The sequence below is a fragment of the Equus asinus genome, chromosome 28, assembly GCF_041296235.1.
Source record: "Equus asinus isolate D_3611 breed Donkey chromosome 28, EquAss-T2T_v2, whole genome shotgun sequence".
Lineage (NCBI taxonomy): Eukaryota > Metazoa > Chordata > Mammalia > Perissodactyla > Equidae > Equus > Equus asinus.
Window position 1 is genome coordinate 44,556,207 of NC_091817.1, and position 72,089 is coordinate 44,628,295.

At 40.6% G+C, this 72,089-nt stretch overlaps 1 protein-coding gene across 3 annotated transcripts; it reads right to left on the reverse strand.

Moving 5' to 3' along the window:
• Positions 1-24,048: 24,048 nt before the first annotated feature.
• Positions 24,049-38,380, reverse strand: MPHOSPH6 (M-phase phosphoprotein 6). Of its 3 annotated transcripts, none has more exons than XM_070500770.1 (6): positions 37,899-37,976; positions 37,482-37,740; positions 36,119-36,231; positions 27,529-27,619; positions 25,177-25,271; positions 24,049-24,738 (listed from the first exon to the last, which is right to left on the reverse strand). In XM_070500770.1, exons 3-6 carry the CDS (start codon positions 36,226-36,228, stop codon positions 24,606-24,608), a joined length of 429 nt encoding a protein of 142 aa, XP_070356871.1. In that variant the 5' UTR covers positions 36,229-36,231; positions 37,482-37,740; positions 37,899-37,976; the 3' UTR covers positions 24,049-24,605. The 3 variants fall into 3 exon arrangements, with proteins under 3 accessions (XP_070356871.1, XP_070356872.1, XP_014698566.1); XM_070500771.1 differs by lacking the exon at positions 37,482-37,740 and adding an exon at positions 36,878-36,990 and having other exon boundaries at positions 37,899-37,967; XM_014843080.3 differs by lacking the exon at positions 37,482-37,740 and having other exon boundaries at positions 37,899-38,380.
• Between the last annotated feature and the right edge of the window lie 33,709 nt (positions 38,381-72,089).

The window sequence follows — 72,089 nt, forward strand, 5'->3', positions numbered from 1 at the left end:
ATTTTTTTTTCCATTCTGGATGATATTCACTTGCTCTTCCTAAGTCTGGATTTCATAGACAAGCTACATGACTTCAGAGCCCTTGATCTCACACTGGTGATGGGTTGTTTTGATTGTATTACGTGTAGAGAGTTGTGTGTTAAATGGGTGAGGACCTTGGAAGGGGCTGGGTGACTTGTTCTTGGTTACATTGGGTGCTGATAATGACCTTAAAGAGTGGTCCACCCATCCGGTAAATGGACCTGTTGTAATCTGAGAAATGGGAAGATTATGACCCAGGAGGAGAGGCAATTATCCTTCATTCATTCCAAGGCATCCATTGGCGCCTATTATGTGTCAAGCTGTATCGAAGTCCACTGGAAGCTGTTGGAGAGTCTCTGCCCTAAAAGGATCATGAGACCTCTGGTACTACTCTGTAACAAGTTTCCTAAGTGAGCTATACAAATGCCTACGTGCCTCTTCCAGTAAAGGCACGTCCATCTGCAGTAAGACAAAAGACTTAAGCAATGTCAGTGTTCTTTGTTGAAATGTTCTTGTAATTATGCAGTGTTTAAATTGTCAACAAAATTTCCTGCTTGAAAATTACACTTGACTTTTACATTTCTATGCAAAATTGGGAAAAAGTTGATCAATGTTTCAAGTAAAGTAAAGGAACACTAATTCAGTGTCATCACTGGTCTTTCATTTCTGTCCAAAGTGAAATGATAAGAGGGGACAGAACGTTTTCCTCTTAGGACAGCTGTGAATGGCCAGTTGGAGAAAAGCCTAAGCAAAGCACAGGGCAGCAGAGCCTAGAAGTTGAGCACGTAGCGCCTGGCATTGTGATTTGTAGGCAAAAAGTGGAACATGTGACCCCTCTCTATGTCTTGGTGTTTTGTGACTTCTGCTTCCTTGTTTCTTAAGAGTGAAATTCTTGCCTTGTTGAGAGGTGGGAGACAATCCCACTTTGGAAGACGATGAAGCAAGAGCGGTGAGTGAGAAGCTGTGGGAGGTGGGAGTGGGTCCAAAATAAAGAATACAGTGCCTGCCCTTCCAGAACTCACTGTGTAGTAGCCAAGAATATACCAAGACTTCCTTCAGACTCCTGAAGTGGGTCTCCACACAGACCTTCAAAAGGAGAGATACACACCATTGCAAATACTAGTCAGAAGTAAGTCAGATTAGCTGTATGGTGCCAACGTAGACTCTAAGGGCATTTCGTATATTACACATCCTGTACACCCCAACCGGAGCCCACATGTTTCTGTTCTGTGACTCTTGGCCACTCCGCCTTCTTTGACCTGCCCTAGGGATCCAAATGCCACACCAGATCATGGACGTCCGCTTTGCCTACCCAGCCCACACTGTTAAAAGGAGGGAGTCCTGCTTCAACCCCAAACCTTATGTTTTCTCTCACCCACAGCGTTACTGACTCCTTCTCCCACGCAGCAGGTTTTTCTTGAGCTCCCACCTTGTGCCAGATATGGTGCAAGGCACTGGGGCACATCTGGAAACAAGAGAGGTGGATTCCTGTTCTCCTGGGAATTGACAGAATGAATGGGAAGACAAGCATGCAGCAACTGAATACATAAATAGTTTGATGTAAACGCGCGATCAGGGCTGTTAAGTTTGAGTGCCCTTGGAACTGTCTTCGCCCATCACAATGGGTGTCTGATTTTAGCTGTTTCACCAGGGCTCCGACCACCAAACCACCCACCTGGCTCTTGTGAAAAGAAGCCAATGAAGGATGAAACCCTTGACAACAGGCCCCAGGAGGTGTAAGAAGGGTGGCAGCTCTCCCCTGAACAACTGCTTGACCTTCCAGGGGACGCAAGTCCACTTTAACTCAGATGTCTGTTGCTCCTAGACTCTTAAGAAGTAACTCCAATCCCCAACCAACACCTGCAAGGGACACATGGTTCTGCCTGGGCCTGTTCATAAAGTCAGCCTCAATGTAGGGACTCAGCACCCGGGTCTGCAGGCCCTGGGTCACAAGAAGGAGCCTGTGTTCTGGTCTGAGGCGACAAGCTGCAGTTTGATCTGGGAATTGGTTTTGAAACATCTGGGCGCAGGCCAGGTGACAGAGGCCCAAGAGGGAGTGGGGGCATCTCTGCCAAAGCTGAGTGGATGGATGGAATTTGCCGGGCACGGGCTGTTGCTGATTTTACATCATTTAGCTCACTGCACCTCAGATAGTGGGCCTCACTGAAAACTGCTCATACCTTTAGGCTGACTTTTTTCGGACCTACTCAGGAAGCCTATAAAACAGGGCTACCTTGCCCTGGCCTTTTAGGGACCTGAGCACTCTGAATGCTGCAGGACTCCTGAATCCAGCCAAAGCCAGCTTCCCTTCCTCTCTTGCCCAGGCTTAAGTTTCAGGGTGCATGCCAGCTTCTATGGCAACTTTTACAAATTAGTAAACAATTTTACTAGACAGACACAGTCCCAAGGATGAATGGCTTGGGAAGGGGACTGCAGGCTGGATTTCAGGCCCCTCTTACTGCCTTTGTAGGGTATATTGGGAAATGCACAACCCGTGCAACTGCACGAGTCAGCCTTGCCAAGCTCTAAGATCTCCAAGGACAGTTTCTGTCAACCCCTCCTTACAATGCATCCTACAAAGCCTGACTTAGCATCAGACCACGGGGATGACCAAGTAGCAACTGGAGGAGAAAAGGTAGTTACCTTTGATTCTACCTCCCTGCCCCTTCTGTTCTAGGGGCATCAGAAATGATTTGGGATCCTGAGCAGCAATTTATTAAGTGCTAAATAAGCACACCGACTCTGATAGGACACCCAGAAGGCAGGGCAAGTTTGGAGTCTGAAAGTCCAAACTAAAAAGTGGGAGTGGTTACCGTTACTTCTTACCTTGCTATCCTCAACATGTTGCAGCAGGCAGCCAGGCAAGCATTTCTACTGGAAGAAAACAGTGAGACTGGGATTGGAAGGCAAGGAGATGATGGTGGAGCAAGGAGCTAGAGGTGGTTGGAAGGAATGGGGCAAACATCTAGGGAAGGAGCTCAACAAGGAAAGAGGAGTGCGTGAGCGTCGGGGGGAGGCTGGCTGTAGAGGGGGATGGGGAATCTTGGCTGGATAACTCTTTACCTTTTTGAGGTTGAAGTCAGTACAGTCCAGAATCCTGAAGGTGCTGACGGTCTAGAGGGGTTGTGGAGAACCTGTCTGAGGAGACAACAGTTAGGCTGAGAACAAAGGTTGGGGAGGAATTAGACATAATCGTCTAATAGACATTTTAAAAGTTGAGTATTGTTTTATGTACAATAAACACCCTCACCCCTCCCACCCCACACACAACTTAAGGATATGGCTCAATGAGTTTTGAGACATGAATATACTGTGTAGCTCCCCCTGGTGGGCTTGGGGATCCAGGTTCACTTTTTTCCATACAGATATCCATTTGTTCCTGTACCATTTGTTGAAAAGACTTCACCTTCTCCACTGAACTGCTGTGATGCCTTTGTAAAAAACTTACTGACCATATAGTTAGGGGTCTATTTCTGGACTCTCTTCTATTCCATTGGTCTATTTGTCTATCCAATGCCAAGGCCACATGTTTTTTGTTTATTTCTTTTTTTCTCTTTTTCTTTCTTTTATTGGATAAGTTTTCTTTGACCTCCTGTTTTTAACTTGACCGTATTCTATTTCAATTCCTTTGATGGTTACTAAAAATTTTAACATGTGTACTTAATGTTGTATCTTTAAAAATAATATGTACATAAATTTGCATTTTTAGTCTCCTCTTGAATAAGATGAGGACCTTACCACAATTTAACTTCCTTCAAAATGCTCCCTTCCCATCTTGCATGTTATTTTTTTCTGGTGTTATTTTTTAAACCAGATAATTGACTATTTACAATCAATGCATAAGTAAATTTTCTAAATAATTACACAATTTGTAATCAATGCATATTTAAATTTTCCAATCAATTTTTGCTAAGCTCTCTCCTCACTAATTTTTCTTGCATGGCACAACTTTGTCTTTATTTTCCTAAATCTGTTCTTTTCTTTTTTTATTTTTTTTTGCTGAGGAAGATTCGCCCTCAGCTAACATCTGTGCCAGTCTTCCTCTATTTTGTATGTGAGTCACCACCACAGCATGACCACTGACAAGTGTTGTAGGTCCACCTGGGAACCAGACCCAGGCTGTAGAAGCAATGTTTGCCAAACTTAACTGCTAGGCCACAGGGTGGGCCCCTAAATCCATTCTTTAATACTTCTTTCAGGGATGCTCTGTGAAGAGTAATAGCTCTTGACCTCTGGGTTTGTGAAAAGAAATTTCAACCCAGAATTCTATACTCAGATGAACTGTCATCAAGAGTGATTCCATTTCTAAACATCAGTTCAAGGTCTAGCTTCCAAAGGATTTATCTTGTCTAGATCCTCACATAAACCACATGGGTTTTTGACTTCATTTTTTTTTAGAGTAGTTTTAGGTTCACAGCAATGTTGAGGGGAAAGTACAGAGATTTCCCATGTACCCCTAATCCCCACACATGCATCGCCACCCCCACTATCAACATCCCTCACCCAGCATACATTTGTTACAACTGACGAACCTACATTGACACATCATCATCACCCAAAGTCCACAGTTTGCCTGAGGGGTCATTCTTGGCATTCTACATTCTATAGGTTTGGACAAATGTATAATATGTATCCATCATTGTGGTACCATACACAGAGAGTTTTTACTGCTCTAAAAATCCCCTGTCCTCCATCTATTCATCCCTCTTCCCTCTCCTCTTAACCCCTGGAAACCACTGATCTTTTTACCGTCTCCATAGTTCTGCCTTTTCCAGAATGTCATATAGTTGGGATCGTATAATATATAGCCTTTTCAGATTGACTTCTCTCTCTTTAATGTGCATTTAAGTTTCCTCCATGTCTTTTCATGGCTTGACAGCTCATTTCTTTTTAGTGCTGAATAGTATTCCATTGTCTGGACGTACCTCAGTTTATTTATCTATTCATCTGCTGAAGGACATCTTGCTTGCTTCCAAGTTTTGGCGATTATGAATAAAGCTGCTATAAACATCCGTGTGCAGGTTTTTATGTGGACATAAGTTTTCAGCTCCTTTGGGTAAATACTGAGGAGTGTGATTGCTGGATCATATGGTAAGAGTATGTTAAATTTTGTAAGAAACTGCCAAACTTCCAAAGTGGCGGTACCATTTTGCGTTCCCAGGCCACACAGTTTTGATTCCTGCGTAAGTAATAATGCTGTGACTAAGACGCCCTGGTGGCCACTGGAATGTTTCATTTCTTATTTTTAGGTTTGGCTATATGTTTTTAAACTTGGGGAGTAATCTGCATCTGTTTAATTCCCCGTCTCCAGCAGACATGTGTAGTCAGGAAAAGAACTACTCATGCAGAGAAAACAGCATGAGCATAAACCCTTCTTGATGAAAGTTTTGGAGAGAAGGACTATGATTGCAGTGTCGTAAGGGAGAGAGACTCAAGGTGAGATGCAAAGACAGGTCCAGGTCGCATAGGACCGGGGTAAGGAGTTTGGAATTTATTCCCAGTGGAATGGAAAACCATAGAAACATTTTAAGGAGAGAAGGGACATGATCAATTTCCAGATTTAAAAAGTAATTTGGCATTTATTGCTGGCTTTCTTGTTCTCTTTACTTATCCAGCTTCTGAGAGCTCCTGATTTTACTTTCATATACATATGTCTGTTTCCACAGCCTCCAAGCATTTACATTTTGAGAAGGCCTTCCACAATATAAATTAAAGCTTCCAACATTAGTCTGTAGAAAAGAAGGAATCGTGTCAAAGACCCGGCTTAACCCTGGATATAAATAGCATGACTCATAGGAAGCAAAAATGTAATTTACATTAGATTTGGCCAAGTTATTATTAAAATATATGAAGTAATTAAAATATATCAAGCAATTATTCAACAAATGCATTGCAAGAAAACAAGAGGGATGGAGTAGGGAACCTATAGATTAAAAGAGACTTAAAAGAAATATCAACCAGTCAGAGTGTAGAGACCTTATTTGGATCGCGATTTAAACAAACTCTAAAAACAAAGACATTTGTTAGATAATTGGCAAGTTGAACACTGATTGGATATTCTACGATATCAAGAAATTGTTAATTACTTTACATATGATAATAGTTATTTTAAAAGCCATTACCTTTTAGACATATACACTAAAACATTTTCAGATGAAATGGTACGACGTTTGAGATTTGATTCAAAATAATATAGAGTGGGGTAAGTGGGTGGAAATATAGATGTATCGAGATGACTATAAATAGATAATTGTCGAAGCTGGAAAGTAGGTACCTGGAAATTTATGATACTATTCTGTCTACTTTTGTATAGGTTTGAAATTTTCCTCAATAAAGATCTTTGAAAGAAATGAAAAGCAATTTGCAGTTTTTAAACATTCAGTAAGAAAACATGAATTTAATCAATACAAACTTTCCAGATAAAAATGTCTGTGATCCTTCCCTTTTCCAATGATTCTTTTCTTGATTATATGTATTAACTATCCATCCACCCATCCATCCATCCATGCTTTTATCTATCTATCTATCTATCAATCTATCTATCTATCTATCTATCCATCCATTCACCTATCAATCATCTGTCTGTCTGTCTGCCTGCCCATCTGTCTAGCCTTACATTATCAATAACAATTGTTCAAATGTTTGGTTCAGAGTTGCTATCTTAATTTGAGCTCCCCAGAAGCATACCCTGAGATGAGGATTCGAGTATAAGCAGTTAATTTTCGAGGTCCAGGAAAACGTGGAGGGGAGTGAGGAGAAAGGAAAGCAGCCAATAAGCTGCCTTATCAAGTAAGTCAGCACTGAGGGTAACTGGAGCTAAATTCCTGGGAAAATTCTCTGATATAGTGTTACACACACACTTCTGAACAGTCCTCCTGAGTGGTGATGGGGTGTTTTGATACCAGCTCTGATCAGTGATTGGTTGAGGGCTGCTCCCAGGAGAAGTTAAGTCTCTGGCTCTTGCAGTGTGTTGTGCCCAGGCAGAACGCTATCCCACGAACTTGGGAAAAGGCTTTGGCACAGAGGTGTGGATCTTGGCAGATGGAGATGGAGCACACTGAATGGTCAGACCTAGGGGAGAAGGGCAGGGCTCCAACAGCATCTGTTATAGTCTTCCCCTTACATAACACAGACCTATTTGTGCTCCACATTAATTCCCTCCATCCTGTCACTGCTTCTTCAAGGTGGTGGCCAGTCACAATGTGAAAAATAAAAACTTATAATAGGAGGATTAGTGAGACAAATTACAGTCTCCACTGCTGAAGTTAGGTCTGATATTACAATGAATATTTATTATTTCCCTCCTTTACCACCTATTCTAGATTCCCCTCTCATTTGGCAGCACTTCCGGTGATCTAGGTTGCTTGTCCAGTGAGGTAACTTAGAGCTTCAGCTCTGGAAACAGGGAGTCTGGTTACCATGACCTCGTTAGGTGGTGGTTCATGCAAATTCCCATTTATTGTTCTCCCTGGATGTGGAGGTACCATGAGGAGCCCCAGTACCTGGAGTACCATACACCCTGCTCTCTTCCTCCACTCTTTAGCATGGGATGTTCTCATGTTCTCATGGGATAATCCATGTGTGTTACTCCTGCTGGTATAATACTTCTTTCCTTTGCCTTCCGGTCCACAGGTGTGATGAGCCCGAAAAAATCAGCAGCTGTAAGTTTAGTTTTAGTGGAACCCTTACTGCGACCCCTGGTGGAAGTTTCCCCCTGGGAACCAGACCTTCTAGCCCAGTAAAGCCTAAAGCTGAAGGACAGGAAGCACAAATTCTCCAAGCAGGTCATTGGAAGCGGTGGCGTGAAGGACCTCTCCTCTCCTTCTTTGACCCCTCCATTCCTGGATCTCTGATATTGGTTAGGTTCCCTAGAAGCCAAACCTGAGACAGGGGTTCCTGTGCAAACGATTTCTTGAGGGAGTGCTCTCAAGAGAATCCTGTAGGGGAGCGAGGAACCAGGATAGGGTGGGGAGAGAAGCTAGACAAAGATGGGTTTAGTAAGAATAAGTGGATCGATTCTGCAGGTTCAGAGCGTCTGAGGTAACTGCATTCCTTCCTGTCTTTAATTTTCCGATTATTCTTTAGCAAGAAAATATAGAGTGAGCTAGGCTGAGTTAGTTTCTTCGAACTAAGAGTGATTTAGCACAAATCAGAAGTTCTGAATGAAGACTGTACCAATTCTAACACTTTAAGTTGTAAATCAGTAGGTTCTCAAGTGCATGCATCCAGATGTCCCCACCCCACGCTCTCCTTATCAGGGCCCGACTTTGACCTAGGAGATTCACTGAGGTGGGGAGTTAAGCCTATTTACGTCATTCTCACAGTCAGGTCCTGGGCCCAATTTCCAGCACAACCTGCTATTCTTTTCAAAACAAAATCTATAGGATCTTGAAGCAGCCTAGTTGAAGTAGTTAAGATCAGGAATCCTGGGGTCAAAATATGTGACTCATTTTCCAGTTCTGCTTCTCTCCCAGCTGTTTATTGCTGGATAAGAAACTGCCCAAACCTTCGAGCATACAAGAGTAACATTGCAGTATTTCTCATGATCCTGTGGGTCAGATATTCAGATAGAGCATAGAAGGAGGGAGACTTCTGTTCCTCTTGATGGCTCCCTCTTCCCTTTCTTGCTTGTCTTTTTTCTTATTTATTTCTTTTATTTCCCCCTTTCCTCCCTTCTTCCTTCCTTCCTTCCTTCCTCCCTTCTCTTCCCTTTCTTTATTCTTCTGTTTATTCTTCAGCAAGAAAGTAGAGAATTAGGCTACATTAGATTCTTTGAATTAAGGGTAATTTAGAATAAATTTGAATTTCTGTATGAAGATAGTACTAATTCTAACCGTTTAAATTTTAAATCAGTATGCTTCCAACCTACATAATTCATACTCAAGAGAAAGCTTTTCTTTGCTTTATAATTATTATTTCCTTTTGTATTTGAAATCACTGGAATCTACTTAAAGGTTTTTGTTTTGTTTTGTTTTTTAAATCTCTAGATCTCTGGCTATGTGTGAGGAGGAGTAAGTCAGGAAGACTTCAGGTTTTCCTCAATTTTACTCTCCAGTTGTTCTTTTTCAAACTTGGAAATTATCCAATATCTGATCTGAAAGTTGCTGTCTGCCAGTCGATGGGTGCTGGGGCGTGTTTTCAAGCCCTCTCCCATCTCCACTGTTAACATCTCAGGTGTCTCAACCTCTACCACCAGGATAGATTTCAGCCTCATTTTTAACCAATTAGGTTTCTGATTTCAGTGCTGGAGACCCTCCCATGCCAATGTCACATTGGCAAGGGATGATGGAAGCAACTTCAACCTTGTAAATTTGGCAATTTGGGATGGTAATTTCTAAAAAAACCTAGATGTCAGTTTCCCTAGAATCAAGGAGAAGAAGCCACACTCCACTGATGGACTCCTCTCTGGATGCCAGCCACAGAGATATTGCAGTCCTTGGCAGGAATCGTGTAGCAACCAATCCAACACTCTGGGATGAGTCCCTTTCCCTGAAATTTCTTTCTGAAAAGACTTATTCTCTGCTTTATCCCTCATTGCTGCTATGTCCTGGCTACTTCAGAAGAAAGGTTTCTAAGATTGAAAATAAGGCAAGGATATCCACTCTCACCACTTCCATTTAACACTGAACTGGAAGTCCTAACAAGTGCTATAAGGCAAGAAACAAAAAAAAGGCATACAGACTGGAAATGTATACATAAAATTACCTATTCACAGACAACATGACGATGTTCATAGAAAATTCCCAATAATCTCCAACAATAACAACAAAAGCAACCCACAAGAACTATTAAGTGAATTTAGCAAAATCACAGACCCAATATTGTTAAGATGTCAGTTCGCCAAATTGACCTACAGATCCAATGCAATCTCAAAGAAATTCACAAAAGGCTTTGTAGAAATTGACAAGTTGACTCTGGAACTTACGGATAATTATAAAGGACCCAGAATAGCCAAAAAAATTTGAAAAGGAAGAATAAAGTTGGATTAATATACTGATGGATTTAAAGATTTCATATAAAGCTGCTAATATTAGTGTAAGAATAGACACATGGATAAATGGAACAGAACAGAGAATCTAGAAATAAGCCACATTAATATAGACAGTGCCAAGGATATTCAGTAGGGCAGAGGATAATCTTTTAACAAATGGTGCTGGAGGAATCGGACATCCGTATAAAAAAAAAGAATCTCTGCCCTTTGCTTATACCATAAACACAAATAAAAGCAAAATGAATTATAGACATAGACATAACAGTTAAAACTATACACTTTTAAGGAGAAAATCTTCATAACCTTGAGGTAGGCAAAGCTAAGACACAAAACACACCATCAAAGGAAAATCTAATAAATTGGGTTTCATCAAATTAAAACCTTCCGCTCTTTGAAAGACAGCACTGAGATTATGAAAAATAAAACCTAGAAAAATATATTGGAAATACATGTCTGACAAAGGACTTGTATCCAAAATATTTAAAGAATACTTGCTACTCTACAAGAAGACAGACCATCAGATTTTAAAAATGGGCAAGATAGTTGAACAGACTGCACAATGGAGGACATGAACGCATGAGGAGATGTTGAATGGTACTGTTCACCTGGGAAATAAAAATTATAAGGTACCACTATACACCCATTGGAATAGCTAATAGCAAAAACACTGACAATATCAGGTCCTGATGAGGATGAGGAGCAAATGTAACTCTCCTATGTTGAATATGGGAGTGTAAAACGGCATACTCTGGAAAAGTTTGTTTCTTATAAAAAGAAGCACACACTGTAAGATCCCACAATTGCACTTCTAGGTATTAATCCAGGATAAATGAAAATATATTTCACAAACGCTTATCCACAAATGTTTATAACATTTTTATTCATGATAGAATAAAACTGGAGACAGTCACAAGACCCTTAACACATGAAAGGATAAAACAAATTTTGGTGTGGTCATAGGATGGAATATTAATGAGCAATAAAAAGAATCACACTGCTGAAACATGCAACAACTTGAATACATATCAAAACATTACGCTAAGAAAAAGAAACTGAGCACAAAAAATACATACCGTAAGATTCTATTCATATGAAATTTTAGAACAGGTAAAACTATTAGAAGGTGACAGAAGCAGATCAACGGTTGCCGAAGATAGGAGGTCAGGAATTGACTACAGAGAGGCAGGAGGGAACTTCTTGGGTGGATGGAAACATTCTACGTCTCGATTGTGGTAATGGTCATCCCAGGTGAACACATTTGTTAAAAATGGCTGCAGGGGATCAAGTGGCACAAACTTGCATTTATAAAATAAAGAAGTCATGGGGATGTAACGTTCAGCATGGTGACTATAGTCAATAACATTGTATTGCACATTTGAAGTTGCTAAGAGAGTTTTCATCAGAAGAAAGAAAAATGTTTGTAACTTTGTATGGTGATAGATGGTAACTAGGCTTACTGGGGTGATCATTTCTTAATGTATACAAATATTGAATCATTATGTTGTATACCTGAAACTAATATAATGTTATGTCAATTATACTTCAATTAAAAAACTTATCAAACCATAGACTTAAAATGGGTGCATCTTATCGTATGTAAATTATATCTCAATGCTGATTAAAAGCAACAATTCATTTTACTAGTTGACAAGATAAAAGAGACCTATAAAGTGAAGATTTGGTGCTGACCTTTGAAGAGTTACTTTTAACATCTTCAGCTTGAAGCTCATCTCTTCCCTGGCCCCTTCTCAGGGAAGTTCAGTGAAGAAAGAGCTCTCTTTTTTTCCTCCTCCCTTTCTAGCCTTTTTAAGAATGAAAGTATTCTTGATCAAGGAAATGAAAAATGAGTTTATATTCAATTTTTTTATATTCAGAGTTGGTTTAACATGAATTAGAATTTTTGGAATAAGACAGTATTAATTCTAACATTTTTAAGTATTAAAGCCAATAAGCTTCCAACATGCATAATTCACATTCATGAGAGAGTTTTTCTTAGCTTATGAATTACTACTTCCTCTCACCTTTGAAATCACCAGGATCTATTTAGTAGCTTTCTTGTTTTTTGTAATCTTTTTGTCTATGAGGAGAATTCAGCTCAGGGAGATTCAGGCATTTCTTAGTTTTGCTCTTTTGCTCCCACGCACAAACATTGAAAGACCAAATTTCTTTTTTTTTTCAATCTTGTTTTTTTTTAAAAATATTTTTTGTGAGGAAGATTGGCCCTGAGCTAACATCTGTTGCCAATCTTCCTCCCTTTTTTTCTCCCCAGAGCACCCAGTGCATAGTTATATATCCTAGTTGTTCGTCTTTCTGGTTCTTCTATGTGGGACTCTGCCTCAGCATGGCTTGACGACCGGTGCTAGGTCCGTGCCCAGGATCCAAACCAGCAAACTCTGGGCTGCCAAAGTGGAGCACATGAACTTAACCACCACGTCAGGCTGGCCTCCCCAAATTTCTGATTTGAAAATTGCTGACTGCCAATCCCTCTGCCATCACCCCAGCTGTCGCTGCCTCAACATGAAGATGGATGGTTTTTCAGCCTCACTTTTTTTTACCAGTGAGGCCTCTAATGACCCAGTGATTTCCCCCTTGATTCCTGCTGGAGTACCTTCTGCCACTTTTTCCAGAGATGATAGAAGCAACCACAGAATTGTACATTTGGCCATTTTGGATTATAATTTCTCAAAATCTAGATGCCAATTTTCCCAGAATCAAGGAGATAGAGGCCATACTTCTTCTCCTGAAATCAGCTACAACGTTACCACGGCACACTGTGTGAGGATGGGCCAGCCAGCAACCTAACATTCTGGGATTATTTTCTTCCCTTGAAAATTCTCTCCAGCAATATCTGCACTGTGGTTTATCCCATATAGCTGATTTATCCTGGCAATTTAAGGAAGACATTTTTTTCCCCTCCAAACCTTGTCATCCAATTCACAGGGCCGGCGGTTCACTGGGATTCATACAAAGCTTCTCAAACTCACTAGTAGTCAGAGAAATGCAAATGAAAGTAACATTGAAATGCCACACCTTGCACACCTAAGATTGACAAACGTTTCATTTTTATTTATTTTTGTTTGTTTTATATTTATATGTTTATTTTTTTATTGCGGTAACATTGATTTATAACATCATATAAATTTCAGGTGTACATCATCATATTTTGATCCTGTATAGATTACATTGTGTTCACCACCCAAAGACTGATTACCATCCATCACCACACACATGAGCCTGATCACTCCTTTTGCCCTCCTCCCTCCCCGCTTCCTCTCTGGTAACCACCAATCCAATCTCTGTCTCTATGTGATTGTTTGTTGTTGTTTTTATCTTTTACTTATGAGTGAGATCATACAGTATTTGACTTTCTCCCTCTGACTTATTTTGCTTAGTGTAATACCCTCAAGGTCCATCCATGTTTGATACTGACCCTAATATCAGTTTCCCCACATTAAACCTGGCATATATGGGGTTAAAACCAAAACGCTCTTTCCCTGCTTACTCTCTGGCTTCCTGGCTCCAGAATCCACTATCCTCCATGGAGACAGACACCGTCAAGGACAAGCACCTGGATTATCTCCTCCCTGAGAAGAGATACAGGCTGGTGGGAAAGCTGCTGACCAGCAAGGTCACAGGCTTCCTCCTCTATGCAAGTGTCTCAAGGCCAAAGACAGGCTGGTGGGAAAGCTCCGACCAGCAAGGCCATATGCTCTCCCCCCGACCTAAAACCCCAAATAAAAACCCTTTCTTTTAGCTTCGCAGGGAGTTTGGGATTTCAGCGTTAGCTGCCCTCTCTCCTTGCTCGGCACTGTGCAAAAATAAAATTCCTACTTTCTTCCACCACACCTGGTGTCAGAGATTGGCTTGCTGCGCAACGGGTGAGCGAACTCACTTTGGGTTCGGTAACATGTTGTCACAAATGGCCGGATTTCATCGTTTCTTATGGCTGAGTAGCATTCCATTGTGTATATATATGACATCTTCTTTATCCATTCGTCCCTTGCTGGGTGCCTAGGTTGCTACCAAATCTTGGCTATTATGAATAATGCTGCAATGAACATAAGGGTGCATGTATCTTTATGCATTCGTGTTTTCATGTTCTTTGGAGGTATACCCAGCAGTGTAATAGCTGGATCGTATGGTAGTTCTAATCTTAATTTATTGAAGAATCTCGCTACTGTTTTCCATAGCGGCTGCACCAGTTTACACTCCCACCAGTGATGTATGAGAGTTCCCCTCTCTCCACCTCCTTTCCAACACTTTTTGCTTCCTGCCTTGTTAATTATAGCCATTCTGATTGGAGTGAGGTGATAGCTCATTGTAGTTTTGATTTGCATTTCCCTGATAGTTAATGATGTTGAACATCCTTTCATGTGCCTGTTGGCCATCCATATATCTTCTTTGGAGAAATATCTGTTCATATCTTTTGCCCATTTTTTAATTGTGTTGTTAATTCTTTTTTGTTGTTGAGATGTATGAATTTTTATGTATTTTGGATATTAACCTCTTATCAGATATATGAGTTACAAATATCTTCTCTCAATTGTTAGGTTGTTTTTTTGTTTTGTTGATGATTTCCTTTGCTGTGCAGCTTTTTAGTTTGATGTAATCCCATTTGTTTATTTTTTCTATTGTTTCCCTTGTCTGGTCAGACACGGTATTTGAAAATGTGCTGCTGGGACCAATGTTGAAGAGCCTACTGCCTATGTTTTCTTCTAGAAGTTTCATGGTTTCATGTCTTACATTCAAGTCTTTAATCTATTTTGAGTTAATTTTTGTGTATGGTGTAAGATAATGGTCTACTTTCATTCTTTTGCATGTGGCTGTGCAATTTTCCCAACACCATTTGTTGAAGAGACTTTCCTTTCTCCATTGTATGTTCTTGGCTCCCTTGTCAAAAATTAGCTGTCTGTAGATGTGTGGATTTATTTCTGGGCTTTCAGTTCTGTTCCATTGATCTGTGTGTCTGTTTTTGTGCCAGTACCATGCTGTTTTGGTTCCTATGGCTTTGTTGTATATTTTGAAATCAGGGAGTGTGATACCTCCAACTTTGTTCTTTTTTCTCAGGGTTCCTTTGGCTATTTGGGGTCTTTCGTTGTTCCATAGGATTCTTTGTTCTATTTCTGTGAAGAATGTCATTGGGATTCTGATTGGGATTGCACTGAGTCTATAGATTGCTTTAGGTAGCATGGACATTTAAACTATGTTAATTCTTCCAATCCAAGAGCATGGAATATCTTTTCATTTGTTTGTGTCTTCTTCAATTTCTCTCAACAATGTTTTATAGTTTTTAGCATGGAAATCTTTTGCCTCTTTGGTTAAGTTTGTTCCCAGGTATTTTATTATTTTTGTTGCAATTGTAAATGGGATTGTATTCTTAATTTCTCTTTCTTATACTTTCGTTGTTAGTGTACAGAAACACAACTGATTTTTGTATGTTGATTTTGTATCCTGCAACTTTACCATATTCATTTATTATTTCTAAAAGTTTTTTGGTGGATTCTTTTTTTTTTTTTTTAAAGTGACCTTCATTTAGTCACATAAACTAATGATTTATTAGGATGGTTGTGGTTTGAAGATTTTTTATTTTTTTCCCTTTTTCTCCCCAAAGCCCCCCAGTACAGCGTTGTATATTCTTCGTTGTGGGTCCTTCTAGTTGTGGCATGTGGGACGCTGCCTCAGTGTGGTCTGATGAGCAGTGCCATGTCCGCGCCCAGGATTCGAACCAACGAAACACTGGGCCGCCTGCAGCGGAGCGCGCGAACTTAACCACTCGGCCACGGGGCCAGCCCCTTTTGGTGGATTCTTTAGGGTTTTCTATATATAGTCATGACAAACATTTTAAAGTTGATGTTTCATTATATGTTACTGCATAACAAACCATCCCAAAGTTAATGACAATGCCCTTAAGATTCTTGGAATCTCTCTTATATGGGGAAGAGGATCTAAGAGACATGCCCTTAAATCTTTCCGGCATCTCAAAATCAGAAAATGGTCTTACAGCTGCATCTTTGACTTTGAGGATTTACCTCAAAATTTACCCTGAGACCAAATTTTATTGACAACACACCAGGTTTGGTTTTTGCATTTTCTTACTTTGAGAACCTTTTGCTTGCTAGAAAGACCACCCTGGGTCCTCAAATTTTCTCTAAATTCTGCTATAAAACTAAACAGTTCCTTCTGGAGTTCATCTCCCTATCTTGTATTTTACCATAGACAGCTGGAAGAAGCCATCTGTCCCTTTTAACACTCTACCTGGGAATTTCCTCAGCTAGCTCTTACCAGATGCGGTGGGCACTGGAGTTCATTTCTGGGAAGACGCAGCCTCAGATGCCTTGCACCATCCACTTGATGGAAGAGAGTAGAATCTGGTACCTGGATTAAACCAGAAGGGTCATAATTCTAACGTCCTGGGGAAAATACTGAAATTCTGCTCCATTACCCTCGAGCCTTGAACGACCGAAGACTTTGAGTTTGAGAGTATATGCCTGCAGACAGAATTATCTTGCAAAACAGTGAAGTATGCAAAATCTTTGGGGAGTCTAATATTTATAAAATTAATTCACAAAAGAGAGTTACTAAAAACATTTACGTGAGGTTAGGTAAATAGCAAAAACATTTTTCATTCAATTCACTATTATCTATTAAACGCCTACTTTCACAAAGCCCTGCGTGAGGAACGTGGGGCTGGAACCAGACAAAGAAGAGTGAGGCCTAATCCCTGCTTTCAAATTGGATAATATTTCAGAGAATATGACCTAAACGAATACGTGATGACATATGGTTATCTTCCAAGTGAGCACTCATCAAATAATTGCTTTTCCAATTTTTTTCTTACCATAGATTCTCACGGACAATCATTGTTAATATAGTTTCACTAATATTGAGAATACTCTATTTAGGAAATTAACCACTTGTGTCGAAAGCTAATTGTTAATGCAAATTTAACCCATATCATCTGTAAAAAAGTAAATTTACAAAAAAGGAAATATTAAAAACAATGCCAGTTTGTAAAACACAATTCTGAAAGATTCTGTTTGGAACAAATGAGGGTCTTATGGTGCTAGGTTATTTTATGCCTGTTTCCCAATTCGATTCTTCTGCTTTCCCCTACAGGGCGACATAACAGAAAGAGCATGGGCTTTGAGGTTAGCATATCTGGGTTCAAATTCTTGCTCTATCACTTAAATGCTGTGTAACATTGGGTAAGTCACTGAATGTCTCTGGACTTCAATCTCTTCGTGGGTAAAATGGAGACAATAAATTGTATCCCCAGCCCATAATTCAGTCCCCGGCTGAGTGTCAGAACTCAAATTTGTTAAACAAACAAATGAGTAATACCAGAAATATTCCTCCCACACGGCTGACATTTAATGACAGATCTTTGCTTGCCTGTCGCAGTGGTTACTCTTTTGGGGAACATTCATCAGAACAGCTGCTACCACCTTGCTTTATTTTCATCATCAATGAAATTACGATTATCTGTTAAATTGAATTTTATGTCCACTAGCCAATGGTATTCAGTTTTCCTCCCAAAGATCTGGGACAGCAAAGGTTTCAATTGCCTGATTTGGTGGCCTTGTCTCTGCGTCACTAACTGCTTCCAGCACAGGCAGCTCCGCTAATGGCTTTCTTCTTCCATTTTCTTATCATAGAGGAAAATGACAAAGTCCCACCATGATCAGCTCCCTTCTTGATTAAATACCTGCTGGGTCACTGCTGGTCAAGTGTGGGTTTGTGCTTCACACTCCTGAGGTAGCTCCGGTTTTCTGTTACTGTGGACTCCAGAATCTGCTCTATGCTCTGAACTGCACACTTGTTCTTTATTATTCTCCATTTTTGGGTTGTTGCCATCCCGATGAGGTTAAATACGAATCTGAGGTGGGAGTAGAGAAGTGTGAGATTCAAGGAGAGAATCCATTTGGCATGGATGTTGTATGGGGTGAAGTCACCACCAGGGACAACGATCAGGGCAGAGATCAGAGAGGGGGACAGGAGTGTGAGAGCCTGCTGCGAGTGGAAGAAGCAGGGAGAGAAGTCACAGTCTGCCAGTATTTGTCAGTTTGTCATCTTGATTATCTGAATGGTCTTGTTTGATCCTGTTGTAATTTTGCAACAACACAGAGTTGCCCCAGCTACTCATGGGCGGTCAGGGTTTCCTCCCATCCAGAGAATGCTGATGGAAGAGATGTTAGCAAGAGATACCATCGGAATTAGATGTGCGTTAAGGAGAACAGGGCGACTTTGTACAAACGAGCCTTGGAACTCCTACTTTATAATGAGTATCTGAAACCCTGTGCATCTTTTTTCTGGGGCAAGTGAAAACACAGGGCCATATGGAAAACAAGAAAAATACGTTGGAAGGAAACTCTAGGATATAAAATTGAGCTGTTGGTTTGGAAAGTGGTATCCTCTCTGTGCAAATGATTTCTTTGTCCAAACAGAGCTAAACAGGGTCCATGTACGGGTTAATGACTTTCATAAAGGGAAAACCCCCCAGTTCTCCCCTTCTTATGTAGGGAAACACCCAATTCTTCCCTACTATGTATCTCCTTTACCTTCACAAAGAATACTTCACTTCTGATCACCAAATGTGGGAGGGTTTTCCCACACCACCAAGCAATTCTTGGACACCAGCAAAGTGTCCAAGAAGTCAACTAAATTCTGACACTGTTTACCTAGAGATAGCATCAGATTCCACAGGTTAAGGGCTCAGTCCTACAAAGACTGCCCCCCTCACCTCCAAACCCACACATTTCAGAAACCAGTTGCAAGTCCAGATTACCACCTGTGCTTCTGACCAACCGGCTATATATGAGAGTTTCCAGGGACAACCTCCTCGGACTTCAGATGCCAGTCACAAGTCCAGGCTATTACCTGTATTTCTGACCGACTGGCAATAAATCAGAGGTTCCCTTGACTCCTTTCTCAGTTTTGATTTGTCTGCTAGAGCAGCTCACAGAATGTAAGGAAACACGTTTTGCAGCTTATTAAAGGATATGATAAAGGATACAGATGATCACCTAGATGGAAGAGATGCATAGGGCAAGGTACGTGGGCAAGGGCGCACAGCTTCCATGCTCTGTCCGGGCACGCCACTCTCCCAGCACCTCCACGTGTCCACCAGCCTGGAAGCTCTCCGAGTCTCATATTTTTGGGATTTTATGGAGGCCTCATCACGTAGGCATGCTTGGTCATTAAATCCATCTTCAACCCTTCTCCCTCCTCAGGAGAATGGGAGTTGGGGCTGAAAATTCTAAGCTTCTATTCATGGCTTGGTCTTTCTGGTGAGCAGCCCTCATTCAGGAGCCATCCCGGAACCCACTGAAAGTCACCTCATTAGAACAAAGACACTTCTATCACCCAGGTAATTACAAGGCTTTCAGGAGTGTCAGCAACAGAGGTCAAAGGCCAATATTAGGACAAGAGATGCTCCTCGTGTTCTTATCACTTAGGAAAGTACAAGAGTTTTAGGAGTTCAGTGCCACGAACTTGGGACAGAGACCAATATATATTTTCTATTATTTCACAACTTTCATAATGATTAAAATTAGGGCCAGCCCCATGGCCTAGTGGTGAAGTGTATGCAGCGCACTCTGCTTCAGCAGCCTGGGTTTGGTTCCCACCCGTCAGTGGCCATGCTGTGGCAACGACCCACATACAAAATAGAGGAAGATTGGCACAGATGATAGCACAGGGCGAATTTTCCTCAGCAAAAAGATAAAAAATAAAATTAAAATTAGAACTTGCTGTGTAGTGAGAAGCTTATAGCTCTGTAGGAACGTACAGAGCCACCAAATATTTTATTAAATTGCTTATGTAAGGATATTCCTGCAGGGGGAAGGCAGGTCAGACTACAGAGTTTCCTTAAGAAGCTGCCAACACACCTTGGACTCAAATGATAAGGCTGCTGCACATTCTCTGAGGCCAGGATTGGGAAAATTGCAGAGTGTTTCAGCAGGCAAGTGGGGAAACTGATGTCTTCATATAACATACATTCAAAAGTGGAAGTTCTCTAGGGGTTTTTCTGAAACTACTATTAGAGCTATAACTTCTCTCCCTCCCTAAATAGCCCACTTTAAAAAGTTCATCAGCCAAGGTGAATGTCAGTGAATGAATGGTTGTGTATCTGTGAATGAAATGATGATTATCTGTTAAATTGAATATTATACCCGTTAGCCAATATTCAGTTTTCCTCCTCAGGATCTGGGATGGCAAAGGTTTTCATTGCCTGATTTGGTGGCTTTGTCTCTGTGTCACTAACTGCTGAAGTGTCTGCCTCCAGCACAGGTAGCTGCACTAATGGCTGGAGCCACAAACATCTCTGATCCCACTGGTGGCATCTTCTTAACCTGAATGCACATTTCCACAGAGACGTGATCAAATAGCTGCATTTTATAGTATGATTAGAAAGAAACTTGAGCACTGAGTATGCAAACGGACAATGGCCAGATCATATACAAGAATAGGACTTCTGACCCATAACCAGCATCAACCTGCCCAAGAAACCAACCCTTTCACTTCAATAAACAAGTTGGGAAGCTAGCCTGCCATGTCAGACTTTCAGGAAGCCAGAGGTTATCTCTAGTGACAATCCAGGAAGCTGAACAGTAACTTCTGTAACAATGGGCCCCAAATGGTCAGGACTTAATAAAGCTTCCCTAATTTTTGTCCCCAATTCCAACTTAGGACCAACCACAGAAGGTCAAACATGTACCCCCAACCAAGCCCATAGGATATTGGCCACCTATGCCTTCCCCAGGACAAAGCCCCCCATCAAGCCGTACCTGAAGCCATCCTTTCTTCCACTCTGAAGCTTTCCCTGCCTCTGCCTGCCTTTGAGTCTTCGCCAAAACACAAGTGATGGTGGCTGACTCCCTTGCTATGTAGCCACTACAGAATAAACAGTCCTGTCTCCTCCTTTGGTTGGTCTTTATTTCCACAGCAATGTGGTTTAAACCAGCTTTGCAGGCCCATTAGTTTCCGAATCATTCAACCATCATTCATTCATTCATTTATCCATTCATTGAAGAAACATATAAAAGCTTTAACATGAGCCACATTTCCTTGCCAGGTGCAGGGGAAAATGAAAAAACACACGATATAGTCCCTACCCTAGAGGATGGTAGCTTGACAACTAAGGAGAATAATGTGAATGACCCAGCAACCAAGCTGATGGGCATTAGTGTGCTGGGGTAGCATCTTCCAAAAGGTGATATGCTAACTACTGGTGACATGGGATAACTTCCAGGAAATTATAAATGGCTGAACATTTTTACTTTAATAGTTGTAAACTTGAATGCAGATTAGAAAAAGATGCATTTTAAGTCCACCAAATCCATGATTTCACACATATTACTGCTTTACAGGGAGTCTGTATCAGTCAAAATTTAGTCAGGAGATAAAAGCCACCCTTACTTTAACAGGGGAAATTCAATATAAAGAATTGTTAATTGGGCATTAAAGGCAATTACAGAAGGGCAAAAAGGGAATACTCAAGGTATCATGCAGGAAGCTGCCACTCTTAAGGAAGAGGTTAAAATTGTTCAATTCTAGAAACCCGGAGGGGCCCTGGAGGGCTGAAACTCAAGACCTCTGGCGAGAAGTTGCTGCTTAGTTAAAACCAGTGTCTTCGAGCTGAGTGGGGGGCCTGTGGGCCAGGGTGCTAGGCAGACGTTTGAAGAGGGAGCCCCAAATGGTAGCAATGACTGTTACTGAACACCAGCCTCTGCTGGGGTGAAGAGGTGTTTCAGGGGTGACAAAGAAATAGGAAGCAGGCAGAAAGGACCAAACCCCTCCTTCCTCCTCTAGCCCTGCCATCTCCCTCTGGGCCTCTGAGGGCAGATCCTAATAAGCAGCCAGCTTGCAGAGGACAAATGGGGTTTGCTGAGTGCCAGCCCAGCACCAAATGCTGAGTATAGAAGGGTGTTTGAATCTGAGAAACAATAGCTTAATATCTGCTACAGTCTGCTCCTTGGGCCATTCAGGACACCCCCAAAACCTCCCGCTTCTAAACTTCCCACAAGAAAAATAACTCTTTATTTCTACTTAAATTGCAAACACGCTTTGTACAAAAGATTTTCTCTCTTTCTCCAAAACAAGACTAAATTCCCAGGAAACATTGTATCCGTTTGTGGGAGACAGTCACCCTATTCATCTCATCTCCTGACAAGATGTTAATTATATCTAGAATTTAGTCACAGACCTATCTGAATACTCTGTTATCTCAAGACTATTTAGCAAATTTAACCCTCTAAAAAAGGTATTAAATAGTAACAGGAAGAAGGAGAGGGCAGAAAGTAGTATGCACACACACACACCCCAAGGAGGAAAATATACCTAACTGCTCAGTAACTTGTTTCTGTAATTGGTCACAAGGCTGTAGTTAATAAACTCCATTCTTCCTCTACACATTCCATGTTTCCTCTTCCCTCAGCCAGCATCTCAGCTGCCCAGGGTTTATACCTGGCAGGACGGCCCAAAACTTCGTTGCCTAAAGGGTCAAATCATTTTCACTTCCTTGATGTTATAGATTTCAATTAAAATTTATCATTGGACATGGAAATGCTAAAAAATGCCCTAACTGCCCTGGGTTCCAGATACCCTTCTCCATCACCCACTGTGTAGGAACAACACAAATGCGCCTTTGTTCCCAAGATGACATGCACCAGCCGGGAGAGTAAACTCCTTCTTTGTGGGTTGGTTTAGTGGTAATACGCCCAGATTGTTTTAATTTCTGCCTTAATGGAACCATTGTTGTGTTCCCTGGTGGGAGCACTTCTTCCTCGGGAACCCAGACCTCCAAACAGAGCTCAAAATTGAGGGATAGGAAGCAAAACTTCTGGGAGTGGGTTACTGGGTTTAACAGTGAGAGGAACCACACTATATCTACCTCTGCTTGATTTCAGACCATACATTCTGACTACGAAAGCAACAGCCCCATTGAATGGGCACCGATTCAAAGCATAAATTTCATTTTGTAAGACGGAGTGTTATACCCCACCTAGGGCCATAACTGCGAATTCAGTAGACCATTCTACCATTCGATTATGCCTGTTGCTCCTGGGTGATGGGGTAAGTGCTAAGATCAGTGAATTCCAGAGACATAAGCCCATTGCCCCACTACTTCTGTGAAATGGGCTTGTCTGTTGGAAGAAATGCTGTGCGGAATATCATGAGAGTGATTAACACTCCGTGAATCCATGGATTGTGGTGCTGCTAAAGCACTGGAAGAACTTCCAGCTTCTGCCCCAGAACGTAGAGCTGGAAGAGGTTGCTTTCACTTTTACAATGAAAAAGAGCCAGGTTAACATCAAATTCACGACTTTTTTTGTAACCACGAGAGAGCTAAGGTCACAAAGCAATCGAAATCTAAGGAGATTGAGAGAGAGGAGACATACATCTCATTTAGTGGCTAGGAACAAAATCAAATGAAATCAGTATTTCTTAGTTCTAGGTACGTATCTCCAGACAGACACACACACACATACACACTTAACTCTAAGTGCTTCTGTACTTAGTAGTTAGAATAAGGTTCATCAGACTAGGGGATGGGCTGGTTGGTGTGAATTCTATTGAGGTGTACTATAAGAAATTAATAATTGTTTTTGCACACAAAAGGTAATTTCTCATGGTTCAACCTAATACATCACCATATTCTAAATTAATGGCTGGTTTTTAAAAGTTACGACTTGGGGCCGGCCCCGTGGCCGAGTGGTTAAGTTCACGTGCTCCGCTGTGGTGGCCCAGGGTTCAGATCCTGGGCATGGACATGGCACCGCTCGTCAGGTCATGTTGAGGAGCTGTCCCACATGCCACAACTAGAAGGACCCACAACTAGGATATACAACTATGTACAGGGGGTTTGGGGAGATACAGCAGAAAAAAAAAAAAAAAAGATTGGCAACAGCTGTTAGCTCAGGTGCCAATCTTTAAAAAAAAAAGTTACTACTTGAATAAAAAGTTCCAATACTGAATTAGACTAAAATTATTATTTGAAAGTATAAGAGAACAGAGAAAGTACATGAAAACAGATATTTATTATAGAATAATTTTCTTTTTTATTAATTAAAGGCTTTAAACAAAAAACCATAATTTCACAAACTGACAACGACTTGGTAGAATGCAAATACTTCAGGCTGGAGAGGCAGGGTTGTCCTTGATGGATTTACGTATAATCAATTCTCACAACATTTGATTCCAAAAAGTGTGCATGAATTGGCTTGACATGATTAATAATTTAAATATAAACATAAGGGAATTTAAACATTGGTATTATGAGTCAATTCAAGGTCAAAGACTGGAGAGCTATATTAAAAAAAAACCTGAGGTCAAAAAAAAATCTTTAGGAAACATGGACTATATTCCATGCACATCTGAAGGCCTAGGGCTAAACATCCGTTCGCGATGAACACCAGCAAAGGGGGCAGAGCAGCACCAACAGCTGCTCCACAAACCGCGTGTTTCCAAAATTATACGTTTCTTTACAAATAAACATTACAATATTAATAACTATGGAGAAACTATCAGAATGCGTTCCAAAATACGCTAACTTTCACGAGGCACCCCCGAGCCGTATCTTTAGGCATCCATTTCAGTCTTGGGGCTTTAAGAACATCTTCTTTGCTTTCATTGGTTTTATGTCTCCGTTTTCATCTTCTTCATAATTGGCACGGTCTCTTTTTTTGGCAAACTTTTTTCCAATTGTCCCCACCAGGGTCTCATATCTGTCAAGATGATATACAACACAAGTTTAATTTCAAATAAAAAAGGTAGGAATCAAGTCTTGTCAAGAACATCAAACAAAATACGCAACAAAAATAAGAAAAATCAAAACTATGATTAAAAGAAACTGCCTGATTTAAAAATTTACAAATTTCTCTACAAGTGATTAAATTCTTAACTGTTTTCTGTTTTTGCATTATCCTAAATAAACTGAGAGGTAAATTTTAAAATGTGTGTAAGAAGCAACACTGCAAATGAGCCCTCAACTGGCAGCCTGTGACAGGTGTAAACGCACCCCAGGTCACGTCAGAGAAAGCAGGTCATCGTCCTGCTGGGCGCTCCCTTTCCAGCTACTGCAGACCGTGGGGCAAGAGGAGCGCGCTCTGGGAGGCCAGCGAAGGCTGCGCCCAGGTTGTAACGCTGTTCCAAGTAACGGTTACCTTCTGGCCATTTCTTCATCCGACACATCGAGCTCCACAGTTTCATCTTCAACTTCCTCTGCTTTGTTCTTACCATTCATCTGAAGCATTAATTTCTGAAAAGTACATCAATGCTGACTATTAGGGCTGGAAAGGGCTCGTTAAAGGAACTAGTGTTAATGTATTTGAAGGCAGAGAAACAGAAGTCACCGAATCTACAGGACTAGCCAAAATTTCTAAGAGATTCTCTGTAATACTTTATTCCGCAGTGTGCTAACAGAAGTCAGCTCTGAATTAAAATAATAAGATAAAGCCCCATTAGTTAATACTTACTGTTAATGAATTAAAATTGCACTTTAGATGATAAATCTTATCAGTTACTTACATATAAAGCAGGCACACTGCCGACACACTCTAGAGAGGGGGCCAAAGAAAAAGCAAGCTTTCAGATTCCCTCTCAATTTCCCATCTTCGAGTCAAGTGGAAGTAGTACCACAGTTCAAAGTAATTTTACATGGACTTTTTGGTTGGGGGGACAGCAAATCACTGGATGGAAGAACTGGAAGCCTGGCCCCAGTATAATGAGAAGGGCCTGCCTCATCTTGAAACACAAAGGTGGATAACACATCTTGTCTGATGTCCACGTGTCATGGGTCTCCCCTCTGTCTATTTTTCTCACATTAACCTTTTCTTGACAGTTACCCTCTGACAGACTTTTTTTTTTTAATGTATAATACCTTCTTTATAGCAAAATGGGATGAGGAAGGGAAAGTGGAAGAGAAACCAGTATCGACTAGCTTTTCCAATGTTTAAAGGACTGTACCACAGTTACAGAATATTTATTGAATAAACTCACTCCATGTAGGTGTCAAACACATACAATATAAAAAATGTATTCTAAGTACGTCCTGTTTATAATAAAGTAACTGCTGTCAAGTTGTTATCACTCTTTTCATAACCAGATATACTGAACTTTTCTCACATTTTAAGGCAGCTCAGATCTGCAAGCCAAACAGTTAAAAACTTTCTCCCAGGAGAATGTATTCAGTGTTACAGAGTGCCAGTGACTAAAGCTATCTTCTCATGAGTGCCCACATCAAATTCTGAGGGCCACATCAACTCCTTTTCCCACATACCAGACATACTTTGGAGTGCTTGCCTAGCCACAACCCCAGTCTCTGGGTGTCACACACTCACACTTGTTGCTTTTTTCTCCCACTTTACCCCAGTGCCCTCTTTCCTCTTTTCAATCTAAAGCTTTAATCAGGCCAAAGCGGGGAAAGTATGTATTAAAAACAAACACTCTTAGTGTTGATTTTGTGTAAAGTAAATATAACATGTTAATTATCATACCCCCTCAAAAATGGGAAAAAAAAGAAAATCAACCTATAAGCTTTAAGTAAACTCTGTCAATTAGCTTGGTTAATGGTGGCTCTCTACAGGTATCTTTAGAGAACTGATTTTCAACCAGGGACACTTTTGCCCACCAGGGACCTTTGGCAATGTCTGGATATATTTTTTGTTATCACAGCTGAGGGGTGTGTGTGTGTGTGTGTGTGTGTGTGTGTGTGTAAGAGCATACACACATGTGTGCACTATTGGTATCTAGCAGGTAGGAGGTAGAGGCCAGGGATGCCACTAAACATCCTACGATGCACAGGACAGCCCCACCACAAAGAATTATTGGGCTCCAAATGTCAATAGTGCCAGGGCTGAGAAACCCTGGCTTCAGTGATAGTTGCAAAACTAAGGCTTTACAACATAAACCTCTATTTGTTTGGTTAAGTACTTGATAGGATGGCTTTTAATACATCGGCCAGAGTTCTAATAAATATTTGTTAAATGAAGGTCTGAGCTTCTCTATAAACCTGAGGTAGGAAAATTCAAATGAATAGCTCAGTTATAAGGTAAATATTTACTTTTCAAACAAACTTTCCAGAGGATTCATTTAAAAATCTATTTACAAGCTTGGATTAAAACCTGTCCATTAAAAAGTCAAATTACTCAATTTTTAAGTAAAATTTTTCCATTAGAAAAGATACATTTATAGATGCCAGAAAACAATTTTTCATAATAGCATTATATGAATAAAATACTGATGTTCTTGTAAAAGACCCGAGATGAAATTCTAACACTTCCAGTGGCGCTGTCAGGGACGGTATACCGCTCTATTAAATTGTCTACTCAATTCTACCATAAAACTAGACTGCAGCGCCTGCAATTTCTTTAAATAGCTATGGCGATATTTCAAGACTTGTTATTTTCTACATAATAAGGAGAAATGGCACCTGGTGGGAAAAAACCTAAACCCAATTATTAGCAGAAAGAATTCAACTGGAAAAACTTTAAATTTGAAGCAATTATATTTAATACCTCAACCTCAGGATTGAATCCTCTGAATGACATTCTTCCATAGAGAAGATCTTCACACAGTGAGAAACTTTGCTCTTCTATTATGAAACTCCTAAATGGGAAAATAAACCTATATTAATAGCATGTCTACTTATAACAAAGCACAGCCAATAAAACTCAAGATTTCAAATGAAAAATGAATCTTAGGGTTATCAAATACAGCAAGATTTCTAACTCAGGGTTAGAAATAAAAACCGATTAATTTGGCCAGCAAAGGCATTAGGAGACAGGAGCTGCAGGCTGGAGGCACAGTCTCTTATAAACACTACATTTGATTTGCATCAATGCCTACATAATGTAGACCTAAAGTATTTATAATAAACCTGAATCTTTCAAACCTGAAGCAAAGTTCCTCTGACATTTACACGTCTGACCAAGTTCTTATTAAATTTTCATTAAATATCCAGAAATGACAGTCCTGGGCAGCTTTAAGCGAGTGTATTAGTCAGAGCGCTTAGCTATAAACAATAAAGACTGACCCTAGATGCCTTAGCAGAGAAGGAATTTACTGGAAGGGTACCAGGTATCTCATAGAATCACTGGGAAAGCTGGATGAGCACAACTGGAAAATGGACAGGAACATGGGTGGTAGGGGGTCGACTCAAAACCAAAATCACGCTACAAAACTGTCCCAGGAAAAATGACGCTGCTGCTGACAAGGCTAAGCACTGGACACCAGACGGCACTGAGGAGGCCACTGTTGCCCTGGAAACAGGATGCAGGCGCAGATGTTTTGGTCTCCAAAAGGGATTCTCTTGAGTCACCAGCGCCTGACTCCAGTCCCAGGTAAGCATATTTGACTACAGTCTAGCCATCAACCAGAAGTATGCTAGGAAAGCAAATACTTGCCCTCTATGGCTTCTTTCGCAGAAAGTTGGCTCTGCTTCTTGTCAAGATTCACTCAGTCCTCCACTCACTCAGCCAACACTTACTAAACCCAACTGTGTACCAGGCACTGTTCTAAGAAGCTGAGGAGACAGCCACAAATAAGAGAGCCTCTGCTGTAAGAGATTACATTCTACAGAGTACTGCCAGATAATAAATAAAAGATTTATACTATGCCATGGATAAAAATGAAGCAGGTTATTCCACTCCTGGCCATCAGGGAGTAACTGGTACCAAACCAGCTCTCCTACTGCAATCAACTATAAAACAGGATGAATAGGAAGCAATTATTTTCAGACAATTAACAACTCAAAGTTTAGGGCTGTGATGCCGAGAAGAAAACCAAGTGAAGTGAGCCCCATGAATGTTTGCCTTCTGACTGGAGAAATTTCTAGACTGTGGAGCAGGGAACAGGAGCCCAAACAGAGTCCAGTCTCACTGAACTGAAGAGACAAACTGAAGCTCAGGGCTACAGAGGTGGCTGAAATATACGGGTCCAGATAACAGAGCAAAGGAGATAAGCAAAGGAATTCTGGGAGCTGCATATTGGGTCCTCTTGAATCTCTGGCCAGATATTAGGCTGTACCTGTGAAGGGTGAGTCCACAGTGTCAAGGGAAGAATAACGATTTTCCGGAGGAGAACAATTACCTGGTGCATTAGTTTCCTAGAGCTGCTGCAATAAATTACCACAAAATTGGTGGGTTAAAGCAACAGAAATTTATGTTCTCACAATTCTGGAAGCCTGAAATCAGTTTCACTGGAACAAAATCAAGGTGTAGGCAGGGCTGCACTCCCTCTGAAGGCTCTAGGAGAGAGCTTCTCCAGCCTCTGTTGACAGCAAGCATTCCTGGATTGTGATTGCATCACTCCAACTCTGCTTCCATGGACACGCTGCCTTCTCTGTGTGCATGGAACCTCTCTGCCTCCCTCTTATTTATTTATTTTATCTTCTGTGAGGAAGACTGGCCCTGAGCTAACATCTCTGCCCATCTTTCTCTACTTTATATGTGGGATGCCACCACAGTGTGGCTTGATGAGTGGTGTTAGGTCTGTGCCCGGGATCTGAACCTGCAAACCCCAGACTGCCGAAGTGGAGCATGTGAACTTACCTACTATGCCACAGGGCTGGCCCTGCCTCCCTTTTACAAGGATATATGTGATTGCACCTAGGGCTCACTCAGATAATCCAGAATAATCTCCCCACCTAAAGACCCTTAACTTAATCACATCGGCAAAGTCAACTTGGGCATATAAGGTAACACTCACAGGCTCCAGGGACGGAGGTCTAGATATTATCTGGGGGACCATTTCCCAGCTTATCACACCTGGGAACGAAAATTTACCCTGGAACTGTATGTTGAACAAATATAAGACCTTGCACAGATGAGGGAAACGTCTGAGTTGTGTTTACCGGAGTAGAGAGACCAAGGTGAACACCCTGACAGTGAAGAGAAAGGTCACAACTTAAGAGTAAGGCTAATCTACTCCTAGAGCGAAGGCTTTAAAATCTACCCTAACAAAAATGGATCAAGCTGATTGGCATGTAAATTAAGTGCCTAATGGAACAAAATTCAACACTTTATTAAGGAAGACAACAAAATCCAGGTACTCAGCAATATAATATACATAACGTGTAGCACACAATAAAAAATTACTAGACATGTAAGGAAGCAAGAAAATGTGACCCATAAACAGGAACAAAACAATAGAAAAAGAGAGATGACAGAATTAGTAGAAAAGGACTTTAAAACAAGCCATGCTGTGGTAGGCATCCCACACATAAAGTAGAGGAAGATGGGCACAGATGTTAGCTCAGGGTAAGTCTTCCTCAGAAAAAAGAGGAGGATTGGCAGCAGTTAGCTCAGGGCTAATCTTCCTAAAAAAAAAAAAAAAAAAATCAATGCAACAGAATGGAGCCCAGAAATAGATCTATACTAATATGACATAGTGATTTTTGACCAAAGCATCAAAATAATGCAATGACTGAAGAAAAATATTTTCAATAAACGGGACTGGGACAACCAGTTAGCTATTAAAAAAATGAACTTTGATTCCTACCTCACACTATAGACAAAAAATCAGAGATAGATAAAAATGTAAAAGCTAAACTTACCAAAATTCTAGAAGAAAACACAGAGAATATATTTGTAACCTTGGTAGACAGAACCAAGAAAGAACTAACTATAAAAGAAAAAAAAATTAATGAAACAAAATTAATAAAAACTACTGCTCATCAAAAGACAACATTAAGACAATAAATAGGCAAGACTTGCACTGGGAGAAAATATTCACAATACATAAATCTAGCAAAGATTTGTATTAAGAATATAAAGAACTCCTATCTGTACAGAAGTATGTAATGTTTACCTCTAAAAACAAAAAAGAATCCTATATAAACACTGAATTCTATCTAGTTAATGATGTGCATGCTGAAGTGGTCAGGGATAGAACGTACTGATAGATGTATAGAAGGGGGAATAAATATCTGATAGGAAATGTTAAAAAAAAAGATAAAACCACCTCATTTTTGAAAATGGGCGAAAGATCTGAATAGGGATTTCAGAAAGGTAGATATGGAAATGGCCAATAAGAACACAAGAGTTCTTTAACATTATTGTCACCAGGAAAACGCAAATTAAAAACCATAATGAGACACCGTTAGAATGCTAGAATAGGTAAAATTAAAAAGATAACATAAAATATTGGCAGAACCACCAGAATGCTCACACTTCCTTAGTGAAAGTGTAAAATGGTTATAAGCACTTTGGAAACTGATCTGAAAGTTTCCTGTAAAGTTAAATATATGTCAATCAGATTCCACATTGCAGTTAACTTTTAAGAAACTACTACTTATTGAGTTTTGGAGTAGTACCAAAGAAGAATTATCCAAAAATGCTACTACAATATTCTTCCCTTTTCAACTACATCATCCGTGTGAGGGTAGATTTTCTTTATATACTTCAACCAAAACAACATGCTATAATAGGCTGAATGCAAGAGTTAAGAGAATCCATCTGTCTTCTATTATGCCAGACATTAAAGAGATTTACAAAAACGTAAAACAAGACCACTCTTCTCCCAAATTTTTTTGTCTTGGCAAACAGTTACTCTTCATTCAAATGTGTTATTTATGCTAACATGTATGAGTTTATTTTTTAAATGAGTATTTTAACTTTAACTTCTCATATAGTAAATATCAACATGATATAAACCATACAAACAAAAGCCCTTTAGTTCACTGGCCCTCTAGTCTAGCTAGTACCTCACTTCCTTCAGGATCGCCTCTCCCTGAGGGAACCTAAATTCAGGCACACATTCTCCTGAACTTTTTGTACAGCCTTTTCCATAAATTTGGGATTCCCCCTTAACTGCTCAATCTTGTTTCCCGTAGAGTACAGCTCATAAAACCTCACCAATCCCCCAAGTAAATCACCTCCCTCAGGAAAGCACCACATAAGCTGTTAAACAATCGCTTAAGACAAAAGATGGACCCATAGGACAGCGACCCCTAGAGGCCAGGGGTGGATTCAGAGCAAAACAAGAGGCCTCTCAGAGGGCTTTCCCATAGGTTTCCACTGAACACAATTATTTTAACATTAATAAAAAAAGGAGCATAGGTGTTTTCTTATCTAAGTGCATGGTTTCAATAATTAGGAGAATTAATTACAGTTAGCAAAGAAGTGAAATATTTCAGAATTTAACTGTAAACATTTCTATATTTTAATTTCTCCATTTCATTAATGAAGATCCATAATTTTAGAGCTAGAACACATCCAGGAAATTATCTAGTTTATCTATTTTTCCAGATGAGAAACTACTGCTCAGAAAAAAATAAACAGACTTGCCTAAAGCCACAAATGACATGCATGGCAAGACCGGGCAAAAACTCGCTGCTGGGCAACCATTCTCTACATGTCTTGCATTTCTGCATTTCTTATGAAAGAGGTACTAATTGCCCGCTTACTCTGGACTGTCTTTTCAAGGATATGTGTATAGTGAACGGCTTTGAGAGATGTAGCTATTATCTTCCTCTAGAGCAACGGGTAGACTTGCTTAAGGCCCAGTATAATAAACATAATATCTCCCTTGGGGCCAAGAGCAAGTGTGCTTGCAGTTCAATATCAAAGATTCAGGTGTCCTAAGCTCTGGACTTGTTAGCTGTGATGCAAACCTACTAGGGTCGTCACATTCAGGTGGGCCTCAACATGTCATCTCCTGTGGGGTATAGGGGACAAGGGGGAAATGATGCAAACGTGATGCTCATGCTGCTTGCTGTGCTCTAATAAAGTTCTTTGTCTCTGACTCAGGCGTCTTGTACCTTCCAGCAGCACCCATGAAACTGAAACTGTGCCAGGCTAACTTGTTAGTTTCTACATAGGGTACAATCTCAGATCTCATAGTTCGTGACATCCATCAGGCCACAATACACAAACACAAGAAGCACAGTAGCCAAAAATACTTTTTAAACAACATCCTATGGCAAAAGTAATTAAACTGGCTATATCACATACTCTATGCTGGGGCACATGCTTTGGAGAAAAACATGGTAACAACAGCAAAAACCTTTGAGCTGGTAAATTCATCCCTAGGAATTTATAGTAAGCATGTTACAGCAGGCCCCGTGGAAACAGACTCAGAGACACAGTTATGTACAGAAGTTTTAGTGGGCAGTCCTGTTTGGGAGATGCGCCTCTATGGCAACGAGGACAGCAGGCTTGGGCAGAGCGAGTTGACCTGCAGTGTGGCTACGCTAAGGCCTCGGCCCCTATGAGGAGCTCTGGAGTTAGGAAAGCCCTGCAGTTGTTCCAAGTTGAGGAAAGCAGCCAGACCCTCAGCCCCTACAAAGCGCAGTCACCAGCTATGGGTGTCCCCTAGGGGAGGTATGAACACTGAATAGCCCTGAGCATCATCACTGAATTATAGCCTGGCTGAATGGTAACCTCTAGACTTCCAAAGCATATACACAATTAAATCGCCAATTTCACAGATAGCAGTAACCTTCTGGAATAATTCAGATGACACTACCAAGGAAAGGTTCACAAATACAAATGAGCAAAAAAAAACCAGCGGGTGAATTTCATAATATTCAAGTATAAGGAAATACATACACTCCTAACATTTATTGTGCTTTATGACTGGCATTGTGGCAATTGCTTCATATATATTATCTCATTTATTTCTCATAATGTGTGTGACAGGTGCTGTTATCATACGCAATATACAAATGACAAAAGACAGGTTAAGTAACTTGCCCAAGGTCACAAATAAGCAAGTGATAGATCTGAGTATCACGCTCAGGTCTGCCTTATCTCCAGAGCTCATAAAAGCTTAATTAACAAATCCATTCCACCGTCTCCCTATTTAGGGAGTTAAAACCCCACACCACAAGGACACAGCATTCATTTATGCTCCAGATCTACCTCCACCTGGCTCCCATCCTGTGGGATCACCTTGGGCTGCTGTGCTCTCAAATGAAGGCAGTGGCTCTTCTAAGATGCTGTCTCCAGATTCAGTAAGCACTCCCTCTGCTTGACCCCCCAGGCCTGGAGTGGAATTTACTCCCACTGCACAAGCCACCGAGCTCCTGCACTGTTCTTAGTGGCTTCCTTAGGCCCTGCCCACATGGTAGTCTCAGTTATACCCCCCTCAAATTACCCAATTTGACAGTGTCATCTCTTCTTGCCAACATCCTAAACTGACATTCATACCTATACATAAATAGGATGCTGAGTGACGGCAAAAGGTTATTACTTACTGTTATGGTCTGAATGTTTGTGTCCCCCGCGAATTCATATGTTGAAATCCTAACCCCCAAAGATGATGGTACTAGGTGAGGCCTTTGGGAGGTACTTAACTCATGAATGGGATTAGTGCCTTATAAAAGAGACCCCACAGGGGCCAGTCCCGTAAGTTCGTGCGCTCTGCTTCAGCAGCCCAGGGTTTCGCCGGTTTCGATCCTGGGAGTGGACCCAGCATGGCTCATCAAGCCATGCTGAGGTGGCATCCCACATGAACAACTAGAAGGACCCACAACTAAAATACACAACTATGTACTGGGGGGGCTTTGTGGAGAAGTAAAAATAAAACCTAAAGAAAAAAGGAGCCCCCGCCCCCCCCCCCCCCCCCCCCCCCGCCGAGATCCTTAGCCACTTCTACCAGGTAAGGACATAGCAAGAAGGGTCACCAGCTACAAAGAAGTGCTCAGGAAAAGGGCCATTTTGGAACCTCAGATTTCCAGCCTCCCTAACTGTGATAAATAAATTTCTGTTGTTTACAAGCTATGCAGTCTATGGTATTTTGCTATAGTGGCCTGAACAAACTGAGACATTTATCTCCCTAGGAATGGAATCTAAAAGTCATTTTTCTGGGAATAATATGCTGTGTTGGGGGGGGTGAAAAAAAAAAGAATACTAAAAACAAGTGCCCTGCCTTTCAATAAAAGTAACAAAATATCTGGACTACAAAACATCTGGACTACTTTGTGTAAGCTTAGTCAAGGCACAACTTAGTGCACTACTAGTAATGGTCCCTGCCTACATCACCCCACTCCCAGATAGATACCATCTTCGGCATTATCTTCCCCTTTCTCACTAAAATCTTGCTTCCTCTGAGAAGCAACAGAGATAACCAAGTATCTTCCTTCTATCCCTCCTGGTGGGGCACACTTCTATCTTTAGAGAAGGATATCTAACCTTCTAAAAAGGATCCAGAAGAGGTCAGCCAAATGAATGACGGAATATAACATGTTAAAAACAAAAATAAATTTTAAGGTACAGAAAGGAAAAACAACAATGTGCCTGAAGATAATAAGTGGCATCTTTAGTCATTTGACAAGGTTTAATGAACACTACCAGACCAGACGGCTTAAGGTAAGAAGAGCACCAAGGAGAAATGATAAACAACTTCTAGAAGAACTTGGATAAATTTATAAATGATGAGAATCCATTACTCCTTCATTCCAAAGTACTTACCAAGTACCAACCAAGCTTAGAGGTGGAAGAGAAATGATCTAGTGTGCTATCCCAGCTTCAGCAATGCTTTGCTGGGTCATTGGTACCCTCTCTTAAGCTTCAATTTCCTCAACTATACAATGGATGGAATGATAGTAGCCAGCTCTCAAGTCTGCTATGAGGATTAAATAATTAAGACATGTAAAGTGCTTAGCCCAGTTCCTAGTACACACTGTAGATTCAATAAATAGCTAAGGCAATTGGTATTAATAGGAAAAATTTTAAAAAGAGAAACAGACCCAAAACTCCTGACTTGCTTTTAAAAGGCTCAGCCTAATGAAGAACTGTATTACTGAAACCAAACTGGAGAGGCCTGAAATACACACCTAATGTTCGGAACTTTAATATGATAGACAGCACACTACAGATTCTCATAAAAGGGCCCCAGTTATTACTAGAGATGTATGGGCTAGATTTCTTTATTCAATGTAAAAAAGAACAATGTTATAAATGATGGCCAAGGGCCAGTTAAAATGCATAAATCCAAGTAGAACTCATGCAGGTTGAATAACTCAGAAAACTATTTGCAAGGCTAACTCAAGAACTGGAATAGATACTATTTCTCAGGCTCTGTCAGTGGAACGATGTATCACATTTACAGGGACCTCCCTCTGAATGCCCAAAGTGTCATCAATATAATTTCTAATGAACCCACTCTTTCTCTTTCAGCTCCGGCAAATCCAAGTACCAGTGCTCTTCACTAATGATTTTCTTTTCTTCCTCTTCTAGTTGTTTCTTGGTTTCCAAGTCCAGCCCCCTTTGCATGAACTGTCAAAACAAAACAAAATCAGTGTCAGCAACTAATTTTCCCAACTTAGAGGTGAGGAAAATTCAAATAACTTTATTCTTCCACTTGCTGTCGCTCCAGGAATCCCATCTCATGATTGAGGGTGGGGGTGGGATGACCAAGCAGCTTAGCTCTGCCCTTACCAACATCACACAAGACTAGGAGGGAACCTGCAAAGCACATAAAAAACTAACGTGTACTTCCTTTAAAATACTTCAAAAAGAGATTTATCATAACTTAGTTTTTCTCATTTAATAAAACAGGCAACAAAAAACTGTATTCAATAAGTATCACACTAAATATGTGATACAGAATGGCCAGGGAGGAAGGACTAAGACAAAGACTGATCCACAGATCAGGACAGGCAGGTAGAGACAGAAAGTGAGAGGAAAGAAAGGATGAGAGACTCAGTACTTTCTGAATCTCTCACTGACCCAGGGAGCTCACTGGTTTTTGCACCTGCTGATCTTGGTGTGCAATGCCCTTCTCGCCCTCTTCCACCCGGCCAACTCCTAACCCTTCTGACATAGCTAAAGCTCCTCCACCTCGTGAAATCATCCTTGGTAGCTGCAGGCAAAATCAGCATCTCTCTCCTAGGCTTCCCGTGGTACCCTCAAACAGCCTCACCACATTTTAATTTCTGGAGCATCTGTGTCTTCTGGAGGCCTTCAGGGCAGGGGCTGTGTCTGGATCGTCTCTTCCATCAGTAGCAGCGTGACGAATGATGCACAGTAAGGACTCTAAATGTAGACTGCAGTGAGGCTACCTCTATAAGCCTGCTCTTCATTTATCTATCCTCTGAAATGCTGACTAACTCCATGGCTGCTCTTTATTATAAAATCTTCAGAAGTGCCACTCAAAATAGGCCAGTAGAGAAAACAGCAGTCCTGCTGCTAGTCTCTCCCCAGCACAAACAATAGCTCTACTTTCTCAGGAGACAGGGAAACAAATCAAGAAGTTCATCAGAGCAAAATGATAAAGTATCAATAAAGGAGAAAATAAATCAGAAAACATCCAGAAGCCTCCCAGCAGTTAGGCCTTTTACCAGGGACTTAACTCTCAACCCCGGCCCTGTTCAACAGCTTCCCCATCTTCACAAGATAAAAAAAAAAATCCTTGCTCTGGCCTAAAATTCCTCGCATAGTTGTAACCACTGGCTACTTTTCCAGGCCCATTTCTTGCTACTTGCCTTCCAGACATACTGAATTATTTCACTTCTTGGAAATCTCACCGGATTTTTTGGGTTTTGCCTCTCAGACTTCTGAACTGTATTTTCCCTCTGTTTATGTCGCGATGCACGTCCCCGCCCCGCTGTGCACTTCCTTCACCTCAGGACCACTTCCCAAGGAAGTTCCCGGGGCTCCCGGGGCTTGCAGCTTTGCCGCACTTAGTACGCTGCATCCTGCCTGCTTCCTGACGGGTCTGTCTCTCCCATCCGACCGCGGGCTTTGCGAGAGAAGCCCCCGGATTTATAATCCGGTTCCCAGCGCCTAACGCAGAGCAGGCGCTGAGTGAATGAATGAACGCCACCGCTGGAGGCTCCCCGGGGCCTCTCTGGTGCCCCCACGCGCCCGCCGCCTCAGCCCCGGCCAGCTCGGGAAGACTAGGTACCCCTGCCGCCCGGCCCGCCTCCCCCGAGTCCTCGCACCTTCATGCGCAGCAGGTTCTTGGACAACTTAGTCTTGCGCTCGGCCGCCATGCTGGCTTCCGCCCGCCGCCACCAGCCCAGCCGCGCATGCGCGCTGCTGCGTGCTCAGCGGCCGACGTCTTACGTAGCGTGCGTCGTCCCGCCCCGCGACTTCGCCTGAGTTTCTCCCTTCGGAGGAGGGCGTGGGTCGTTCTCGTGTCGCCGCGGGAAGAAGTTCGAGGCGAGGGCGCCGTCGCTAAAGCAAGACCCCGACGAGACCGCTGGTGGAGGAGGCCCGCGTCCTGGCCGCTCCGAGCTGTGGTCCGCCTTCTCCGAGGGCTTAGACCGGACCTCTCAGGCGCCGCGCCGGGCAGGGCGGCCACCCGGACCTCGCCGTGCCGCGTGGCTGCCTCAGGCCTTCTGGTGAGACCCTTGAGGCGGCTGCCCCCCGTCCCGCCTGGACTGTTCCTGACGTGATGGGTGGCAGGCTTCCAGCGTTCCGCGTCGCTTACGTGGGAGGGCTGGTTTGCTGTTCACGGTTACCCCGTGGGCCGTACTGTCTCCGACCCCGTGTTGCAGTCGCGTAGACGGAGGCATAGGGCTTCCTGGACGAGCCGCAGTCAGTGAGGGAGGGCGCCGCACGCCGGGCGGGCGGGTGTGGAAATCCAGCGGAAACCGTGGGGAACTCGCCCGGGAACGGTTGTGTGCGTCGTTGAACCCAAAAGATCCTTCGGTTAAAGAGGAGAAGAGACGGAGAGCGTCAGAGACAGGAGGACCAGAAGACGACCTTGCGTTCATCTGAAGAATGGGGAAGACGATGGCTCAGACGTTTTCCACACCGTTCACACGGGCCCTGCTTTGGGAGACACCCAGCCGACTGGCGTTTCAGCTGACAGCGTGCACCCTGTGCCGCGTTCTTTTGCAGGGTGCCTGACGTGTGTTTACTTAACCGTCGTGAGAACTCTGAAGAAAGTGTCCTCATCATAGAGTTCGGGGACCTGGGGCCCACAGAGGTTATGGGACTCAGCAGAGCTCGGGTAGCTAGTGAGTGTTGGAGCTGAGACTCAAAGAACGTGGTGAAAACGTGGCCCTGCCCGTCAGGTTCTCCCAGTGGAGTAACTAAAGGCACGACGATGTGGTCCGCGGTTGCAGAAACTCATTCCTTCATAGCTACATATGAGACCCTGGGCAGATCTCTGGACTACAGGAGTGTGTGGAAACACGTGACCTCGCTTTCCCTAAAATGATGATATGATAGAGTGACTTTTAGGGGTACTTTACATGAGGGGGTCTGGGATGGCTCTTGTCGAGGATAGCGCTAAGGCTTGAAAGTTGAGAAAAACCTCTTGTACGAAGAGTTGGCCATAGAGCGTTCTAAGGAGAGAATAGGAACTCTAAAGGTCCGGAAATGAGAGCAAGAGGAGAGTTGTCATGAGTTTACCAAGTGGGAACCATAGAGGTAATCACGTTATGAGTTGGATTGTGTCCCTCCAAAACCGATGAGAATTTTGTCTCAGGATGTGACTGTGTTCGGAAATAGGGCCTTTAAAGAGGAGATTAAGTTAAAATAGGCCGTTAAGGTATGTCCTATTCCAGTCTGACTGGTGTCCATCTAAGAAGGGGAAATTTGGGTCCATAGGGAGACATCAGGCATGCAAATGCACAGAGGAAAGGCAGTGTGAAGACAAAGCGAGAAGGCCTCCGTTTGAAAGCCAAGGAGAGAGGCTTCAGAGACTCCAAACCTGCCTATGCTTTGATCTTTAGAACTGTGAGAAAATAAAGTTTTGTTGTTTAAGCCACCCAGTCTGTACTGTTTTGTTATGGCAGCCCTGGCAAACTAATACACCACATAATTAGCTATAGATTACAGTTGAAATAAGAGCCCTATGAGAAAACTCTGGGGTTCGTGAGAAGATATAGCAAGGGCACCTAAACCATTCTGGCCCAGAGAAGGAAAGGACTCTTAAAGGTGTGACATTTAAGTGGAGATCTGAAAGGGGAGGAGTTAGCCTGGGGAAAGGCCTTCCATCATTCAGTTTTATGCTACCAAGACTCCCATACATCCTGGGAACACTTTTCATCTTGCAAAACTGAAACTCTACCTGTTAATAGCTCCCCATTTCCTCCTCCCCTGGCAACCATTATTCTATTTTCTGCCTCTGTGAATTTGACTTCTGTTCAGGATTTTGAAAGAAGTTCTGTGGAAGCAGAGGTGAGGAAGTGACCCAGTCTACTGCATGCAGCTAGGAAACAACTGAGATCTTGAAGGATGAGCACATATCTTGTCAGCTTAAGAGGAAAACAATTCCTGGTAGAAATAAGAGCATATGTATGCCAGCTTAGGATGCTAGAAGCTCCGTACATTTCCTATGGACCTCTGTTGTTACCAGGGTACTTGCACACTGGTTCTGATTCATTTTCTTGAAACATTGGCTTCATGATGTCACTTTCCTGCTTCAAAATTTACAATAATTTATTGTCTGGGATATAAAGGTCAAATTCTTCAACCTACTACTACGTTTTTATTTGACAATGAAAATACTTCTAATGAAAACTAATCCCCATAGTCTCTTCTCACCCATCAAAATATAATAAATGAGAAGTGATTTAAGAGTAATGGTGTAATTTTAATTTTGAATTAAACTCCCTCTGAGGGAAGATAACTCCTTGATCTCTCTATGCTACTGAATTGTAGAATACAGAGGATAAGTCTCACACTCAGTGGGTCAACCTGCTTTAGTTACACAGCCAAGGAAACATCATTTTGGGGGAGGAGATGTTTCTGTAGGTCTTCGCACATACAGGGGATTCTGAATCTTTTCTTAATGGAATTTCTTGGAAGTGTGAAAAGTTCAATTCCTTCCAATTACCAGGTCCATCAGGAAAAGGCCCCCTGAGTCTCCATTCTTGTAGCTGACCATATCTGAGGTTGTGCAGCCCAGTTCAGCAAGTCTAGTCATATGTATCTACTGAGCACTAGAAATGTGGCTAATGTGACTGAGGAACTGAATATTAATTTTAAATTTAAAAACTGTAGCAGTGTAAAATATTTTCCCATTATATAAATTTTATTGCTGTGGAAAGACTGTGTTTCACTTTGACCTTTGAAAATTTAGTATCTGAGTTGAGATGGGCCATAAGTTTAAAATATGTACCACAATTCAAAGACCTGGAACAAAAAAAGTAAAATATCTCTAATATTTTTTCATAGTGATTACATGTTGAAGTAACAGTAGTTTGGATGTACTGGCTTAAACAAAACCTAGCATTAAAATTGATGTGGATCAAGGCTGCCCCAGGGAGAGGAGCCCAAGGCATCCTGGCCTATTTGCTGATCTGTATGACCTGATTCATATCTAAAGTTATACAACCACACACTAGCTAGACCCCACCTGTACAGATACCATTTTAATGGCTTTTTACATGATCTTTCCTTTGTCTAGTAAAAATAACTCACATACCTATGACTTATAAATTTAGCCTTAACCCTCAACACATTGCAGCTCTTCACTGCCCATGTGCCCTGTCCCTGTGCTATTCTTTGACTAAAGAGCACTACCACCAGAACTTGAGAGTCCAAGATATGTTTCTTTTGATTCCTCAGCTCGCCGAGCCTAAATCATTTCTTCTGGTGGCCCATATCAGATCTTGCTTCACGGGCTTGTGAGCTTAAGTTCTGGTAAGTGCACTTTTCCTCTTTTTGTGCCTTCCCCTTTTTCGAGGATGGATCTAAATTCACTTCATCAGGAACCTTCTCAGACAGCTGTATGAATCCAAGCTTGCTGCCCATGGCTACTCTATGGGGAAAACCATGGCATTCTGCCCTAAGAGAATCAGTACCTTAAGCCTGAGGGTGATGAGGAATGAATGAATCCATTCCTTCCTACTCCTATCTTTAATATATAAATTTTACATGGGCATTGGTCGACCACTTCAGTCGTTAGGATGGTCACCAATCTCCAAGACTCCCGTGGCAGGTGTCTTTTCCTAAGGCTGGATTGGAATCCCTCCCTATGGCTCCTAACCACCCTCCTAACTGTGGGAAAGTCCCAATCGGGACTCTGGTTCAAGAAAAGTACCAAACTCTAGCCTTTGGTTGTGTATGCGAACTCCTTGGGAGAATGGTTCCAGGACACAATTGGGTAGAATGTCCCCCAGACTGGTGGAAAATTCTTCACTGTTTTTCTCTATTCTTTTATCTCTGGGACCATTCACCAGGCACCTATTACTGCCAGGCATAATAGGGAAGATATACAAGGGATGCAATGCAGGGGTCGCCCCCATCATCCCTTGCTATAGGAAACCCACAGGCAGAACAATGGGTAGGATGCTGCCCTAGGTTCACGGGGGAATTTCAAGGTAATGGACCCTTTTCTTTCATCTCTCTTCTTTTGTCTTTTTGCTTCCTAGGACCATGAGAGCTTCTAATTCCATTCCTAAGGACTCACCTTTGGCTTGCCTTTTAAATAACTGGGCAAAATGTGATCTACAAGATCTAAAGAAAAAGAGACTTATTTTTACTGTAATACTGTTTGGCCTTAATATACTCTGAATGAGGAAAATGGTCCATGAGTGGCATCCTAAGTTTTAATACTATTTTTCGACTAGGCTTATTTTGCTGCCACCTGGGAAAATGGTTTGAGATCCCTTATATTCAAGCGTTTATGGCCCTAAATCAAGATCCTGAACTCAGAGCGGTTTGTTGCATGTGTCTAGCTTCCCCTCCATCTGGGGTCCTCCTGCTTATGGCAGGGCCATGTGGGGTCCAATAGGACTGTCTGGGTATGCACTTGGAGTGGGAACAGTTGTAGGGCTTTATACCCTAAATCTGGGAACTAGTTCACTGGTGTCTGGTTTTTTTGTGTGTCTGTGTCCCTGTTGGTAAATAGCTTAAAATTGGCAGTTTGGGGACTGAGTTTCTCAGTGATGGTAATAAGCTATCTTTAGAAATTAGCTTGTTTGTTGTGGCCACCTTGGGAAAGGCCCCCTAAAAATGGAGATAACTATAAACAGCTGGCAAGATAACCCAGGGTAAAGTTACAGTGGATGTTTTGGGCTCCTTTTGAACTTTGCAACCAAGAAACGAAATCTTTATAGTCAAAGCCTCCACCCCTGGGAGCCCACACCCTCTGGTTTCTGTGCCTGATCACTCTGGTGACCCCAAGTTGGATGCCCTGTCTTGGTGGTGACCTGATGAGTATTTTAGGTGCCTACTGAGTCAGTTATGAGGATAGGAGACCTGAAATTTATTCTGTAAACTGTCCTGCCTGTTTTGTGTGCCCCAGCTTGGGAACTGTTGTGTAACCCTTATCTTGATAACCCTTGGGAAGAGGCTGTGAGGGCAAGGCCTGATCTCCTCTTTTCCTTTCTTTGTTTTCTTCATTACCTCCCCTGTTGTCACCAAGTCTAGGTTAAGTTCAGGCTGGACCTGAGCAGAACCTGGACCTTCTGTAAAATCAAAAACTTGAAAGCCTTTTGCCAGGGACTTAACTCTCAACCCTGGCACTGGGAGCCCCCGCCTCCAGCTAGCTCCAGGCCTTTGCCTCTTGTCTCCCTGGCTTGCCTTATGCTGGCTCAGGGACTAAGTGCCTAGGCCGAGTGGGACTTGACTAAATCTTATAACTATGTCGAGACCCACAGTCAGGTTCTGCACCGTTCTCTGGACTGCTGTCAGTCAGACACTGACGGTGCTTTACTGCCATGGGGAATGCCCCAAGCATCCCCGGAGACTCACCCCTTGGGTGCATTTTAACTAAATGGAAACATTTTCAATTGGATGGGGTATGCCCCAGAAGCTCCATCTTGGAGAAGACTTGAGTCGTTTCTCTGTGCCTTTATGATGTATTTGAACAGATAGGTCAACCTATAATGTCATTTGAGTTACAACTCAGTTTCTGGGAAATCAAGAGCAACTGTCCTTATATAATTCTTGCAAGAGTGGAAAAGCAGCTCTAGAGGCAGTTCAGATTCCACCCAGTCCTATATCTCAAAAGGAATTATCATCTCGCCTCTCCAGGAACTGTTATCTAGCCCATCCCAGTTCCTAAGACTGAAGAAAACAAAAAAAAAAAAAAGGAAAAAGGAAAAAAACGGCCATAAGTGTGCTCTTGCCAAAAAATCTAGCATCTTGAATGTCTTCTCCACAAATATTAGTAAAAAGGCTCAAGACAAAATTTGCATTCATAACTGATGAGCTTTGTATTACTGTACCTGATTCACGGCAGTAATTATTAAAACAATAGCTGTGGAGACTCTGTGTATGTGTGTTTATATGTACATTATATATGTATGATATTTTACCTCCGGATGCTATGGCCAAAATTAAGAGCTCTGTTTAATTGGCTTAAAGTAAGTGCTTATGTAAATTCTAAATGTAATACAAATTAACCTAAATGTCCTTTAAGTTAACATGATATAAATTAATCTTTTAATAATTATAAATTAATAACTGAAAGCTTATTTAAATTTGAGTAAGTCTACCTAAAAGACAGAGATATATGTTTTGCTAAGATAATTTCCTATGTTCAGAAGGACTGAGGTCTCTCTTAAAATTTTTTGAGTGTTTGTGCTATTGTTTGGAATAGATAACTGAGCATGTTTCGCAGTGAGTGTTGTTTCCTATCTGAATGAGTGTTTTAAAACCTTTTGATATTTTTGACAAGCTCCCCACCTCCCAAAAAATTCAAGTCCTGATTGAAGGATTTCTTTCGACCTAGAAGAAGGAAGAAAATCTCTCTGAGGATTTTCAGAGGGCCCCTGGGACTTCTCAAAGAAATTTGTTTCTCTCCCTTCCTATAAAGAGGAAGATACTAAACTTATTAGGCTTATTTGGTATGTTAAATTATGTGGAAAGCATTGTCAAATAAGCGATGATAAACCTTTTTAGGTAGTATTATGTGGATAAAAGTTATTGATATAAGTGTTTTAAAATTATATAACATTCCTAAAATTCTTATCTGTCCTGATTGTCAGTCGTAATTCTAATTATTATCTTGAAATGTTGTATGTCATAGAAGTAGCCAACTTTCTTTGTCAATTGCCCTTCTGAGTCTTTAGTCATTTGCAGATAGTTGCTATTTTACTCTGGTCCTTTTGGCTTTTGCAAATATGGTTCATCTTCAGAGAAATTCATGGAAAGGATTATGACACAGGATTCTATAATACAGGTTTCTGATAAGCTTTCAGATTGTAAAAACTTAACTGGGTAAGAAATTACAGAACTCTTAACAGAGAAACTGATGACCTCATGAAACTGCTGACAGAAGATTAAGATCAAGAATCGATTACACAGGACTGAATGAACTGATGAGGATGATTATAGTTTTTATGACTTTTGTTTAAAATATTGTTGATTTTTTGATGTTTTGTTTTCTCAGATTTAAGGAAATCTTTTTCTCTTTTCTCTTATGATAACTATGACTTATAGCAATTTGGTGAAGTTATATCTTTGTGAACAGAAGTAGAACATTTATCTTTTTCTCCCTACCTGATCCCTCCAGAACTTGGAAACTCTTAGTGAGTGAGTGAGTGAATGAATATGGTTATTTTCATGGAAATATAATTATTTGCATAAGTTCAATAAGAATCTGTTCTCCTTATAACAGGACACATTTGGAAACATTGGTTATATTACTGAGGCTTTGACTAGAATGTCATATTTGAGAGAAACATACAGACTCAGATATGACAATACAACCTTTGAGGAATAAAGGTTAACTTTCTGGAATAAAGCCACTTGGAAATATTGGCCTTGTACCTTGTTTACAGGGATTGCAGCAATCTTAACTTGTAAGTAATGAAGGTCACTTATCTGGCAGGTGCCTAGAACCTCAAAATATTTTGGGCAACCTTGAGAAGAGAGGAATCCACCCAAATCTGTAGATATTGCAGGCAAAATTTGATGACAAGTCCTTGGCTTGGCTTTCCTGGCCTCAAGAGCCCTTTAAAGTTCAACCTGAGATTCTTTATGAAAAGTTCCAGCAAAGCAGATTTAAAAGAGCCTATACGATCAATTCCTGTTCTGGCTACACTTATGTAAATAATTAGACCAAGTTTTATTGAAACTACACTTATTTTGCAAACCAGCTAATCTTAATTTGACTATCTTTTGTAAAAATGACGGTGATTTTAGAGAGAAAATTTGTTTCAATAGAAGCTATAGTACACATTTATGGATATTAGATTCTAGCTCTTCTCTTCTATAAGATTCATCTATTACTAATCATAATGTCTCCTTGTGGCCATCCCTCTCTGATACCTGGGAGCTCCCTGGGCCATAATCAAACCTTTTCCTTCAACTCTACTGCCTAAATACTAACTAGATTTGCCTTGTCACAGGTGGATCATAAACAATGAGTTCCTAAGGTAAAGTCAACCCATTGATACACACAGGATGGACTATGTCAAATTTGGGATGAATATATTTGGCTCCCTCCTACTAGTGCTCAACTCAGTCAAAAGGCCACTCTATATTGGGAAGAAACCAATCTCACTTGTGGTACTTGGCCTAATAGCACCCAACCTATGGGACAAATTCTCCGTTTTATGTGTTCTCATATCATAGCCTTAAAAAAATACTGATTGGTTTGGAACTCACTGGGATGGAAGGCCAAGCACACATTGGTTAGCCCCTAATGGCACTCAATGGTTATTTGACTCTAACTTATGGCCTTTGCTGCTGCTTGGATGGATTGGACGATGCACCTTACCCTTTGTCTGGATACGAGGTAGAACTACATTTACTATGTTTCCTCCTGCTAACCTACCCAACCTACAACAACACTGGACCTGTTCTGTTTTCCACTGGTATGATCACCTTGCCTCAATTTTCCTTCCAAATTAGGAATCAAAAGTGTCATCTGGCACATGGAAACCCTAAACAAATTTACCATGAACGCATTAAATGATACACAGCATAGCCTTTTGCTGCTCAATTTAGAAGTATCCCAAATGTGTAAGGTGGTCTTCTAAAACTGAATGGCACTGGATGTCTTGACAGCAGCAGAGGGGGGCACTTGTGCCATCATAAAAACTGAATGTTGTGTCTGTATTCCTGACTGCCATCAAAACATCTCTGTCCTCCTATCTGATATGAGTTACCAAATTAAATCCATGTCTGACCCTAACCTATTCCTAAATGACTGGTTGGACTCCTGGTCAGGTCCAGGTCTTTGGACTACTATCAAACCTTTATTCATTGGGTTAATCATATTGCTTGTATTTCTTCCTATAATTTGTTGTCTATTTCATTGTTTGTCTTCCACATGTGAACAATGTTTTGCCTTCTGGACAGTTCTTGTCAAATAATTCTCTCATTTCCAGAGGATCTGTATACCTTGTCTGCCTTGGACTCCACGGACGCAACCTTCTGGTCCATTGAACGTCCTGCCTGTACCCTTAAGGCCTCCATTTAGGGACAGCTGTATAACCTTGTACAGCTGGAATTGGTTAGTGAAGATTGACCATCATCCATATCCCCAAAGGATTTGGGGCCAAATGAGTTCAAGGGGGATTTTATGTTGTGGATCAAGGCTGCCCCAGGGAGAGAAACCCAAGGCATCCTGGTCTACATGCTGATCTATATGACCTGATTCATATCTAAAGTTATACAACCACACAGTAGACAGACTCCACCTGCACTGATACCATTTTAATGACTTTTTACATGATCTTTCCTTTGTCTAGTAAAAAATAACTCACATGCCCTTATAAATTTAGCCCTAACCCTCGATGTATTGCAGCTCTTCACTGCCCATGGGTCCTGTCCCCATGCTATTCTCTGAATAAAGAGCACTACCACTGACCTTGAGAGTCCAAGACATCTTTCGTTTGACTCCTCAGCTCACTGAGCCCACATCAAAATTAATTTCATCTTTTTTTTTTTTAAATGAGGTTGCTAGAAAATTTAAGATTACCTTTATGGCTTGCATTTCTTCCTCTTTCTTTATTAGCTTTTGTTGTTTGTTTGTTTTGCACGTAATAGAAATTGATAATGGCTTATTAAATAAAATGAGGGTTTATTAGAAGGATACTGGATAGTTCATAGAAGTAATAGCAAAGCCTGAGAACAAGGCCAAGTTAAAAAGACAGAAACCAGGGCAGCCTTGGGGCTGGCCCGGTGGCACATCAGTTAAGTGCACACGTTCCACTTCGGTGGCCTGGGGTTTGCCGGTTCGGATCCTGGGTGCGGATATGGCACTGCTTGGCACGCCATCCTGTGGTAGGCATCCCACATGTAAAGTAGAGGAAGATGGGCACAGATGTTAGCTCAGGGCCAGTCTTCCTCAGCAAAAAGAGGAGGATTGGCAGATGTTAGCTCAGGGCTAATCTTCCTCACAAAACCAAACCAAAACAAAACAAAAAACCAGAGCAGCCCAGGGATCTGGGAAGCAGGAATTAACTTAGTGCCACTGCAAGAATGATGAGCACCAACTGATTTCTCTGCTCTTAGGACACCACTCAAGTTTTCAAAGTCTAGGAGAGTCTCATTGAACCTTTGCTAAGGGAGGGAAAGACCTGTCTTATAGTCCCTTTAGGACTATACAAAAGGGAGGAGGGGTAAATCTTTAAGAAGAAATTGGGTGCTGTAACCCAAAGAAGAGCTAATCATTATAATAGCCAAAACAGCAATACCAAAGACAAATACCTCTTTAAGGCAGGAAGGGAGAGAGTTCTGTTGACATGGCCCTGAAGGACAAATAATCAGTAGAGTGTCAGTTGGAAAACGCACATCCAACCTCAAATCTCTCCTTTCTCACAGAATGTGCTCCCTCTTCCTGCTTCCCTGTTTGATTTGGTAAGCGAGTATTTATTCGCTGCCTGTTCCGTGCAAATTGTGACTCCAGGACAGCCAGTCTAGAAGTCCAAGTGGCGTAATGCACCCTTCTGCTCTCACATCCAGTTACTTATTAAGCCCTATTGATTAATTCTTTGTGCTTATCCTGGCTACATTAGAACTTGGTGCTGGAAGTGACCTTACAGGATGTCCAGGTGAGTAATTCTTAGGCATGAGTCAGTGGTTATGACAGAGTAATCATGGAAAATTTAAAACACATCAAAAACAAAAATTCCTGATTCCTGGATGATTCTGATGATCAACCAGGATTTGGGAACTACTGAGCTAGATAAATCTCCTAATTATATATACAAATTGCATCAACTCAGTCAGAAATCAGGTTTGTGAACTTTCCATTTATCTTTCTTTTTATCATGCCCCCATTCATCGTTTTTTTCCATTGTCATGAGACTGTCCCTGAATTTAATGGCTAAATCTTACTACTTCATGACTATGACAGCAATAGAATCCTATTTTTTCTGCCTCCTGCCTTTTTCCTTCTTTAACCAATATTTTTGAGCATCTCTTATGTTCCTGGCCCTTTGGTAGGTGCTGGGGAAACTACCCCTCCCCTGAGGGTATGCCACAGACAAGGATACAGGTGCTAAGTGCTGTCATAGAGATAGGAGTTGTGGCAGGGAACCTAATCTGGATTTGAGGAGTTTGGAAAGCCTTCCTTGGGGAAGTGAAATCTAAGCTGAGACATCCAGATGAGTTAAGAAAAAGGGAAAGGGGCAGGAGGAGAGAGGCAGTGTTTCAGTCAGATGGAAAGAGGTTTGAATGATGCTGGTTATATAAGTGACAAGTCTGGAGAGGCAAGCTAGGGCCAGACCTTAAAGGACATATGTTAAGTTGGTAGGATTTTGAAAGTCGCTGTGAAGCTATTGAACTATTTTAAGCAGGAGAATGACATCATTTAACAATTGCACAATAGGGGGCTGGCCCGGTGGTGTAGCGGTTAAGTTTGCATGCTTCATTTTGGTGGCCCTGCGTTCGCAGGTTCAGATCCCAGGCAGGGGCCTAGCACCACTCGTTAAGCCACGGTATGGTGGCATTCCACATAAAAAATAGAGGAAGATTGGCACAGATGTTAGCTCAGAGACAATCCTCCTAACACACACACACACACAAACACACACACACAAATTGCACAATAGAATTGTGTCATTCTTAAGCTCAGTCTTGCTGAAAGTGGAGAAGGGAAATGAAGGAAGGAAAAACAAGGTAGGGAGAGTCTGACCTTCAAGTCATCTCAAACATTCATTTAGATTACTCTTCCTAATTTACTTTAGATTAATTTCCTATTTTAACTACTTAATCCTATCACCTGTGAGATAAAATCCTGGCCGATGGTCAAGGCTTTCTACACGTGCCTTCTAGCCTTGCCGCCTAGCTTTTTAGCCCTGTCTTGTGTGCCTCAATTTAGTCTCCTCTAGGCAAACATCTCTCTATGCCTCCAAACATTCCAGATTTACTCTCCACGTACATGTTCATACTGCCTTCTATTTCTGGAATGGTGCCTGGAATAATGTTTCCTCTTCTTTCAACTTTTCAAATCCTGCCTCTCTCTCAGAACCCAATTCAAGTTTCACCTTCCTCTTACATCAACTGAAAATGATGATTTCTTTTTTTATTCTGAATGCCAATAGGACTGGTTTATAGTTTCAATGTTTAATTATACACTACCTTTGATTGTTACCTGATGTGATTGCAGGTGCAGGAGGGCAGTTCGGAGTTTTATAGTCGCCTGAATCTTTCACAGCTTCAAGCAGTTCTTAATGTACTCAATAAATACCTACTGAATGAATAAGTGAAAAACTGCTCTTTAAAATGAGCGAGACAGCATCTTTTAAAATTATACACAGTCTTTAATAACTTACAAGCCCCAGAATACCTAACCAATTCTATCTGGCTGAATTGACTTTTTAAGAACAATTTTCATTTTACAAAAGAAAAAAAATAAAAGAAAGGCCAAGGACGTGGTAATGAAACTAGGTCATTTTCCTGTACTAATTCTATTCAAAATGTTCTGTTCAGTTAAAAGATATGATATCTTTGGACTTTCTGCAGAAGTTTCTAAAGAAGCCAGTTGCTATGGGGATCATGAAGAGAAAAAATTTAAAAATATGACCAATTTATGCAAATGAAGCCACCATATCTAAACCTGGAAGACATTTGTGAGGAATGGAGGAGGTTCTCGAAAGAAAGAGAATGTGGAAATGAAGTGTTAGGGGAACATGTTATGATTGTGGAAGTCAGGCCACAGCTAAGATGGATGTTTATTTTCCCCAAGGGGAAATTGTGTGTTTACTAACAATAAGAAGGAACAAAAGAAAAGTCTTCAATCAGAGGGCTGGAGAGACTAAACTGTCTTCTCTTTACCTATGACAAGTTCTTACTCATAAAAAAGGAGAGATTGGGTTATAAAAGTCAAAGCTAATAATTGAAAAAGGAGGCTGTTTGGACTTTGAACCAAGCCACGTCGGTGGCTCTTGCTGTTTTATATCCCGTTACCACTCTTAAGAATATGAGTCCCACCATTACAAAAATAAAAAGCCTATTATTTTTCTTACAAGAACAGTTACATGTTCATAGGTATTCTGTTATTTATTATTCATAGTAAGTTTTGCAGACATGAAAATGTATTTTGCCTTTTGGAGAAATTTTTCCTGTTGTAAATTTAAAATAGAAACAAACAAAAAACTGTTCTCCTAGATTACTGCCAGTTTGCTGTGAGTATGCCGGAAAAATCAATGGCAGGTGCATTTAGCCCTGCACCCCTGCCAGGTGGTATAGGTTGATGCACAGTAGTCTTGATTCTGATGCTGGTTCTGAGTCCTTCTCTGATCTTCTTGCTACAGTTGGAAATTCCTGGCCAAGAGGACGTAGACCAGCCAGGGCAGGGGTTTTTGTGACAAAAGTGAACAATTAGAAGAAATAAAGGAAGGTTCTCTTTGAATTCCTGTAAGATATAAAAGGAGAAGAGAGCTAGCAATGATGTTTTGTGATAGAAAGGAAAAGAATCTAATTAAGTATTAGATTCCTTTTATTAAAAATCTTTATTAGTTTTTCAGATTACAATGTATTACAAAAGTAATATATTTCATTGTAACAAATACAAAAATGTAGAAATGTACTAAGTAGAAAAATGAAAATCTCACCTACTTCACTCCTCCAACTCCCCATTCCTCAGAGGCAACCTCTGTTAAATCCTTTGGCTTTCAAAGCTCATGCTAAAAAAATGCTCTTTAAATAAACTTTGTATCTGTTGAGTTGTTTGAAGAAAAATATGTTTCTGATAGTAAAAAGGCATTGAAAAGTGTTATAATCTCTTTTTTTCCTTCAAATATACCTATAGGTGTTTGTCTGTTTCTTTGTTTTGTTCTGTTTTTCTTTGATTCGTAAGAAGGTTTGGCCATGACTTACTACCACCATTGGGTGGCAGCCTAAATTGCAACCTCTTAAGAAGTGAATTTATCCTTGGCATTGGGTTCTGTGAAATTCATCTTACAAATGATAACTTTGCACAGATGTTTTTAGATGAACTGTTGAATACTTGTTTCCTCTTGTTCCTAACAAGAATGAGAGAGAGAGAGAGAGAGAGAGAGAGAGAGAGAGAGAGAGAGAGGGAGAGAGAGAGAATGAATGCAAGCAAAGGAAATATCTAGTGGCCAGATGTCTGGGAAAAAAATCCTCTCTTCCATTAAGTTATTTTGCTTCTGCCCATCTACTCTCAGCAGCTCAAGAGCCTCTTAGCTCTGTGAGGATCAAATGAGATAACATGTATGAAAGCACCTTACCAAATGTACAAAGCTGTGCAGATGTGAAGGATGGTTATTATTACAGCATGGATCCAGGTTGGTTTTATAGCCACTTTTACTGGCATGATTGCCTTTTAAATGGAGTAGTCTGTGTGAATTAACAAACACAAACCCAGATCTGTAAAAATGATTGCACATCTTTATTTTCTTTAAGTTCACTTAAACCCAAATCTAAGATCTCATCATATTTCTGGCCTGGCAGGAATGAAATATAAGTATTTATTAGTGCCCTCTTGTTCCAAACATTGTGCAAAGGTTCAGGATCTTAAATGGTGGCAAAGCATAGGTGAAGATCCTTGTGGTCATTGATCCTTGGATCTCATGGATAGTATGGAGACGGTCATCAGCCAGCCAGCTTGGTCCTTTAGAATCTGCTCCTCTGTTGCTTCTAGTTGATGCTTGGTGTTCGAGAATCTTTGAAAGGACTGGTGGCCAAGCATCCAACCTCTCTGGGTACACCACACGGACACTCCAGATTCTGGTCTCACTGGACCTTCTGAATCCTGACCTCTCTCTAATATTGAGAAATCTTTTCCTTTTCCCTTTGCTGCCCTAGGACGTATCCAGCTATCCCATCCGCCTCAAGGTCACATGGACATACCTCTTTAGTGAATGTAGGCTTTGATGAGAGTCAGGAAGAGCTGTAGAATCCAAGCAGCTTCCACTCTCTGCCCTAGAAGATATTAAGGGCTTGGCTACCTTCATGGAACAATTTGAGGTGTGCATCGAGCAAAACACAAACTAAAGACTCAAAAAATTATTCTGCTCCAGTCATAACAAAGGCCTTCTCTTGGCTTCAGCCGGACAGAGTTTTGATGAGTGCACTCTAGATTGTGTGTGTCCTTCTATCTGAGTGAGCAAAGTGCACAAAATTATCTTCTTGATTCCTCGACTGTACATAGACTAAAGAACTGTTCTCGTTTTTTCATCCAGCTGCAGTAATTCCAATATAAGAGAAAAAGGAAAACACTCCTTCATTAACTCTAAAAAACAATCATTATAATAGTCTGTAATTTACAGTTGTCAATAAATACCTCCCATAACATTAATGAACATTGTTGCTCTGGACTGGTTATTGTATTTGGATTTTTATAGCAACATTCAAACTACAAGGAAGCAAAGTTGCTTTCTGTTTGTGCTGCTTAGAGTATGGGCGTTAGGGATGATTAGTTTTGTTGATTAAATTATCTAATCATAAATTAATTGCTGTAAGTTAGATGTATAGCTATTTAACATTTAATAGATAAATTTTAGGGATAGAAAATGTTTTAAAATTTTTTCTTATGGAAAATTTCAAAAATATTCAAAGGTACAGATTGGAAAATGGTCTAATTAACACCCATATACTCAACAACCAGCTTAATTATCAACTCATGGCCAATCTTGTTTTATTTGCGTCCCCCCAATATCCTTCTATCCATCCCTCTTCAAATTATTTTGAAGCCAATCCTAGGCTTCATATAATTTATCTGTAAATATTTCAGTAGATATCTTCAAATGGTAAGGACTTAAAAAAAACACAATGTAATCACAATGCCATAATCACACTTAAAAGTTAAACAATGATGAAAGAACACTTTATCTCCTTATTTTCATCATTTATTTGTCTCCTTATTGAAAATTTAATATTAAATTTATGTCAACAGCCTAAATCTACACGTATTAACATATCCTGAAAGATATCCAGCATATGTTATTAAGTGAAAGAGCAAGTCATATAATGATTTTTATAACATAGTTCAGTTTCTACTTTAAAAGTTATAAATAACTACATCTATTTTTGTTTAAACATGTAAAAGGATTAGAAATATATACCCCAAACCAAGAACAATTGTTACTTTTAAAGTAAGATTAATCACAGTTGGTATTGGGGATAGCGAAAAGACTCTCACTTTTAACCTGTTCTTTAGTATTTTTTATTTAAAAAAAAATCTGTATATTACTTTTGGAATTAAATTTTCAATAAAGAATTCATGAAAGGAAGAACGTAAATTATATCAATATGTGAAGTAAGAGAAATCTCAGATCAGGATGTCCTGTCCAAACACTGTCCCTCAGTGGGACAATCTTACACTTGGGTTAAGAAGAGTAGCAGTTAGCGCGTATAGAGTGCTGGCTATGTGCCAGGCCCTTTGACAAGTGCTTCCAGTCGGATTATTTATTTCTCACCATAACCCTTTGAGGTGGGTATTCCCATTTCACAGATGAAGAAACACGATCTAGACCAGTTGACTAACTTGGCAGAGGTTTGGAAGAGCCTGACCAGGCTTGGAACTGATGTGCTGGGACTCCCCTGCCCCTGCTGTAATCGCTTCACTGAGCATTCCACTTCCCTCGCTTCTGAAGGTCTCACTGTGTCAGAGTGAATTTTGTTACTTCAGCTCATACTTGTCTGACTCTTTTGTTGCCTCATTTCCACATTAGCTTTAACTATTTTACTATAAACTCCATGGCTTGGGCAAGACAGAGTAGTAATTCCTCTCATTTTCCCCCTTGTCCATAGAATCTGAGTGGTGTGAAGGAGTCAGAGGAGGAGCAAGCCAAAAGAACTTTATACTCTTCTCATTTGAGAAATATTTAAACAGCAGACAGATGGTTCTCGTCACAAGTGGCTTTCTGTGCCGTTCTCCAGCTGCCTAACCTTTTATTCTCGGTGGAGAATCATAAAGCTCTTCTTAATTTATCTATTCCATAAACACAGGACAAAGAGATTATAAGTGTGTGGGAATAGAAGTGCCCAGCACTTTTATGTGGAACACATTCCAAATCATAGGTGCAAACAAGCTGTTAACTATCTTTTTAAAAGTTGTCCGGATTAGTCCTTGCATACTATAGCAAATTTATTTTTTACAACTTGACCTTAGCATCCACAATGTTTTGGGCATTTTTCTGGGTCATTTTTTGAACAGGATAACAAATGAATTTTATTATTTAACATTAAAAGAATGAGAAGAGAAAGCAAATTAGTCTATAAAACAGTATACCTACACACACATATACTCTGATACATAAATTATTTTTGTATTCAAAACATGATTATATCCCTTACCTGTTGGAGATAATTGAGATGTTATTGTGTACCCAAAAGAAAACTGTCTCTAAGGCAAAGAAAATTGATCCTTACCAAAATTTGCTGAAATTATTCAAATGATTATTTAAGAAGATGAGTGGTTTGAGGTTTTCTCTCCTTTGCACTCCCTCGCTCTAGCCACCCCATCAGGGATTGTAGGAGCTCCACAGACTGGGTTGAGAAAATGCCCCTGATGAGACAGAGTCTTCCAGAACTTAGACCACTTGATGTCCCTCTTTACACACAGTGAAAAAGTACAGCAAGTAGGAACTACTCCATGGACCACAGGAAGATACTGTTCAATCCTACTTGTATTATTAAAATAAGATTCGAGACTTTAATCATTTAGATTTAAAATTTCACCCTTCAGACATGCTGAATGGTAGGCTACTTTAGTGGGTAGTTCACAGTGTTTGGAGAAGTAAATTTAATATTAATTCTTCTGCAAATGTATATCTTTACTCTGTGTCTCTGTGTCTGGATACCCCAAAGAGGATATTTTGAGGAATCTTATAAATACTCATAATTATGTTTAGTGAAATAGTTTAAAATAACTCAATTCTAACTCCTTTAGGAGATGTAGACAGAGGAGAGGCCTTTGGCTCTGAATGGAGCGGAATTTCTCACTGCCTGATGTCAGGAAATGTAGAATGCTTTGGGAGATCTTTAGTTCATTCAGAAGCTGTATTGTAGGAAACCCAGTTCTGCAGCCCGCCGTCTAGGTAGGTCTCACACCAGCGTCTGGGGCAATTCTTGACTTTAGGTCCCATGAACTGCAACCTTATTCCTCCAAGGAGAAGTAGTTTTCCTGTGACTTATGTAACATGGTTGTCTTTTTAATTATTCCTTCCTCTGGATCATCTTGCAGTTTTTGTTACTAGAAAGTAAGTGTCCAAACATGGCGGTTCAGTTGTATGATACATATAACTGTAATATAAACTATTTGGCAGAGAAGAATGTCTGTAAGGTCACAGCTTTAATGACATTTTAAGTGTTAGGACTGGAAATTTTCTAAAGATCTCTATTCAGCTCTTTATTTAGCTCAGTAGAAAACTGTGGCTTCAACGAAGTTAAGCAACTAGTGGCAACTCCAGGACTAGAGAAGGTCGTATTGTACCATGTTTGAGTGCTTTGGTTCTGAAGTCTCATGGTCTGGGTTTGAATCCTGCTCCCACCACTTATCAGCTGTGTGACCATGTGCAAGTTACATCACCTCTCTGTAGCTCATTTTCCACATCTGAAAATGGGATAATGATAGTACATAGTTCACAAGGCTGTTATGAGGGTTGCATAAATGAGTAGGAATTAAACACTTAGCACAGTGCCTGGTACAGAATGAGTGCTGAATAAATGCTATTAGAATTAGAATTCATATCTCCTACCTCTTCGTTGATTGCTTTATAGTTATACCACATTGTCTCTCCTGACATCCTTTAAATATTTTAAAGGCGTTATTTCTCATTAGGATTGATTAAATATTTTAAAAAAGAATGTATATTTAACAAGTATCATCTTAACCATTTTTTCCACGTGAGAGATGGTCATGAAATAAATGAAGAATTTGGAATGAAATGGAAAAATTAAATGATGTATGTCTGAGTATATTCAGGTAGGATGTTATATAATAAATTACTTTTTAATACAGCCACAATTCCTAATTTGCATAAACAATTGACCACTTTAGTGGCTCATTAGATAAATTGAGCCCAACTAACCAATACAAACTTATTTCACATGCACAACTGGAATGTGAAACTGTTCCTGGAAACTCGTTGGAACTGAAATTTCCAGTAAAGGGAACTCTTGATTTTTCAATAAAAGAGAAAATATCTATTCAAGATCCGTGTAGAGGATATGGATTTAGCAATGATTTGTTCTTCAATTATAATCACTTACTGCCTTTTAAAGAGAGATTCAGGTCTTTGCAGCTTTCTGTGAAGACATACTGCCATAGCAACAATGGCTAATCTTAGGTGTATGATAGTGTCCACCAGTTCAACTGTTAGTGCCAGCCCTGTGCGTTGAGCCATGTGTCGTGAGTTAAGCTCCACTTCTATTCTTATTAGGTATATGTGGCAGACACTTTAGGCTGCCTACTCCACTTTCATCCTCACTAGCCTTGTTTCTTGCTAGTAGAACCATATTTTTTCTTAAATATTGGGTGGCCATGTGCTTTAGGGGAAGTCAGGGTTTCCCTCAGCCTTCAGGGGAGGTAAGTCTTGAACAATCTAAACCAGATTTTATAATTCTAATTCTTACCCTTCCAGTGATTGACTTACACCTAGCTGGGTGACACAATTTTGGCCAATGAGACCTGAGGGAGAGTCTTTGGGGAAGGGGGTGCTTCTGGGTAAAATTTAGAAGGAAACACTTCTGTCTCTGATTGCTGTCATCTTTATATGGTGCCTGGAATTGGAAAAGCCATCTTAGGGCCTTGAGGTGGACAAGCCTCAGGGGGACAAGCCAACAAGCTTATGTTGGCAGAGTGGACAGATAGAAAGGACCTGGATCCTTCCCCATCTCAGTGAATTATCAAGTGAACTCACTCTGGAGCTACTCTACCTCTGGACTTGTTTTGTGATATAATAAAAGTCATTACATAAGCCAATTTTACTCAGCCTTCTCCTATTTTCAACAGAAACATGTTAACTGATACAATGTAATATCACGTAATTACAATTTTGGTTTCTTTGTATTCTTTGATGGTAGTTGGCAGAATGAGCTGAAGTCTGAAAATTGCTCAGTAGGACCAGGCACAGCGTGCCCCTCTTCTCTCATGGTTTCACGTGCCAATGACCACTATCTCAATAACCGTGAGTATTTAAACTTTAACCAGTGACATTTCTTTATACCTTGAGTTAGTGTTTTAGGTACAATCATGTAAAAATTAAATTACCAAATTATTAATCTCATAGGGCCTTGTTTTTGTTGCAGTTTCTTTTTCTTCTCTTAAGCTCTTTGGGTCCCATCATTCTGGGGCACAGTATGCTTAAGGAGGCCAACGTGAACGGAGGATTACCTCAGCACAAGGAACGTTGTAGACCTTTTGTTACATGAGCAGACATCTTCTTTGAGCTGACATACTGTTTTCCTAACAAAAACGCTTAATTTAGATGTCTTAAAATTAACTTTCCTCCTTTTGTTTAGTCATGAGTACAGAATCATGTAACAGCAACTGTATTTAAGACAACTGAACATATATGAATTGAGATTAGTGTTGTGATAAATGAAACAAAAAATTAATTTGACATACATTTCAGATATATTTACTTGTTCTGCTGAATGATTACTAGACATAGATGTTAATTATTCATGTAAATCACCAGGGTTGATAGTTCATAGGAGCCTTATAAAATAAATGCAATTGGATAAATAAGGTTCAAATCTATAGGGAGTTCTTAACAACTTTAGGAAAATCTTCCTCAATTAATTTCACTCCTGAATAATTACTCCATTTTGGCTACCAGCCCTCTACACGCCCTAACCGTGTATAGTTATGACAGAGTAGTATCCCTTTTACTGTGTGAGTACCTCTTCTTTGAATGTCATGGTTTCATCAAGAGATTTGTTATTGGACCCATTAGGGACCAAACCATGAATGTAAAAGATGGGGTCTCAGTTAAGGGTGACACTGTGCAGTCAGGTATTTCTGTCAGTCATCTGGGCGATGCAAACTGTAAGTGACTGAACAGATGGGGTCTGTTCAGAGAGACCCTCAGGAAAGTTCCCAGGTGAGCCCTGAGCCCTTGGCATTGACATGTAGCGATTTCTTCTTCTCTTGGTAAAAAACAAACTAATAGACTGTGATCATTGTTCTTAATCAAAGAACAAACCCGTATTCCCTTTGCTGGTAGACAGGCTGCTGTATATTGCTCTATATTGAGGAGAAAAATAAAAAATATCTGCATAAAGCTTAAAAAATATTCACTTAAAGTGTGTTAATTCATAATACCTGTGTTCAGCAGTTTTTAGTTGGTACATCTGTAGAGAGAGATTGGGAAGAAACTTGTTCTTTCCTGTCCCATAAAGGCAAAACAAAGATGTGACTGGATGTCACTATGGGGTTTTGATTTCTGCCCATAGACAAGTAAAACCCTTTTCAGGACTCTGTCTACTTGCTGGAAAAACTGCCTCTAATTCAGTCCTTACAGAATTTCCCCTGTGGGGTTGAAACTCCTTTCCACTCTGCTTCACTCCCTGATTGAGCAACAGCGGCTTTGGATGATAAAAAATTTTCCCCTTTAGGCAGAATGCTGAAAGTAGTGTGAATAATATGGAGATCAAATGCAATATTGAGGCATGGTATTTGATAGGAAATAAAAAGCAGGTGAGGTCTTCTTATGAGTTTTATCTTCTGTCATCCTGAAATTTCTCCTCCTCATCATATAAAGAATTAAAACACACTTTATGCTGGAGATGAGAAGCATCCCTAATTTTGGAGAATCCCAGGAGAGGCCCTAAAAGTTCTGTCTTTAATGGCATCCATGAGGCCCACAGCCTCACTTTAGTGTTGAGTCACTAGGTCCTTTGGGGAATAAGAAGGTGAATATTTGTGGGGGCCAAGAGGGTGGTGTAGCTTTTGTGCTGGACTCTGTAAGCTTGACAGCTTTTATGCATCTTACACAAAGTGAAATAATAAAGTCTTTCTGAAAATTTTAGTGTGTCTCATTTGTGTTAAGGAATGCCAAGAAAACTGTGTGTGTGTGCGTGTGTGTGTGTGAAAAATCACAGGGCAGAGCTGTGGTCACTTCGTCAGTCCCGCTATCCTTTGGGAGAAGCATCTTGAAGTGTTGAAAGCTTTCAAGTTATGTGTTTCATTTTAATAAGGGAGGTGAAATTCCAATGTAGTGACACACACAGCCCCATCTAATCATATAATAATGCACATTCATTTTCACGTTTCAGAGTGTTCTTATATGTTTTGCAAGTGTTCTGTCCAGTTTCTCCCATATACTGTAAGCTCTTTGCATGAACAGATTTTCTGTTCTATTTCTTTTGTATTCTTGCACATGACACAGACTGCAGACTGCAGGGATTCAGTAAATCCTGATAACTTGCCAGTTTTAACTAGTAGATAAGCTATTTCTTTAAAGTTTACAAAAAACTTTAGCAATTAGCAGCAGGAGCAGTCTTAAGCTCTTTTCTTAAGGAATACATTTAGGGAAGGATATATAAACATTTCAGTTATCTTGGTAGCATTCTTCCTACGATTTCCACTTCTTAAAGAAAGCCACAATGGACAAAATTTAAGCACTTTAGCTACTGTCATCAACGAATCTATTAAGCACATAATTGTCTAGTATACACTTTCTTTTCAACAGCCCTGTTGACCAGACCTTCTTGTTTGGTTTTTAACTATCTTTTCGTTATTAGTCCAAGTGCCAGTTTTGCTGCCTGGTCAAGTAAGATGTAAAGTACAAGAGGGAGGCTGGGTCTTTAAGGTGTCAAGACTTCTCTTTCCCCTTGGCTTGCTTGATCCACTATTTGTCTTATATCTCTAGAGTGCACACCTGACCCACAATTAGCATTCAGTAGCAACCAGCAGGCCCATAGTCTCAGAGATAGGCAGGGGCCCAAGGCTGCAGTGGAAGGAAGAAACAAATACACTAAAATAGATAGATCTGCCTTGGTTAATGAAGATCACAGATGGACATACTTTTTTTTTTCCCTGTGGACATGCTGGGATTTTAGAACTGATGCTATTAATCAATCTGTCATAAAACAGAAATAGTTGTAAATATGTAATATAGAGTATCAGTGGAATAGAAAACAAACCTTTAACTAAGCCTGATTTTTTTTGAAGTTGGAAAATGTTGCCAGCCTGTTTTTGATGTAATTGAAAATGTTTAGAAGCTTTCCTGAAGAGTTGATTAATATATCAAAATCAAAAAAGGCAATTTTGAGTCTAATTTTGTTTGTTTACTGTGTAATACAGGATTCTTGGCTTTGAAATTCTGCCATGCAGGGTGAAAAATGACTGTCAGTGTGAAACAAAGTAGTCTATTGAAAAGAACATTGTGTCTAATAGGGAACAGCTGATACCAGCCCAATGAATGATATCTGGAATTACAATATCTCAGTCTTATTAGTTCCTGTGGGCAAAGGAGAGAGTCCAGATTTGGCCACGGGAGGGGAGTCTTTTCCCCACCCACCTCTTGGTGCAAGAAACCCAATGTGGGGAGGCACTCTGGTCCAGCCTGGAGGAATCAGGACAGTTTGAGACCTTGATAAGCTGCATAGACTGGAGCATCCTTACAAAGGTGTAGGTGATATCATGAGGGAAGGGTTGGCCTAGCTTTGTTAGGAGGGCCTGGAAATTTACTATGCTCCAAGAAGCTTTTCGAAGGGCTTCTTGATTTTCTAAATCTGAATGAACTGAATTAGGTAGATATATTTTGATACTCAGCTTTTGGAGGAAGAGGCGATAGTTCAAGAAAATTTGCTGTGCTACAAAAAAATGAGTGAACTTTAATCAAGAGTTTCTGCCTATTTGGTTAAAACATGAATACTCAAAGAGAGAAAAATGGCTGCCCTAGAGTGATTTTACATCTTCCCTTTTCCAATTTCAAATATTTTCCCCATTATTTCAATCATTGACATCTCCCAGAAACTCAGTATTTTGGTGGCTAATAGTGCTATATCTGCTACAAAGTCTTTCAAACTCAGAAGCCACATAAAAGTCTTTTATAGAACCATAGGTCTTGGTTTGGGGTTCACAAAATAAGGTCACTGTATGTAGAAGGAGGTTAGACTGAAAAAACCCCCACAAAATCAATGTAATTTCCCACCTCTTTGGATAGATACTAATGCATCTGGGACAGGTTGTCATGCAGCCTCTGCTTGAATATCTCCCCTGATAGAAGGGGAGCTCATAGCTCAAAGACATCTAATTATTAGTAAGCTTTGTATCTTTAGCCAAACTTGTTTCCTATAGCCTCACTCATCAGGAGCAACAGTTATTTCCTCTTGTTTGGTTGTGATGGTCTTTGTTTTGATGTGATGGTTGTTATGCAGATAATTATTTTATCCCCCCTGAGTCTCTTCTCCTCCAGGCCAACCTTCAGTGAGCCCTTTAATCATTTTGTTCATAACAAGATTTTCACCAGTGATATCAGCATTATGGTGGAGTGAGTTGTTCCTTTTTTCTCTCCCCTCTAAGTTGCAACCAAACAGACATCCATTGACCAACAGAGGATTCCCTACATAGCACAAGAGGATGCCTAAGAGATCCGTGCATCTATGGGTGGACTGGACCCCTGGGAGGCAGTGGAACTAGGGGAGAGGCCCCCTCCCCTTCTCTGGTGGCAGCTATCCAGGGTGCGGATCCTCATGCAATGACTTGCACAACCCTGAATAGAGGTGGCAGGCTGTCCAGCCCATGCTTCTGTTGCTGGAGTAGAGGTGGCAGCAGATGCCCTAGCCCATGTGACTGCAAGCAGATGGGTGGGAGCAGAAAAAAATAGCCCCTGCATCCCCATCCCCAGCAGTAGCAGGTGGAACCTGTGACCAGAGGCATCAGGAACCACAGCAGAACCAGTGACCCAGACTCCAGTGGCAAAACACCTGACACCAGCTCCACCAGCAGTGAGGGCTGCATACAAGTCCCCAGCAGGAACAGCAACACCTGTGAATCCAACACGCCTGGCCGTGGTGCAACCAGCACTCCCAGATAACCCAGAAGCAGCAGTGCAGGTGGTGCACAGAGCAGCAGCACCTGAACCTGTGGAGTGCCCATAGTCAGTGGAGGAACATGAGACCCAGGTGACCCTGGATGCAGCAGAAGTGCTCATAGCCTGTTGACCCTAGTGGTAACACCTGAGACTGCAGCAACATCATAAGCAGCAAGGCACCAGCAACCCTAGAGGCACAAGCAGCACAAGGAGGGCACTGATGATGCCTCTGGCAGAGGCAGTGGAGGTTGGAAAGGGCAGGCTCTCAAATACAGTCAGAAGCAGCTCAGAACCAAAGTAACCAAAGACTTACCCAAATAAGAAAGGTGGTAACTACCACAAATGTGCCAGCAGAAGGTCAAATCATCAAACAACATAAAGAACTACAGTAACATGGCAGAACAGAAGGAGAATATCAACTCTCCAGAAACTAAACTTGAAGTCACAGAAGATAACGACCAAACTGACAGGGAATTCAAAACAGCTGTCATAAAGAAACAACAAGTTACAAGAAAACTCAGAAAGACAGTTCAATAAACTCAGGAATAAAATTAATGAACAGAAGGAGTACTTCACCAAAGAGTTGAAACTCTAAAAAAAAAAAAAAAAAAAAAAAAAAAAAAGCCAAAGAAATTCTGGAGATGAATAACACAATTAATGAGATGAAAAATAATGTAGACAGCATTAAAAATAGAGCAGACCATATGGAGGAGAGAATTCGTGAGCCTGAAGATAGAAACCTAGAAATGATTCAGGTAGATGAGGAAAGCCAACTAGGATTTTAAAAAAATGAAGAAATTCCTCAAGAAATAGCTGACTCAATTAGGAAAAGTAACATAAGGATTATAGGTATCCCAGAAGGAGAAGAGAGGGAGAAAGGAGTAGAGAGCTTATTCAAAGAAATAATAGCTGAGAACTTCCCAAACCTGGGGAAGGAACTGGACATGTAAGTACCCGAAGAAAATAGAACTCCTAATGACCTCAATGCAAAAAGATGAAGATAATAGGACTCCTAATGACCTCAATGCAAAAAGACCTTCTCCAAGGCATATAATACTAAAACTGTCAAAGTCAATAACAAAGGAAAAATATTAAAGACAGAAGGACAGAAGAAAATAACCTACAAAGGAACCTCCATTAGGTTTTCAGTGGATTTCTCAGCAGAAACCCTACAGGCTAGGAGAGAGTGGAATGATGTATTTAAAATACTAAAAGAAAAAAACTGTCAGCCAATAATACTCTATCCAGTGAAACTGTCCTTCAGATACGATGGAGAAATAAATCTTTCCCAGAGAAACAAAAGCTGAGGGAGTTCATTGACACTAAGCCTGCATTACAAGAAATGTTGAAAGGAGCCCTCCTACATGAAACAAAAAGGCAAAGGTTTACAAACCTTTGAGCAAGGAGATAAATAGACAGATAGAATCAGAATATTGCAGCTCTATATCAGAATAGGTTAGTAAACGCTTAATTATAACCTAAAGGATAAAGGGAAAGAAAGCATCAAAGATAACTATAACCACTTCAATTTGGTCGCAAACTCACAATATGAAAAGAATAATTTGTGACAACAAAAACATAAGGAGAAGTGGAAAGGGACAGAACCTGTATAGGCTAATGGAGATAAGAGTCTATCAGAAAAAGGACTATTTCACCTATGAGATCTTTTATAAGAACCACATGGTAACCACAAAACAGAGCAGAATCACAAATCATTAATAAAGAGAAAACTGAGGAAAACATCACAGAAAACCACCAAACTGAAATGGCAGACAGAAATACAAGAAAAAAAGAAAAAATGGAAATAAAGAATAACTGGAAAACAAAAGATAAAATGGTAGTATTAAGCCCTCATATATCAATAATCACTCTAAATGTAAGTGGATTGAATTCACCAGTCAAAAGACACAGAGTGGCTGGATAGATTACAAAACAAGACCCAAGAATGTGCTACCTCAAGGAAACACATCTTAACTCTAAAGAAAAACATAGGCTAAGAGTGAAGGGATGGAAGATAATATTCCAAACAAATGGCAAGCAAAAGAAAGAGAGTATAGCCATACTTATATCAGACAAAACAGACTTCAAGATAAAAAAGATAACAAGAGACAAAGTTGGGCATTATATAATGAAAAAAGGGACATTCCACCAACAAGTCATAAAACTTATTCATATATATGCATCTAACACAGGAGCGCTAAAGTATATAAAGCAACTATTAACAGACCTAAAGGGAGAAATTGACAGCAACACAATAATAGTATGGGACCTTAACACCCCACTTATGTCAATGGATAGATCATCTAGACAGAAAGTCAGCAAGAACACAGTGGCCTAAAATGAAACATTAGACCAGATGGACTTAATAGATATATATGGAACATTCAATCCAACAACAGCAGAATACACATTCTTCTCAAGTGCACATGGAACATTCTTAAAGATAGACCACATTTTGGGAAACAAAGCAGGCCTCAACAAATTTAAGAAGATTGAAATCATATGAAGCGTCTTTTCTGACCACAATGCTGTGAAAATAGAAGTCAACTACAAGAAAAAAGCTAGGAAAGTCACAAATATGTGTAGATTAAACAACATGCTACTGAACAACTATTGGATAAATGAAGAAGTCAAAGGAGAAATAAAAAAATACTTGGAGATAAATGAAAATGAAAACACAACATACCAAAACTTATGGGATGCAAAACTGATACTAAGAAGGAAATTTATAGCAATACCACAAGAGACAAGAAAAATCTGAAATACACAAGCTTACACTATACCTAAAAGAACTAGAAAAATAAGAACAAGTAAAGTCAGTAGAAGGAAGGAAATAATAAAAATAAGAGCAGAAATAAATGAAATAAGAGACTAAAATAGCAATAGAAAGGCTTAGTGAAACTAAGAGCTGGTTCTTTGAGAAGATAAACAAAATTGACAACCCTTAGCCAGACTTACTAAGAAGAACTGAGAGAAGACTCATAGATAAAATCAGAAATGAAAGAGGTGAAATTACAATGGACATCACAGAAATATAAAGGCTTATAACAGAATACTGTGAAAAGCTATACACCAACAAACTGGATAACCTAGAAGAAATTCTTAGAATCGTAAAACCTCCCAAATTGAATCAAGAAGAAATAGAGAATACCTCTCAGCCGTAAAATAAGACAAAATCGTGCCATTTGTGACAACATGGATGGACCTTGAGAGTAGTATGCTAAGTGAAATGACTCACAGAAAGACAAATATTGTATGATTTCACTCATATGTGGAAGGTAAACAAACAAACACATAGATAAGGAGAACAGATTAGTGGTTACCAAAGGACAAGGAGGTAAGGGAGGGCGAAAGGGGTAAAAGGGCACACACGTGGTGACAGATGAAAAATAGACTATTGGTGGTGTACACGATGCAGTCTGTCCAGAAACTGAAACATAATAATGTACACCTGAAATTTACACAGTGTTATAGGCCAACATGACCTCAATAAAATGGTTAAGGCACCACTTTGGGGGCCTTAACACTCTACTTTGGCTATGGTTTTCCTAGTCTAGCTTCTGCAGAATGGAACTGGATGCCCTTTCCCTTTTGAAAGTCTCTGATAATGCAGTTTAACATCATTTTAGTTCACTTGACAGCCATATCTTAATGTTGGTTCATACCGAGCTTCTGGTCAGTTGACACCTCTTGATGTATTTAAAATAAATGACTACCCTCCTCCATGTACTCCCTATGTCCCCACCCCCACCATGATTCTTAAAATTGGCATATGGAACTTTATCTTTATACCTAATATATATGTTTTTTTGAATTCTGACCTGCCATTCAAATCTGTCAAACTCTGGTAAAATCTTGGTTTTTCACCTAGTGTACTGGTTTTCCTGTCAGCTGCAAATTTAAGTAGGTTTTCCATGTTTTTATAAGTGTTATCATAGTATTGTAAAAAATCATACACTTTGCAGTGAGACAGATCTTGGTTTCTAATCCTGGAGTTGTGTACCTGCTGTCTAATGTTGGCGTGTTATTTAAACTCCCCAAGCCCAGTTTGCTCATGTGGAAATGAAGATAATACTTTCTACCTCTTAAGTTTGTTGTGAGTGTTCACAATAATGTAAGTGCCAATCAGATAGTGGGTGATGGTAATGGTAATAATAATAACCAGTGCTTTATTGACATGGGCTCTGAATCAATTCTCTTATTTTCTTTCTTCCTATCTGGATCAGAGTTAACATTTTGGGTGAGGCCAAGGACAGAGCCATGTAGCCTCTAGAGACCATTCTCCAGATTTACATGCATTAATTAGACAAACATTATTAAGCAATAATTGTTTATTGAGCACAACTATGTTTCAGTACTATTCTAGTGATTAGGGTCATAGTGGAAAAAAACACAGCAAAGTCCCTGCCTCATGGAGCTGACATTCAAAAGGGCAGAGCTACCTCATAATGTAGGGATGTCATTCACATCGAGTTTGTTGGCTCTGCAAGAAGAGGAGACAGACAGACAGACAGACACATGTATGTCTGTTAGTGTATATAATACCATGTCAGGTAGTGGTAAGAGCTAGAATATGTAATATGATATCAGACAATGGCAAGAAGTATGTAGAAAAATAAAGCAAGGTACTCAGGGTATGGTAAGGGGCAAATGCTATCTTATATCAGATGGTTGGAGAAGACCTCCCTAAGGAGGAAACACTGGGGAAAGTCCTGACAGAGGGAGGAAGGGATCTGTGCAATTCTCTGAAGGGAAAGGTTCTAGTTAGAAGGATATTGATTCATAAATTCAAAAAGTTTTGGTATGAATGTTCAACCAGGTATGATTCTCTTAAAAATATTGTCTTACTTATCCATCAGGTCCCAAGACTATGAAGAGACTTTGTAAATATGCTTGCTTTAATTAATAGAAACCACAGATGGATCTGAGCTTGTTTGGGGGTTTTGGGAGGCACAGGATTTGTATTCCCTTGTCCATGTGAAGGCTTTTCTCTCTCTGGTGTCTCTTTCTGGGAAAATGTGCAACTTCACAGAACATAAAGCAAAGGGGACCCCATCAGCCAGCCAGATCATCTGAATCAATCCTAGTGACCCACAGCGGGGTAGGAGCCCCAGTCAAGTTGCTCTCACATCCCTCACTGTGTACATGGCTATCCCCATTTCACCAGTCCTTAAACCTGCAAAAAAGAAGCATGGAAGATGTTTATTATTTTTCCCCAGTGAGTCTGTCCTGGTTCCTAGTGATCACCGCTTCCTTTTCTAAGGGCTCACAAATCATCTAATGATTTTAGAGTACTACCTACCATGTTTCAAAATCAAGCTTGTGGATCTGTAGTTCATGGAATACACTTTTTTCCCCCACATTGAAAAATTGGAATACTGTTTTTCTGGCTTCATTGCCCCAGTACCTTTTCTATTCTCTATTATCCCTCAAAGATCGCTGACATCATCTCTTAGATTACATCTGCAAAGTCTCTCCATACTCTGGGATATAATTTGTTTAGGTCTGGAGACTTGAACTCATTTAAAACAGGGAAATAGTCTCCTGCTATCACCTTTCTTAGCTCATACTTCAATTCCTTCTAAACTACATTTATTCAACCCTCCTGAGTTTAAAGATCATTCTCCTTGATAAAGAAGATGGAAATACAACAGAAGTTGAGATATACGGCTTTCTCTTTGTTGTTTGTTATGTTATATCATCTGCCCCAAGCAGTGAGTGCATTTTTCAGGTTCATCTTTTTTACTTTGATTGTAGCTGATAAAAGGGGTGTGTGTGTGTTTCTGAGTGTGTGGATGACAGGCCTACACATATTTCACTATGACACATGGAGGGATTAACGCTCCTATCACATTCCTTGAGTTCAATACTCCTATGCACATCTTCTTTTGTTTTGGCACGTAGATATGAGTGAGGGCTCTGGAACCACACAGTCCAAGGGCAAATCCTGGCTGCTCCACTTCCTATAGTAGCGAGACCACGGACAGGTTAGTTAACCTCTCTGAACCTGAGTTGCCTCGTCTGTAAAATGGAAATAATGCTTACCTCCTAGGATTGAGAGTAAATGATTTAATACACGTAAAGGGCTTAGAATAGTGTCTGGAAGATAGTAATTGCTTATCAACACCACCAACACCATCATTTCTAATGTATTCCTGTTATCTTTCAAACATATTTTTAAAAGTCTGACCTCATCAGAGAGCTTCCTGGTCAGCCACAGTTTGTCTTACGGTTAGAGCACATTGAATCCAATCTTTTGTGTCTTGTATCTCTGTGTATCCAGTCCCAAACAGTGAGAACTGATATAAATAATGACGATACGAGACTCTTAAAGACCATGAATCATCAAAGAAAGATTAAATTACATTTAGTGTGCTCATGGCAGCAGCAAAGTAAATGGATGCATTTTTATAAAGACTCTCATTTGAATCTGGTTTGAAATAAAAAAGGGCTTTCTTCTTAATTAGAGAATCCAAGTAAATGGTACACCCATTTCCAAGCCTTCTGGCTTAGTCTGAATGCTAAAGGAAGACTCATTTTGGTTCCAGATGGGGCCAAAAAAATCCATAACACCTCATGGGAATTCTAAAATATTATTTCATAACAATATGAAAATGTAAACTTGCAATCACCAAGAGAACCCTGACTCCATCAAATCTTTGGACACATTAGGCCCGTTGGTGGAAACCTTGATAGAATTTGATTGCTGTCTGGAGGGACTCTCCATCCCCCTGCCTTTATGTTTTCATGATGGATTTCCTTTGGCATAGCCATCATCACATGCCTGGCCTTCTCTGATGAACTAAACTCTCTTAACCCAGACCTTTCTTTCTTGAAGCTCTCCTTTCCAGAGGATACTGACATATGTCGGGAACTTGTGGGAGCAGCCACTGCCTGGGTGGGGAGGGCCTTACAGTAGTGTAGCGACACCTGTGATGGATGGGTGCCTAATTGAGAAGCAGTATTAGCAAGTCCACTTGTGCCCAAACCTCAAGCCAAATTCTCAAATCAGCTTTACCAGCAATAATAATAAAGCTGATGTTTTGACCTCTGTTTGTCTCCTGTGTCTTGTTTCTCAATAGATTCTTAACTTGAGAAGGGGAGAAAGGGATAATACTTATTGATCTTCTCATACTTCAAACGATGTAAACAATAAGCATCAAGGTAAGCAATATTCATTAGCTCCTTTCTTTATATATAACCAAGATGTAAACCAGTCTTCAGGCAAAAGGGCTGTGCAAAAAGGACCTGATTGACTTCCCCCTGGGAAAACCCGCCCTTATTTCTGCAATTTCATCAGCGTCAAACAAACAAATCTAGAAACCCATGCTGAAAAAGAAACTATTGGCAGAAACTACCTAGGCAGAGGGAAAGGCTGGATTGAGTTGATTAGAAAATGACTTTCAGGGCTGGGGTGGGAGGTTATTTTTTTAGACTAGTAGGTAGAAGAGTGTCACTGTCCTGGGGAACAGGGGAAGCTGGAACAGCATCAAGAGCAGAGGTTCATGAAGACGCACAGGAACTAAGATTGGAAATGTCTTAAAATTGTTGTTTTATGCAACAATCTATGCAATGCCTAGATATGTTTTTAGTCCCTGCTTAATAAGTGCATACCAAGCTTAATCCTTGCCAAGCTAGAGAGAGCTAAAGAGTAGACTAGAGGTGGAAAGAAAGTAAAAGGTGGCCTGGATGTATAGGAGATGGGATATGGATGAGAAGAACCCAAGAAGTAGGACTGGGTTTAGAAATGGCTTAATGAGTATGATTAAAACAGATTGACCAGAAGAGAAGAGCTTGGATGTGCTAGGCAGGATCTTCCAGGAATGGAAGGAAATGAGCCGAAGAGAAATTAGAGTTCTCAAGGTGAAGAACCAAGGAGAACCCGCGTGAACCACAAAGTTAATGCCAAGAAAGCCCAAAGACAGTGAGCAATCTTTGGGATTTGGATGGGAGATTTGTTTTCACAGGTGCCAGATCCCAGAATTGAATCTAAATAAATCCAAAATTCATGAAATATTTCTTCATCAACTGCTGTATGCCCATCACTCTGCTTGGCACTGCTGAAAGAACCATGAGCCAACACAACCTAGTTATTGCTCTCATGGGGCTGACAATCTTGTGGGAGGTAGAGCCAATTAGAAAGAAAAAGTTGCAAGTGCTTCCTGGTACAGGGTGCCACGGCAACACAGAGGCTGCCCCTGACCCAGCAGCTGGGAGATAGGGAAACCTTTCTGGATAAGTTCTGTCTAAGCTGAGAGCTGAAGGACAATTGAAGGTAGGCAATCAAGGAAGAGCATTCCAGGCAACATCTGTAGGATACAGCACAGGGGATGGGTCGGAAATGGCTTCAGGGTTAGGCATTCAGAAACCTGCAAGTACTTGACACCACACTTCAGGTACTTTTTATAGGTAGTCATTTTGCCTGAGGTTTTTGAGTCTGCAGAAAAAATGAAAATGGGCCTTGGCAAGGTCACCAGTGGAGAACATCCCTTGGTGTCTGTTCCTTGGGGTGCAAAGGACAGAGTAGTAAAAAGTGGCATTGAGGGGGACTCCAGGTGAGTGGAGTGGGTGTTGTGAGATTCTCTGGATGCTGAGTCAATGGGTAAAGGGGCACCATGCTGCTAAGTCCAGAAGAAAAGAATAATACTGCATAGGAAAGTGAGCATTGTCCATGGCCAAGAAAAAATAAAGAAGAAAATTTAGTTTTATATGTTACATTTTAATAATAGTCATTTGTAACTGCTTAATGAAATTTGTGAACAAAAGTTCATTTCCAGAAGAATAACCTCTAACTGATATGCAATGCCTCAGTAGGAT

Excerpts from the sequence above, each read along its gene's own strand:
- MPHOSPH6 (XM_014843080.3), bottom strand. The coding sequence starts at position 37,949 with ATGGCGGCCGAGCGCAAGACTAAGTTGTCCAAGAACCTGCTGCGCATG. Across the intron at positions 36,232-37,898 it reads AGAACCTGCTGCGCATGAAG|TTCATGCAAAGGGGGCTGGA; the intron begins GTGCGAGGACTC and ends TTGTTTTGACAG. Across the intron at positions 24,739-25,176 it reads GATGAAGAAATGGCCAGAAG|ATATGAGACCCTGGTGGGGA; the intron begins GTAACCGTTACT and ends TCATCTTGACAG.